Source organism: Petromyzon marinus, chromosome 43 (assembly GCF_048934315.1).
Source record: "Petromyzon marinus isolate PM22_M1 ecotype Great Lakes invasive population chromosome 43, UKy_Petmar_22M1.pri1.0, whole genome shotgun sequence".
NCBI classification, from domain to species: Eukaryota; Metazoa; Chordata; class Hyperoartia; order Petromyzontiformes; family Petromyzontidae; genus Petromyzon; species Petromyzon marinus.
This window is the reverse complement of record NC_133709.1, coordinates 9,546,100-9,618,188: the sequence shown is the minus strand read 5'-3', so window position 1 is coordinate 9,618,188 and position 72,089 is coordinate 9,546,100. Positions and strand designations below refer to the sequence as shown.

Below are 72,089 nucleotides of genomic sequence, written 5' to 3'. Positions count from 1 at the left end.
GGAATCTGATTGATTGATTGCTTCTGTGAACAGGTGTCTTTTATACAGGTAACGAGCTGAGATTAGGAGTACTCCCTTTAAGAGTGTGCTCCTAATCTCAGCTCGTTACCTGTATAAAAGACACCTGGGAGCCAGAAATCTTTCTGATTGAGAGGGGGTCAAATTCTTATTTCCCTCATTAAAGTGCAAATCAATTTATAACATTTTTGGCATGCGTTTTTCTGGATTGTGTTGTTGTTATTCTGTCTCTCACTGTTCAAATAAACCTACCATTAAAATTATAGACTGATCATTTCTTTGTCAGTGGGTAAACGTACAAAATCAGCAGGGGATCAAATACTTTTTTCCCTCACTGTATTGGGCGGGGGGGGGGGCATCTTGACCATATTTGAATATTGGGGGGGATTGCCAGATGTGTCCCCCCCCTCAATATATATTATAATAATTACGGCCTTGGTTTGAATCCAAACGAAGTTTCCTCTCGCTCAGTCGCTCGCTGTCTCTTTAGTGAGGCCACCTGTAAATGTATCGCCCTGTTTATAAATTATGCGTATCCGCCGAACATTGCTGGGTGGGTGGGTGGGAGGAGGGAAGCGAACAAGCTAATGACTCGTGTAGAATATTTACAGTACCGTGTTTCACATAACGCGACATGCACATTTCCCGTCATGCGACACCGCTGTGAGTATATTGCCACTACACAGAAAAAAAACACGAAGCTCCCTTGCGTGCAGCCTTTAACAAGACTGTTGGGGCAAGTGCTGTTAGCGAGCACCTATGAAGGCCGGTACGGTATACGAGGGGGTGGGTGGCCAACACCACGCCCGACCGCCTTTGTCCCCCCAGTGGCGATGTTTACACATCGCACCAGGTACTCATTTGAGGCTGAGTCGACCTAGGGGAGGCCCATGACCGGTTGCAGATAATCGTCACTGGTGTTTGCCGTGACCGGGAATCGGACTCGGGTTCGCCGGGTTCATAGCGCAGCGCAGCGCTAACCACTACACCACCGCTCCGCACTACACACACACAGGCACACACACAGAAACACACACACAGACACATACACACACAGACACACACACAGACGCATACACACAGACACAACAACAACCGCCATTCGCCACTAAGTGGCGGTAACGTCACCACGACGCTTGTGCCAGGCCATGTGCACCTTGAGGCCACGTGAAGTCTCAAACGCCCGCTGGCAGGAGGTCACGGGGCAGACCCAGGTGCCACGGGTAGACTGACTGAGATGACTGGCTGATGCACCACCTGTGCCCCCTACTGTGCCAACCTGCTGTGCTTTAGCCACCCGGCGCTCCGCTCGTTGTTGTGAGCGTCGCTCCTCCGCCCTCCGTTGTTGTTGGAGGGCGACTGCCTCCAACTGCCCAGTAGCGTCCTTCACGAGCCTCCTGCACAGAGGCCGATCTTGACACCGCTGGTATCAGTCATCGGCAAGTCCACTCAGCTCCACGTCCTCCTGTACCACATCACTCCATCTCTTCTTTAGCCCGTGCCGCGCCCGTTTAGCCCCCTCGATCCGGCCGAACAAAAGCTGTTTCGGCATGCGGTGGCTGGGCATGCGGGCTACATGACCCAGCCAACGCAGCCTTGCCTGCCGGAGGAGCTCACCGATGAGACCGTGCCCAGATCTTTCAAGGATTTGTGAGCTCCTCACACAATCCAGCCTGGTTAAACCCAGGATCGATCGTAGGCAGGCCAGCCTAAATGTTTCTAACCGGCGAAGATGTTCCATTAGGGGGGTCCACGTTTCGCAAGCGTTGAGAAGGGAGCGAATGACCGTGGCCGAGAAGACCTGAATCGTAGTGCGGAGCGACAGACCAGGTAGCTTCAACACAGCGTTACGCAACCGATGAAAAGATATTGCCGCTCGACTGATTCGGAGTGAGACCTCTGCTGTTAAACTGGAGCTGGTCATAAGCACACTGCCCAGGTATGGGAAACTCTCCACTCTCTCCACAACTGCCCCATCACCGATTGGGAGTTGTGGAGGTGGAGTGTCCGATGGTGTAAAATACCCAAGCAGGTGATTAGTTTTGGTGGGGCTGATGGAAAGGCTCCACCTCTTATTGGCATGCTCCAGTCTCAGCAGCAGCGTCTCCAACTCCTCCTCTGAATTAGCAACTATTACCAAATCATCGGCATACATAACGTGGTTGACCAATAGGGAGCCATCCCTTGACCACACCCGGGCATCGATCAGCCTCTCATTATATCTGTACCATATGGAGATTCCCCTGGTACAGCTATTGAAGGCTTCACGAACTACGTGGTCAAAATAGATGTTAAATAATGTGGGAGCCAGAGGACATCCCTGTCGCACCCCAAGGTGTACAGGGAATGGCTCTGACTCCCGGCCACGTAGTTTTACCCGGGCCTGCTCACCATCATGAAGGTCCTTAATGATCGTGAGCAGAGGGTCAGGTACTCCAAAAGCACGAAGAACAACCCAGAGCCCAGACCTACTGATGGTATCATAGGCCTTGACCAGGTCAATAAAGCAGAGATGTAGGTCTTGCTGGAATTCCCTACACCTCTGCTGTAGCAGACGGACAGAAAATATGGCATCTGTGCAGGACCGCCCTTTCCTGAAACCGCATTGGGGCTCCGCAAGCCTCTCCTCAGCGTGCCTGGCAAGGCGATGTTGAATAATCCTTGCCAGGACCTTTCCCAGCACACTGAGGAGTGAGATGCCCCTGTAGTTGTTACAGTCTGTGCGGTCCCCCTTTTTAAAGAGGGGGACCACCAGGGCATCCTTCCAATCCTGCGGAACCCGTCCAGTGGTCCAGACTGTTGTTATGATGTCATATATGGCAGTCTGTGCACAAACGCCACCCTCCCTCAGCATTTCGCTTGGGAGATCATCTCTGCCCGCTGCCTTTCCTGGTCTCAGACTCCGGATCCCCTTCAGTACTTCAACAGATGGCACCTCAACCAGCCACTCACATGGGGTGATTTCTTCCAATATTTGAGGCACCGCAGCCTCAGCAGGGTCATCCCCACTTTGTGCCACAATGTTTTCCTGGCTGAGGGATTTTCCCTCCCCCAGGACCTCACAGAAATTCTCAGCAAATCTGCAAACCTGTTCCTGGGGGTCGGAGATTGGATCACCGTTTTTTCCCCTAATAATGGTAATAGGTGTGGCGCTGCAGGTAACTTTTTTGATGGAGTTAAATAGAGATTTGTTATCGCGGGCCACTGAGGCAGACTCCATCTCCTCAGCAACCCGCGACCACCACCCATCCTTGCAGCGCCTCACAGCTCTCCGAACCTCCGAGCAAAGGCTGCGGTAAGCCTCCTCATTCTCTGACGTGGGATTCTGTAGCCGATGACAGTGGGCCTGTCGCTTTTTCTCAACCATCCTGAACACCTCCTCTGTCAGCCAGGGTCTTTGGGGAGGTCTGGACCGCGTACCCAAAGCAGCCATTGCAGCTGCATGAGTTACAGTCCTAAACCTCGCCCATTTACCCTCGACATCAGGAGGAGTCGGGACGATGCCAATCCCAGCCGCAAGCGATGATGAAATTCTCGTTTGCAACTTTCATCAGATAACTGAGACCAGGCCACTTTAGGTTGGAATGGGGTCCTGGGTGTACACCCACCACCGGTGTGGAAGAATGGCAGGCGCATCTTACGGATGACTAGTCGATGGTCAGAGGGCAGATCAGCTCCACGGTAGGTCTTGGTGTCAAGGACATGGGCTCGCATCCGCTGGTCCGTCACTATGTAGTCCAGCAGATGTTCTTGCTTGGACTCGGCATGCATCCATGATGTTGTGTGGATGCGCCAATGCCGGAACAGCGTGTTGGTAATTACAAGCCCCATGAGCTGCACAAAAATCTAGCAGCCTCCTACCGTTGTTATTGAGCTGATCTGGCCCATGCCCTCCAATCACTCCAGACCAGGTGCCAGCATCATGACACACACACACACAGACACACACACAGACACACACACAGACACATACACACACAGACACATACACACACACAGACACAGACACACACACAGACACACACACAGACACATACACACACATACACATATACACACAACTACCGAAATTCGCCACTAAGTGGCGGTGACGTCACCACGACGCTTGTGCCAGGCTATGTGCACCCTGAGGCCACGTGAAGTGTCGAACGCCCGCTGGCAGGAGGTCACGGGGCAGACCCAGGTGCCACGGGTCGACTGACTGAGATGACTGGCTGATGCACCACCTGTGCCCCCTACTGTGCCAACCCACTGTGCTTTAGCCACCCGGCGCTCCGCTCGTTGTTCTGAGCGTCGCTCCTCCGTCCTCCGTTGTTGTTGGAGGGCGACTACCTCCAACTGCCCAGTAGCGTCCTTCACGAGCCTCCTCCACAGAGGCCGATCTTGACACCGCTGGTACCAGTCATCGGCAAGTCCACTCAGCTCCACATCCTCCTGTACCGCATCACTCCATCTCTTCTCTAGCCCGTGCCGCGCCCGCTTAGCCGCCTCAGTCCGGCCGAACAAAAGCTGTTTCGGCAGGCGGTGGCTGGGCATGCGGGCTACATGACCCAGCCATCGCAGCCTTCCCCGCCGGAGGAGCTCACCGATGGGACCTTGCCCAGATCTTTCAAGGACTTGTGAGCTCCTCACACAATCAAGTCTGGTTAAACCCAGGATGGATCGTAGGCAGGCCAGCCTAAATGTTTCTAACCGGCGAAGATGTTCCATTAGGGGGGTCCACGTTATATACACACACTGTGTCTGTGTGTGTGTCTGTGTGTGTTTGTCTGTGTGTGTGTGCGTGTCTGTGTGTACGTGTCTGTGTGTGTGTCTGTGTGTGTGTGTCTGTGTGTGTGTGTCTGTGTGTGTGTCTGTGTGTGTGTGTCTGTGTGTGTGTGTCTCAGGAAAGGGCGGTCCTGCACAGATGCCATATTTTCTGTCCGTCTGCTACAGCAGAGGTGTAGGGAATTCCAACAAGACCTACATCTCTGCTTTATTGACCTGGTCAAGGCCTATGATACCATCAGTAGGCCTGGGCTCTGGGTCGTTCTTCGTGCTTTTGGAGTACCTGACCCTCTGCTCACGATCATTAAGGACCTTCATGATGGTGAGCAGGCCCGGGTAAAACTACGTGGCCGGGAGTCAGAGCCATTCCCTGTACACCTTGGGGTGCGACAGGGATGTCCTCTGGCTCCCACATTATTTAACATCTATTTTGACCACGTAGTTCGTGAAGCCTTCAATAGCTGTACCGGGGGAATCTCCATATGGTACAGATATAATGGGAGGCTAATCGATGCCCGGGTGCGGTCAAGGGATGGCTCCCTATTGCTCAACCACGTTATGTATGCTGATGACTTGGTAATAGCTGCTCAGTCAGAGGAGGAGTTGGAGACGCTGCTGCTGAGACTGGAGCGTGCCACTAAGAGGTGGGGCCTTACCATCAACCTCACCAAAACTAAGCACCTGCCTGGGTATTTTGTACCATCGGACACTCCACCCCCACAACTCCCAATCGGTGATGGGGCAGTTGTGGAGAGAGTGGAGAGTTTCCCATACCTGGGCAGTGTGCTTATGACTGGCTCCAGTTTAACAGCAGAGGTCTCACTCCGAATCAGTCGAGCGGCAATATCTTTTCATCGGTTGCGTAACGCTGTGTGGAAGCTACCTGGTCTGTCGCTCCGCACTAAGCTTCAGGTCTTCTCGGCCACAGTCATTCCCTCCCTTATCTACGCTTGCGAAACGTGGACCCCCCTAATGGAACATCTTCGCCGGTTAGAAACATTTAGGCTGGCCTGCCTACGATCCATCCTGGGTTTAACCAGACTGGATTGTGTGAGGAGCTCACAAATCCTTGAAAGATCTGGGCAGGGTCCCATCGGTGAGCTCCTCCGGCAGGCAAGGCTGCGATGGCTGGGTCATGTAGCCCGCATGCCCAGCCACCGCATGCCGAAACAGCTTTTGTTTGGCCGGATTGAGGGGGCTAAGCGGGCGCGGCACGGGCTAGAGAAGAGATGGAGTGATGTGGTACAGGAGGACGTGGAGCTGAGTGGACTTGCCGATGACTGGTACCAGCGGTGTCAAGATCGGCCTCTGTGGAGGAGGCTCGTGAAGGATGCTACTGGGCAGTTGGAGGCAGTCGCCCTCCAACAATAACGGAGGGCGGAGGAGCGACGCTCACAACAGCGAGCGGAGCGCCGGGTGGCTAAAGCACAGCAGGTTGGCACAGTAGGGGGCACAGGTGGTGCATCAGCCAGTCATCTCAGTCAGTCGACCCGTGGCACCTGGGTCTGCCCCGTGACCACCTGCCAGCGGGCGTTCGACACTTCACGTGGCCTCAGGGTGCACATAGCCTGGCACAAGCGTCGTGGTGACGTCACCGCCACTTAGTGGCGAATGGCGGTTGTTGTGTGTCTGTGTGTGTGTAGTGGGGAGCGGTGGTGTAGTGGTTAGCGCGCTGCGCTATGAACCTGGCGACCCGCTCACGTCCAACACCAGTGACGATTATCTGAACAGGTCCCGGGCCTCCCCTAGGTCGACTCAGCCTCAAATAAGTACCTGGTGCGGTGTGTAAACATCGCCACTCGGGAGACAAAGGCGGCCGGTCGTGGTGTTGGCCACCCACCCCCTCGTGTGCCGTGCCGGCCTTTCGATGCGTTCGCAAACAGCACTTGCCCCGACAGTTTGTCTAGGATATACGGGGGATCTTTGTCTTTGTGTTGCTGGCCTCCCCAACACCCCATCGTGTGCCGTGCCGACCTTCAAAGGTGCTCGCTAGCGGCGCTTGCCCCAACAGTTTGTTTTAGGATCACACGGGAGATCTTTGTGTGAGAGCCGGGGTAGAGAGAGGAGAGAGAGAGAGCGGTGGTGCAGTGGTTAGCGCACCGCGCTACGGACCCGCCCACCCGAGTTCGATTCCCTGATCACGGCCCAACGTGGGTGACGATTATCTGAACACGCTTCTGGGCCTCCCCTAGGTTGACTCGGCCTCGAATGAGTAATCTGGTGCGGTGTGTCGTTGTACGTATCAGCACTGGGGGGAGACAAAGGCGGCCGGGCGTGGTGTTTGGCCACCGAGCACTTCGTGCGCCGTGCCGGCCTTCGCAGCACTTGCCCCTACCGTCTGTTAAGGCTACACGGGGGATCTTTGTCTTTTTTAGCGGGGGGGGGGGGGGGGGGGTAGGAGTCAACAACTCTGGGCGCTGGTGGCTCTGCACGTGGCTCTGCCTCTAACCCGGCGCTGTGGAGGCAGCAGCGAGGGGTTGGTGGGTCACCGCAGCGAATGCTCTCTCTCACTCTCTCTCCCTTGCCGTGGGTGAGCGTCGTCGTCGTCGAGGAAGAGGAGGAAGAGGAGGAGGAAGAGGAGGAGGAGGACCCCCATCACCCCGTGGGCTATACCAAGAAGAGGCGGCACTACTAAGTCGCCGTCTGTACCGGGGGGGGGGATTCTTCGCCCCCCCCCCCCGCGTGAATAATAAGCAGCAGCATCAGCAGCAGCATCAGCAGCAGCATCATCATCAGCAGCAGCATCATAAGCAGCATCAGCAGCAGCAGCATCAGCAGCATCAGCATCATGATAAGCAGCAGCATCAGCATCATCAGCATCAGCATCATCAGCATCATCAGCATCAGCATCATCAGCATCAGCATCATCAGCATCATCAGCAGCAGCATCATGATAAGCAGCAGCATCAGCATCATCAGCATCAGCAACATCAGCAACAGCATCATCAGCAGCAGCAGAAATTGGCCGGACAAAACAAAACCCCATCTTAGAATAAAAGCTCCCATTGTGGTAGCGGCAGGAGCCTCTTGCAGCAACAACAACAACAACGACAACAACGACAACAACGACAACAACAACAACGACAACAACGACAACAACAACAACAACGACAACAAAACGAGCCACACGACTCACATGGTGGCTCTCCTCTACACAGAAGTGATCATTATCCCATGACGTTAAACACCTCGCAGTAGTAGCAGTAGTAGTAGTAGTCGGCTTTCGCGACCAATATTATCCGTAACGGAGGTTATCCAGATGATCAGTGACCTCCCCACGCCCGCAACTTTTGGTTTCAAATCCAGGCGGGGACAATCTGTCTTTAATAGAGGGGGAGGGGTGTGTTAGATCGCGTAAAATATAAAAACGTTGTGTCGTTAAACCCGCCACCACCCGACACAGCCAACTAGTAAGAGGTTGCCACGTGAACAGAACGTGGCCAATGCGTCACCAGTACAGCACTGGTGCGTAGCGTATAGTGTAGTGTATAGTAGTGTATAGTGTAGTATACTAGTACAGCACTAGTGTGTAGTGTATAGCGTAGTGTATAGTAGTGTATAGTGTAGTATATAGTAGTGTATAGTGTAGTGTATATTAGTGTATAGTGTAGTATACTAGTACAGCACTAGTGTGTAGTGTATAGTGTAGTGTATAGTAGTGTATAGTGTAGTATATAGTAGTGTATAGTGTAGTGTATAGTAGTGTATAGTGTAGTGTATAGTAGTGTATAGTGTAGTATATAGTAGTGTATAGTGTAGTGTATAGTAGTGTATAGTGTAGTATACTAGTACAGCACTAGCGTGTAGTGTATAGTGTAGTGTATAGTAGTGTATAGTGTAGTATATAGTAGTGTATAGTGTAGTGTATAGTAGTGTATAGTGTAGTATATAGTAGTGTATAGTGTAGTGTATAGTAGTGTATAGTGAAGTATACTAGTACAGCACTAGTGTGTAGTGTATAGTGTAGTGTATAGTAGTATAGTAGTGTATAGTGTAGTATATAGTAGTGTATATTGTAGTGTATAGTAGTGTATAGTGTAGTATACTAGTACAGCACTAGTGTGTAGTGTATAGTGTAGTGTATAGTAGTGTATAGTGTAGTGTATAGTAGTGTATAGTGTAGTATATAGTAGTGTATAGTGTAGTGTATAGTAGTGTATAGTGTAGTATATAGTAGTGTATAGTGTAGTGTATAGTAGTGTATAGTGTAGTGTATAGTAGTGTATAGTGTAGTATATAGTAGTGTATAGTGTAGTGTATAGTAGTGTATAGTGTAGTATACTAGTACAGCACTAGTGTATAGTGTAGTGTATAGTAGTGTATAGTGTAATTTATAGTAGTGTATAGTGTAGTATATAGTAGTGTATAGTGTAGTGTATAGTAGTGTATAGTGTAGTATACTAGTACAGCACTAGTGTGTAGTGTATAGTGTAGTGTATAGTAGTGTATAGTGTAGTATATAGTAGTGTATAGTGTAGTGTATAGTGTAGTATATAGTAGTGTATAGTGTAGTGTATAGTAGTGTATAGTGTAGTATACTAGTACAGCACTAGTGTGTAGTGTATAGTGTAGTGTATAGTAGTGTATAGTGTAGTATATAGTAGTGTATAGTGTAGTATATAGTAGTGTATAGTGTAGTGTATAGTGTAGTATATAGTAGTGTATAGTGTAGTGTATAGTAGTGTATAGTGTAGTATATAGTAGTGTATAGTGTAGTATATAGTAGTGTATAGTGTAGTATATAGTAGTGTATAGTGTAGTGTATAGTGTAGTATATAGTAGTGTATAGTGTAGTATATAGTAGTGTATGGTGTAGTGTATAGTGTAGTATATAGTAGTGTATAGTGTAGTGTATAGTAGTGTATAGTGTAGTGTATAGTAGTGTATAGTGTAGTATATAGTAGTGTATAGTGTAGTATATAGTAGTGTATAGTGTAGTGTATAGTAGTGTATAGTGTAGTGTATAGTGTAGTGTATAGTAGTGTATAGTGTAGTGTATAGTGTAGTGTATAGTAGTGTATAGTGTAGTGTATAGTAGTGTATAGTGTAGTATATAGTAGTGTATAGTGTAGTGTATAGTGTAGTGTATAGTAGTGTATAGTGTAGTGTATAGTAGTGTATAGTGTAGTGTATAGTAGTGTATAGTGTAGTATATAGTAGTGTATAGTGTAGTATACTAGTACAGCACTAGTGTGTAGTGTATAGTGTAGTATATAGTAGTGTATAGTGTAGTATATAGTAGTGTATAGTGTAGTATATAGTAGTGTATAGTGTAGTGTATATTAGTGTATAGTGTAGTGTATTGTAGTGTATAGTGTAGTATATAGTAGTGTATAGTGTAGTATATAGTAGTGTATAGTGTAGTGTATAGTAGTGTATAGTGTAGTATATAGTAGTGTATAGTGTAGTATATAGTAGTGTATAGTGTAGTGTATAGTAGTGTATAGTGTAGTATATAGTAGTGTATAGTGTAGTATATAGTAGTGTATAGTGTAGTGTATAGTAGTGTATAGTGTAGTATATAGTAGTGTAGTGTATAGTAGTGTATAGTGTAGTATATAGTAGTGTATAGTGTAGTGTATAGTAGTGTATAGTGTAGTATATAGTAGTGTATAGTGTAGTATATAGTAGTGTATAGTGTAGTGTATAGTAGTGTCTAGTGTAGTGTATAGTAGTGTATAGTGTAGTGTATAGTAGTGTATAGTGTAGCGTACTAGTACAGCACCACCGGTGTGTGTTGGAGAGCCGAGCCACAACATTTACCCTCTTTGAGTACGACGTTTCGCCGGCAATCGCAGCTAGCTTCACCAGGCGACGGCCAGATTTCTCTTCAAGGGTTTTGTCACACCAGCTGGCATCGCGGGGCTACAGCCTGCCGCTTGTGACCCCTGGCGGAAGCCCCTCAAGGGGCACAGGAGCCGCGTGCGAATTGCTGCTAGTCGTGGGTCCACTCCCCAACACTCCTCGGTGCAGCACTCGCACCGGGTCGCCACGATTCAGTGCCGACGGGACGAGCCTTGACCGATGCGGCAGTGTCGGGTGGTGGAGGGTTCAACGACACGCTCGGAATTCAATTACGCGAACTCACCCCCCCCCCCCCACCAACCAAGCCCCTCTTGTGGCAATGTATTTATTGTATCGCCACTTAACACGTTGCCTTTTCGCGACTAATGTAATGCATAAGGGAGGTGGGTTTGTTGTTGTTGTTGTTGTTTGGGGTTAGATCGCATGAAGACAAATCTGTCCGTCTCCTGATGAAGCTGCTTGCGATTGCTGGCGAAACGTCGTACTCAAGAGTGTAAAAGTCGTGGCTTGGCTCTCCAAAACACCGGTGGTGCTGTACTAGTACACTACACTATACACTACTATACACTACACTATACACTACACACTAGTGCTGTACTAGTATACTACACTATACACTACTATACACTACACTATACACTACACACTAGTGCTGTACTAGTATACTACACTATACACTACTATATACTACACTATACACTACTATACACTACACTATACACTACTATATACTACACTATACACTACTATACACTACACTATACACTACGCACTAGTGCTGTACTAGTATACTACACTATACACTACTAGACACTACACTATACACTACACACTAGTGCTGTACTAGTATACTACACTATACACTACTATACACTACACTATACACTACACACACTAGTGCTGTACTAGCGACGAATTGGCCACGTTCTGTTCACGTGGCAACCCCTTACTAGTTGTCTGTGTCGGGTGGTGGCGGGTTTAACGACACAACATTTAAACAATTACGCGATCTAACCCACAAAACATCGATTATGGACTGTATTACCACGACCACTACCGCTACTGCTACTACTAGAGACGTATCATTGTCCTACTAGAGTCGTGTCATTGTCCTACAAGAGACGTCTCATTGTCCTACTAGAGACGTCTCATTGTCCTACTAGAGTCGTCTCATTGTCCTACTAGAGATATTGTCCTACTAGAGACGTCTCATTGTCCTACTAGAGACATTGTCCTACTAGAGACATTGTCCTACTAGAGACATTGTCCTACTAGAGACGTCTCATTGTCCTACTAGAGATATTGTCCTACTAGAGACATTGTCCTACTAGAGACATTGTCCTACTAGAGACATTGTCCTACTAGAGACGTCTCATTGTCCTACTAGAGATATTGTCCTACTAGAGACGTCTCATTGTCCTACTAGAGACATTGTCCTACTAGAGACGTCTCATTGTCCTACTAGAGACGTCTCATTGTCCTACTAGAGACGTCTCATTGTCCGACTAGAGACATTGTCCTACTAGAGACGTCTCATTGTCCTACTAGAGACATTGTCCTACTAGAGACATTGTCCTACTAGAGACATTGTCCTACTAGAGTCGTCTCATTGTCCTACTAGAGACATTGTCCTACTAGAGACATTGTCCTACTAGAGACGTCTCATTGTCCTACTAGAGACATTGTCCTACTAGAGACATTGTCCTACTAGAGACGTGTCATTGTCCTACTAGAGACGTCTCATTGTCCTACTAGAGACATTGTCCTACTAGAGACGTCTCATTGTCCTACTAGAGACATTGTCCTACTAGAGACGTCTCATTGTCCTACTAGAGACATTGTCCTACTAAAGACATTGTCCTACTAGAGACATTGTCCTACTAGAGACGTCTCATTATCCTACTAGAGACATTGTCCTACTAGAGACATTGTCCTACTAGAGACATTGTCCTACTAGAGACGTCTCATTATCCTACTAGAGACATTGTCCTACTAGAGACATTGTCCTACTAGAGACATTGTCCTACTAGAGACATTGTCCTACTAGAGACGTCTCATTGTCCTACTAGAGACGTCTCATTGTCCTACTAGAGACATTGTCCTACTAGAGACATTGTCCTACTAGAGACGTCTCATTGTCCTACTAGTGACATTGTCCTACTAGAGACATTGTCCTACTAGAGACGTCTCATTGTCCTACTAGAGACACTGTCCTACTAGAGACATTGTCCTACTAGAGACATTGTCCTACTAGAGACGTCTCATTGTCGTCCTTCAGAGGGTCCCCCCCCAACATCCGTGGCTCTTCGCTCGACGAGGACAATGGGGGGACCTGCCGGAGCTGTTGCGAAGCGAAGGGGGGCTCCAGGGCCCCCCAACCCCCCCCGTGTTTGTGGAGCGGCCTCAGGCGGTCACTGTGGATGAGAGGCGGCGTTGCGTTTGAAGCGAAAGGTCACGGAGCAGTCCCCACAGGCCACGTGGCATTTGATGTGGGGGGGGGGGCACCCCCCTCTAGCCCCCACGAGACACGCAGAGCACGTGGCTCACCACACTCACCACACTCACTCACCACACTCACTACACTCACTCACCACACTCACTCACCACACTCACCACACTCACTCACCACACTCACTACACTCACTCACCACACTCACTCACCACACTCACCACACTCACTCACCACACTCACTACACTCACTCACCATACTCACTCACCACACTCACTACACTCACTCACCACACTCACCACACTCACTACACTCACTACACTCACCACACTCACTCACTACACTCACTACACTCACTCACTACACTCACTCACTACACTCACTCACCACACTCACTACACTCACTCACACACTCACTCACTACACTCACTCACCACACTCACTCACCACACTCACTCACTCACCACACTCACTCACTACACTCACTCACCATACTCACTCACCACACTCACCACACTCACTCACCACACTCACTCACTACACTCACCACACTCACTCACCACACTCACTCACCACACTCACTCACTACACTCACTACACTCACCACACTCACTCACCACACTCACTCACCACACTCACCACACTCACTCACCACACTCACCACACTCACCACACTCACTCACCACACTCACCACACTCACTCACCACACTTACTCACACTCACTCACCACACTCACTCACCACACTCACTCACTACACTCACCACACTCACTCACTACACTCACCACACTCACTCACCACACTCACTCACCACACTCACTACACTCACTCACCACACTCACCACACTCACTCACCACACTCACTCACCACACTCACTCACCACACTCACTCACTATACTCACCACACTCACTCACTACACTCACTCACCACACTCACCACACTCACTCACCACACTCACTCACCACACTCACTCACTGCACTCACTCACCACACTCACCATACTCACTCACCACACTCACCACACTCACTCACCATACTCACCACACTCACCACACTCACTCACCACACTCACTCACTACACTCACTGACCACACTCACCACACTCACTCACCACACTCACCACACTCACTCACCACACTCACCACACTCACTCACTACACTCACTCACTACATTCACTCACCACACTCACCACACTCACTCACCATACTCACCACACTCACTCACTACACTCACTCACACTCACTCACCACACTCACTCACCACACTCACCACACTCACTCACTACACTCACTCACACTCACTCACCACACTCACCACACTCACTCACTACACTCACTCACACTCACTCACCACACTCACTCACTACACTCACTACATTCACTCACCACACTCACCACACTCACTCACCACACTCACTCACACTCACTCACCACACTCACTCACCATACTCACCACACTCACTCACTACACTCACTCACACTCACTCACCACACTCACCACACTCACTCACTACACTCACTCACACTCACTCACCACACTCACTCACTACACTCACTACATTCACTCACCACACTCACCACACTCACTCACCACACTCACTACACTCACTCTCCACACTCACCACACTGAGGGAGCCAGACTCTCTCCACTGGTGCCCTGAGAGAGAGAGTCACGCTCTCTCCACTGGTGCCCTGAGAGAGAGAGAGTCACGCTCTCTCCACTGGTGCCCTGAGAGAGAGAGAGAGTCACGCTCTCTCCACTGCTGCCCTGAGAGAGAGAGAGAGAGTCACGCTCTCTCCACTGCTGCCCTGAGAGAGAGAGAGAGAGTCACGCTCTCTCCACTGCTGCCCTGAGAGAGAGAGTCACGCTCTCTCCACTGCTGCACTGAGAGAGAGAGAGAGAGTCACGCTCTCTCCACTGCTGCCCAGAGAGAGAGAGTCACGCTCTCTCCACTGCTGCACTGAGAGAGAGAGAGTCACGCTCTCTCCACTGCTGCCCTGAGAGAGAGAGAGAGTCACGCTCTCTCCACTGGTGCCCTGAGAGAGAGAGTCACGCTCTCTCCACTGCTGCACTGAGAGAGAGAGAGAGTCACGCTCTCTCCACTGGTGCCCAGAGAGAGAGAGAGTCACGCTCTCTCCACTGCTGCCCAGAGAGAGAGAGTCACGCTCTCTCCACTGCTACCCAGAGAGAGAGAGAGTCACGCTCTCTCCACTGCTGCACTGAGAGAGAGAGTCACGCACTCTCCACTGCTGCCCTGAGAGAGAGAGAGTCACGCTCTCTCCACTGCTGCCCTGAGAGAGAGAGAGAGTCACGCTCTCTCCACTGCTGCACTGAGAGAGAGAGAGTCACGCTCTCTCCACTGCTGCACTGAGAGAGAGAGTCACGCTCTCTCCACTGCTGCACTGAGAGAGAGAGAGTCACGCTCTCTCCACTGCTGCACTGAGAGAGAGAGAGTCACGCTCTCTCCACTGCTGCACTGAGAGAGAGAGTCACGCTCTCTCCACTGCTGCCCTGAGAGAGAGAGAGTCACGCTCTCTCCACTGCTGCCCTGAGAGAGAGAGAGTCACGCTCTCTCCACTGCTGCACTGAGAGAGAGAGTCACGCTCTCTCCACTGCTGCCCTGAGAGAGAGAGAGTCACGCTCTCTCCACTGCTGCCCAGAGAGAGAGAGTCACGCTCTCTCCACTGCTACCCAGAGAGAGAGAGAGTCACGCTCTCTCCACTGGTGCCCTGAGAGAGAGAGAGTCACGCTCTCTCCACTGCTGCTACCCCGAGATATCGCGGGCGCTGCCCCAGAGCAAGGAGGCGCTGCTGCTCAAGGCGGACGTGCGCTCCATCCTGGACAACTTCACGGAGCTCGTCGAGACGGCCAAGGGTCATGAATGAAGAGTTCCCCTGTGTGGGCTTCAGTGGGGCCGTCTGGTCGGGCAGCAGAGACACGAGAGGCCAGGAAACGACATTCCAGTCGTGGGCTGAGCTCAAGGAGGGCTAGCTCGAGCACCATCCTGCGGCGGGGAAAGGAGGTGGTGCAAGCGGTTCAGCCGAGCCCACAACAGCCAAGAATCTGATGTCCCTGTCTGGGGGAAGGGGGGGCGGTGTTCAACCCTAGCACGTGGGCGAGAAGCCGTGCATGTGTGACGAGTGCGGCAATACGTTTTTCTCGCGCTCGGCCTACAAGTATATATGTTTTTTTAATCTTTTCCGCTTGTGTGTTAATCTGTGTTTACCCCGGATATTTTAGAGATGGCAATTCTCCTGCTGTGTATCCTACTGCTGTCCCACCCGGCCATATCTAGTGCCACACTCAACTCTACAAACAGCTACCCTCCTTACTTTGCGCCCATACTTGTTGCTCGATTTGCCACTACACCTGCTAATGAAACAGTTAATAGACACTTTTACCCTCCATCATTGTATCCTTTTAAACCCTATCTTTGTCCCATTACTTCACCAGCACTCCTTCCAAACTTCATTCTGCTCTTAAAAATAACACCATCTGGGAGCTGCTGCTATTCGTCCAAGGTTCGCCGCTCTTCATCCTTTCACAGAAAATACTTGTGCAAACTATTAATTCTACTTTTCTTATTTCTTGGTGGTATTGAGCTTCATCCTGGCCCAAATGTAAAGAACTCGTATAATTCCGTAGATTTTTCTGGCAGAAAAGGTGTTGGTGTTCTACATGTCAACATCAGAGGGCTTGTGATTAAATTAAGTAAACTAAAACTAGAAGTGGCAAATCTTGACCCGGACATTTTTTGCCTAACAGAAACATTTCTCACTCCTGCCGTCAATGACTTGCAGATTACGATTGACAACTACAACCTTTTTCGGCTTGACCGAGGATTTGAAGGAGGTGGAATTGCCATCTATGTTTGTAATCCTATTGCATGTTTACCAGCTCACTCCTTGTTTAAAAAAATGTTGCTTTGAAGGTTTGGCTCTCAGAATAACTCTCCCAAATAATCAACAGATATTGGTAGTGTGCTGCTATAGACCGCCTAGTGGGAAGAATATTGAATCTGCACTGAGAGAGCTTTTTGGAGGCCTCCCTAAAGGTGAAATAGTTTTAGTGGGTGATCTAAATTGGAATTGGCTAAACCCGCCGGCCGTGGCCACAAATTTTACAGATTAATTTAATCTGTTTCAATTAATAAATGTCCCCACAAGACCCAACCTAAAAAATCCGGGACAGTCAACTCTGCTTGACGTCCTATGGACAAATGCCCCTCACAATTTCGCACTGACTGGTGTTCTGGGTAATAACCTTAGTGATCACTCCTTCATTTTTGGGGTGAGATCATCAGCCAGACCCAAAGCCCCCCCTAAAATTGCTGAAAAGCACTCTTTGAGGCACTTCAGCACTCAGGCATTTACTAATGATGTGCTTCACTCGGATATTGACAAGGTCTGTGATATCCCCAACCTGACTACGGCTTGGGAGACTTTCAGATACACGTTTCTCCAAATTCTTAACACACATGCTCCGTTGGTTAGATTTAAAACTTAAGGCAACCGCCCACCATGGTATGATCCTTTTATTTCAAAGCTCATGAAAACTAGGGACAAGGCTTGGGCATGTGCTCAGAAAAGTAATTTGGTAAATGACTGGCTAGAATACAGGATTTAAAAAAATAGATGCGTCAAAAAAATACGGCATGCAATAAATGCCTACTTTTCCTCCACTCTCCTGGAATCACATGGAAATGCCAGGATTTTCTGGAAAACAATCAAATGTATCGAAAAGGCATCCAAAACAGACAATCTGCCCGTTGATCTTAACCGAAATGGAGAATATTTTTCAGATCCCAAAAAAATAGTTGACAATTTTAACCTTCATTTTTCTGAAGCTGGTAATGTTTTTGATAATGTATTGGGAGTCACCACTGCTCATGCAAATTCCTACACCCCTGTCCAAACATTAAACGAATTTAGTTTCCAGCCAATCTACTGTCGGTCACCTAATATACAAACCTATAGCCCATATTTTCAACCTGTCCATCAAAGAAGCATCAATTTTTCTAGAATGGAAACATTCCTATGTCCGTCCACTTCACAAAGGGGGCCCTAAAGATGATCCCAATAACTATCGACCTATCTCAATTTTGTCCCCATTGATGAAAATTTTTGAAAAATTATTGAACTATCAAATTAGCAGTTTCCTGTCCACCAACAATCTACTACATCTAAAACAATCTGGGTTCCGAAAAAAATACAGCACCACATCTGCTGCATTAGACTCTCTGAATCAAATTTACAGTAGCCTTGATAATAAGCAGTACTGTGCCTGTCTTTTTCTTGACCTGTCCAAAGCTTTTGATACAGTAAACCACAACACCCTGCTTAGTAAACTAAGTTGCCTCGGTTTTTCCAAAAACACAGTAAAATGGTTAAAAAATTACCTCTTTTCTCGCACCCAAACTGTATTCACAGATGGTTGGAGATCAAACAGTGTTAAGATAACAAAAGGGGTTCCACAGGGTTCCATCCTCGGCCCCCTCTTGTTCTCTATTTATGTCAATGACTTGGCCACTGACCTGGATCATTCCAGGATAAATCTTTTTGCATGACACGATACTGATTACTGCTGGCCGCTCTCCGGATGAAGTGATTGCTAAGCTACAGGGTGATTTCAACAAACTACAACATCAGCTAGTTGCTCTTAAACTAGTCCTGAATACCTCCAAAACCAAGGTGCTATGCTTCTCACCGGGACTAAAGCAGGAAGTTATTTTCCCCAATTACATTCCTTAAATAATTATCAAATAGAGCAAGTCAAGATCTCTAAGTATCTTGGGGTCATCCTGGACTCAAAGCTTAATTTTCAAGATCACATTGATTATATTGGTAAAAAGACAAAAATAAAAATTGGTTTTCTGTGTCGATACAAGCACTGCTTCCCCCCAATGTTACATTTTGAATTTATAAAAGCTACCATACTGCCTCTACTTGATTACTGTGATATCGTGTATAAATCAGCCCCAAGTACTGTACTGAAGAATCTTGATTCCATCTATCACTCGGCCTTAAGATTTGCATTGAACTGCCCATATAGGACTCACCACTGTGATCTCTACATTGGGTCAAACTTAACATCTCTTAATGTTCGACGGCTTGTGCACCAGATCTTATTTATTCACGATGTACTTACAAAAAAATCCGCAGACTACCTGCTGGATCTCCTCTCTGTTTCTAAGAACAAATTTGACCTCAGGTCTTCGCTCATTTACCAGCTTCACATTCCTTATTGCCGTACAAAAAACGGAGGAAGGGCCTTTGCTATTGATACCCCCAGGGTCTGGAATGCTATTGCCAATAAACTACAACTTGAATAACGACTTATGAGATCTTCTCTCAAAACTGCTCTAGAGGAGTTGTACACCCCTAGCTGCCACTGCTATTCATTGGCGTAAAATAAAATAAAATGTTTCGCTCCGGATGACCGCTGCAAAGTATTATCTGTATTTTGATTTAGCGTGCTGATCTTAAAGGTGCATTGAAAATTTTGATACTCCGACCGATGCTCCTGTTGTTGTGGAGTGACTCATGCAGCCAGCTATGGCTCTAGGGTTTGGTGTTACATGTTATTTATGTAGTTTATTGTTAAAAATTCGGTCACAGTCCCTATGATCACTGTTACATTGCATTTAAGGCTTTATTTTGGTGATTTCGAAACGTTTTTTTTTGTTTTTGCCATGTTTTGGTTTATTGTAGTACGGAGTTAGACTGATGACCTTAATCTTAGTTGTCTTGTGGTTGTTGTTGTTGTTTGATTTGCATCCCACTGGGATTTTTGCACACAGCGTTGGTGTACGGTGCTATTTCAAGAATATTTTGATGTTTTTTCCTGGATTTTCTGTTTGCACAAAGTCACATAAAGTCACTTTAAGATGTTGTTCTTGTTCATGTTTTTGTTTTTTGTTTGTTGTGGTTGCACCCGATTCAAGAGCCGAATGGCTCACAGGGCTATACCAAATAAATAGAACTATGAACACTCACCACACTCACTCACCACACTCACTCACTACTCACCACACTCACTCACTACACTCACCACACTCACTACACTCACTCACCACACTCACCACACTCACTCACTACACTCACCACACTCACTACACTCACTCACCACACTCACTCACCACACTCACTCACCACACTCACTCACCACACTCACTCACTACACTCACCACACTCACTACACTCACCACACTCACTCACCACACTCACTCGCCACACTCACTCACCACGCTCACCACACTCACTACACTCACTCACCACACTCACCACACTCACTACACTCACTCACCACACTCACCACACTCACCACACCCACCACACTCACTCACCACACTCATTCACTACACTCACCACACTCACTCACCACACTCACTCACCACCCTCACCACACTCACTCACGACACTCACTCACCACACTCACCACACTCACTCACCACACTCACCACACTCACTCACCACACTCACCACACTCACTCACCACACTCACCACACTCACTCACTACACTCACCACCATCCCCCCCCCCACTCACCCCTGACTACTACTCCTCACCCCCCACTGATTACCCCCCCCCCCGCCATCCCCCCACTCACCCCCCCCCCCACTCACACCTCACCCCCCCCCCACTCACCCCTCACCTCCCCACTCACCACTACCCCCCCCCCCCCCCGCCACTGATCCATCCTCGTGTCTCTCCTCTGTCCGCATCGAGAGTCGTCATTTCTGCATCGACCCTCGCCATGGAAAGTGGCCCCGGGCCGCCAAGCCCACGTGGTTCTGTGTGGAGTGTGGGGTGGTGTGTAGGGTGGTGTGTGGGGTGGTGTGTGGGGTGGTGTGTGGGGTGGTGTGTGGGGTGGTGTGTGGTGTGGTGTGTAGGGTGGTGTGTGGGGTGGTGTGTGGGGTGGTGTGTGGGGTGGTCGTGGTGTTGTGTGATGGTCGTGGTGTATGTGATGGTCGTGGTGTTGTGTGATGGTCGTAGTGTGTGTGATGGTCGTGGTGTTGTGTGATGGTCGTGGTGTGTGTGATGGTCGTGGTGTGTGTGGTGGTCGTGGTGTGTGTGATGGTCGTGATGTGTGTGGTGGTCGTGGTGTGTGTGATGGTCGTGGTGTTGTGTGATGGTCGTGGTGTTGTGTGATGGTCGTGGTGTTGTGTGATGGTCGTGGTGTATGTGATGGTCGTGGTGTTGTGTGATGGTCGTGGTGTTGTGTGATGGTCGTGGTGTGTGTGATGGTCGTGGTGTGTGTGGTGGTCGTGGTGTGTGTGATGGTCGTGGTGTTGTGTGATGGTCGTGGTGTGTGTGATGGTCGTGGTGTGTGTGGTGGTCGTGGTGTGTGTGGTGGTCGTGATGTGTGTGGTGGTCGTGGTGTGTGTGATGGTCGTGGTGTTGTGTGATGGTCGTGGTGTTGTGTGATGGTCGTGGTGTTGTGTGATGGTCGTGGTGTATGTGATGGTCGTGGTGTTGTGTGATGGTCGTGGTGTGTGTGATGGTCGTGGTGTTGTGTGATGGTCGTGGTGTATGTGATGGTCGTGGTGTTGTGTGATGGTCGTGGTGTTGTGTGATGGTCGTGGTGTGTGTGATGGTCGTGGTGTGTGTGGTGGTCGTGGTGTGTGTGTGATGGTCGTGGTGTTGTGTGATGGTCGTGGTGTTGTGTGGTGGTCGTGGTGTGTGTGGTGGTCGTGGTGTGTGTGGTGGTCGTGGTGTGTGGGGTGGTCGTGGTGTTGTGTGATGGTCGTGGTGTGTGTGGTGGTCGTGGTGTGTGTGGTGGTCGTGGTGTGTGTGATGGTCGTGGTGTTGTGTGATGGTCGTGGTGTGTGTGATGGTCGTGGTGTGTGTGGTGGTCGTGGTGTGTGTGGTGGTCGTGGTGTGTGGGGTGGTCGTGGTGTTGTGTGATGGTCGTGGTGTTGTGTGATGGTCGTAGTGTGTGTGATGGTCGTGGTGTTGTGTGATGGTCGTAGTGTGTGTGATGGTCGTGGTGTTGTGTGATGGTCGTGGTGTGTGTGGTGGTCGTGGTGTGTGTGATGGTCGTGGTGTGTGTGATGGTCGTGGTGTGTGTGATGGTCGTGGTGTTGTGTGGTGGTCGTGGTGTGTGTGGTGGTCGTGGTGTGTGTGATGGTCGTGGTGTTGTGTGTGATGGTCGTGGTGTGTGTGATGGTCGTGGTGTGTGTGATGGTCGTGGTGTGTGTGATGGTCGTGGTGTTGTGTGTGATGGTCGTGGTGTGTGTGATGGTCGTGGTGTGTGTGATGGTCGTGGTGTTGTGTGGTGGTCGTGGTGTGTGTGGTGGTCGTGGTGTTGTGTGATGGTCGTGGTGTGTGTGATGGTCGTGGTGTGTGTGGTGGTCGTGGTGTTGTGTGGTGGTTGTGGTGTTGTGTGATGGTCGTGGTGTTGTGTGGTGGTCGTGGTGTTGTGTGTGATGGTCGTGGTGTTGTGTGTAGTGGTCGTGGTGTTGTGTGTGGTTGTGGTGTTGTGTGATGCTCGTGGTGTTGTGTGGTGGTCGTGGTGTTGTGTGTGATGGTCGTGGTGTTGTGTGGTGGTCGTGGTGTTGTGTGTGATGGTCGTGGTGTTGTGTGTAGTGGTCGTGGTGTTGTGTGTGGTTGTGGTGTTGTGTGTAGTGGTCGTGGTGTTGTGTGATGGTCGTGGTGTTGTGTGTGATGCTCGTGGTGTTGTGTGTGGTCGCTAATTCCGGATGCGTTGTGGTGTTGTGTCGCTGGGCTCGTCTTGCCGTTGTGTCGAGGTCATTGTTGTGTGGGTCACGAGACGCAGTGAAGAGAGAACGACACGCGAATGAGTGAATGATGACATGATGACGTGTGGATTATGACACCAGAATGACTGAATAATGACCGGCGAACGAATGATGTGAGAATAAGTGAATGCTGACACAAGAATGAGTGAATGATGACACGGGAATGAGTGAATCATATGAGAATTAGCGAATTACAAGTGGATTTTAACGTGAGAATGAGTGAATCACCATATGCAAACTCGTGGCGAGAATAACTTGAAGCTCGGCACATGAATGACGCAATCATCATCTGACAGCACCGCCATTGACATCATCGTCATCATTCGCCGTCATCATTCCACTGCTGGATGAAGGAATCGCTCCCAGGCAGCTTCCACCAGCACGCACGCTCGTGCGGAGAAAACAACACACATCTTCAGCATCGTCATCATCATCAGCACCACAGCCATCATCATTGTTATCCATCATCATCATCAGCACCACAGCCATAATCATTGTTATCCATCATCATCATCAGCACCACAGCCATAATCATTGTTATCCATCATCTTCATCAGCACCACAGTCATCATCATTACCATCCATCATCATCAGAAGCAGCATCACAGCCATCATCATTGTTACGCATCATCATCATCATCAGCACAACAGCCATCATCATTGTTATGCATCATCATCAGCAGCAGCAGCACCACAGCCATCATCATTGCCATCCATCATCATCAGCAGCTCCACAGTCATCATCATTACCATCCATCATCATCATCAGCACCACAGTCATCATCATTGTCTTCCATCATCATCAGCAGCACCACAGCGATCATCATTGCCATCCATCATCATCAGCATCAGCAGCACCACAGTCATCATTACCATCCATCATCATCAGCAGCACAACAGCCATCATCATTACCATCCATCATCATCATCAGCACCACAGCCATCATCATTGTCATCCATCATCATCATCAGCACCACAGCCATCATCATTGTCATCCATCATCATCAGCAGCACCACAGCCATCATCATTACCATCCATCATCATCAGCAGCACCACAACCATCATCATTATCATCATCAGCACCACAGCCATCATCATTACCATCCATCATCATCATCAGCAGCACCACAGCCATCATTGTCATCCATCATCATCAGCAGCACCACAGTCATCATCATTACCATCCATCATCATCAGCACCACAGTCATCATCATTACCATCCATCATCATCAGCACCACAGTCATCATCATTACCATCCATCATCATCAGCAGCACCACAGCGATCATCATTGCCATCCATCATCATCATCATCAGCAGCACCACAGCCATCATCATTGTCATCCATCATCATCAGCAGCAGCACCACAGCCATCATCATTACCATCCATCATCATCAGCACCACAGCCATCATCATTGTCATCCATCATCATCATCAGCAGCACCACAGCCATCATCATTGTCATCATCATCATCATCAGCAGCACCACAGCCATCATCATTACCATCCATCATCATCATCATCAGCAGCACCACAGCCATCATCATAGCCATCCATCAGCACCACCATCACCATCAGCACCACCATCACCATCAGCAGCAGCAGCGTCAGCAGGCGGACCTTTTACAGGAACAGCGCAGCGGCATTCCCAGGGGACTGGTGGAGCTATTTGGGAGAAAATTGGCAAAATTCGTGGAAACAGCGGTGGGGGAAGTGGGGGAGGTGGGGGGGGGGGGGCGTCTGGGATTTTGCTAAATGAGGCATGGAGGAGACATCTCGGCTCCGAGCCCACGAGAAATTCTCAAAGCAACCCGAGGACCCACGTGACGTCACAGATGCCCCACCCCGCCGCCCTACACCATGTCGACTTTAACGCACCGTCGGGGCCTCAGTGCTGTTAGCGAGCGCCTAATTATGGGCGTGAAGTAGCCAGAACAAACGCCGGAGACCGCGCTTTGTCTCACAACTGATGCTGCTCACACACCGCACCAGGGCAATGCCACTCGTTATTATTCACCATTGTCGCCAGGTCCGTAGCGCAGCGCTGACCGCTACACCACCGCTCCCCAATACTGTAATGCACACAACACACACAAAAAAAACATCACGCAGGTAACAACACACGCAGATAAACAAACACACAGGTGACAAGGCACAACACACACGAGGTACGTGTAAAGGAAAGGCATCATACCAACAGCCAACGTGGGGGTCATGGCGCCCCAGGGAACGTGTTCAGTGATCGGGGGGCAACGCCGTTACCGGCTGTGGTGACACGCATCGGCTCAGCAGAGATGTTGACACGCGAACAGTGTCAGAAGAAGAGAAGAGGCGTGTGGGAGGAGGACGAGGAGGACGAGGAGGAGGACGAGGAAGAGGAGGAGGTGGACGAGGAGGAGGACGAGGAGGAGGAGAACGAGGAGGAGGAGGTGGACGAGGAGGAGGAGGACGAGGAGGAGGACGAGGAGGAGGACGAGGAGATGGTGGTGCTTCACGTCGTGAGCGGACACGACGCCTCTTATATAACGACAGCAGACTTGAGATGACAGACAGCAGACTTGAGATGACAGACAGCAGACTTGAGATGACAGCAGACTTGAGATGACAGACAGCAGACTTGAGATGACAGACAGCAGACTTGAGATGACAGACAGCAGACTTGAGATGACAGACAGCAGACTTGAGATGACAGCAGACTTGAGATGACAGCAGACTTGAGATGACAGCAGACTTGAGATGACAAACAGCAGACTCGAGATGACAAACAGCAGACTTGCGATGACAGACAGCAAACTTGAGATGACAGACAGCAGACTTGAGATGACAGCAGACTTGAGATGACAGACAGCAGACTTGAGATGACAGACAGCAGACTTGAGATGACAAACAGCAGACTTGAGATGACAGACAGCAGACTTGAGATGACAGACAGCAGACTTGAGATGACAGCAGACTTGAGATGACTGCAGACTTGAGATGACAGACAGCAGACTTGAGATGACAGCAGACTTGAGATGACAGATAGCAGACTTGAGATGACAGACAGCAGACTTGAGATGACAAACAGCAGACTTGAGATGACAGACAGCAGACTTGAGATGACAGACAGCAGACTTGGGATGACAGCAGACTCGAGATGACAGACAGCAGACTTGAGATGACAGACAGCAGACTTGAGATGACAGACAGCAGACTTGAGATGACAAACAGCAGACTTGAGATGACAGACAGCAGACTTGAGATGACAGACAGCAGACTTGAGATGACAAACAGCAGACTTGAGATGACAGACAGCAGACTTGAGATGACAGACAGCAGACTTGAGATGACAGCAGACTTGAGATGCAGACAGCAGACTTGAGATGACAGACAGCAGACTTGAGATGACAGACAGCAGACTTGAGATGACAGACAGCAGACTTGAGATGACAGCAGACTCGAGATGACAAACAGCAGACTCGAGATGACAGACAGCAGACTTGAGATGACAGACAGCAGACTTGAGATGACAGACAGCAGACTTGAGATGACAGCAGACTTGAGATCACAAACAGCAGACTCGAGATGACAAACAGCAGACTTGGGATGACAGCAGACTTGAGATGACAAACAGCAGACGAGAGATGACAGACAGCAGACTTGAGATGACAGACAGCAGACTTGAGATGACAGACAGCAGACTTGAGATGACAGACAGCAGACTTGAGAAGACAGACAGCAGACTTGAGATGACAGACAGCAGACTTGAGATGACAGACAGCAGACTTGAGATGACAGACAGCAGACTTGAGATGACAGACAGCAGACTTGAGATGACAGACAGCAGACTTGAGATGACAGACAGCAGACTTGAGATGACAGACAGCAGACTTGAGAAGACAGACAGCAGACTTGAGATGACAGACAGCAGACTTGAGATGACAGCAGACTTGAGATGACAGACAGCAGACTTGAGATGACAGACAGCAGACTTGAGATGACAAACAGCAGACTCGAGATGACAAACAGCAGACTTGGGATGACAGCAGACTTGAGATGACAAACAGCAGACTTGAGATGACAGACAGCAGACTTGAGATGACAAACAGCAGACTTGAGATGACAGACAGCAGACTTGAGATGACAGACAGCAGACTTGAGATGACAGACAGCAGACTTGAGAAGACAGACAGCAGACTTGAGATGACAGACAGCAGACTTGAGATGACAGACAGCAGACTTGAGAAGACAGACAGCAGACTTGAGATGACAAACAGCAGACTCGAGATGACAAACAGCAGACTTGAGATGACAGACAGCAGACTTGAGATTACAGACAGCAGACTTGAGATGACAGACAGCAGACTTGAGATGACAGACAGCAGACTTGAGATGACAGACAGCAAGACAAACAGCAGACTTGAGATGACAGACAGCAGACTTGAGATGACAGACAGCAGACTTGAGATGACAGACAGCAGACTTGAGATGACAGCAGACTTGAGATGACAGACAGCAGACTTGAGATGACAGCAGACTTGAGATGACAGACAGCAGACTTGAGATGACAGACAGCAGACTTGAGATGACAGACAGCAGACTTGAGATGACAGCAGACTTGAGATGCAGACAGCAGACTTGAGATGACAGACAGCAGACTTGAGATGACAGACAGCAGACTTGAGATGACAGACAGCAGACTTGAGATGCAGACAGCAGACTTGAGATGACAGCAGACTTGAGATGACAGACAGCAGACTTGAGATGACAGCAGACTTGAGATGACAGACAGCAGACTTGAGATGACAGACAGTAGACTTGAGATGACAGACAACAGACTTGAGATGACAGCAGACTTGAGATGACAAACAGCAGACTTGAGATGACAGCAGACTTGAGATGACAGCAGACTTGAGATGACAGACAGCAGACTTGAGAAGACAGACAGCAGACTTGAGATCACAAACAGCAGACGAGAGATGACAGACAGCAGACTTGAGATGACAGACAGCAGACTTGAGAAGACAGACAGCAGACTTGAGATGACAGACAGCAGACTTGAGATGACAGACAGCAGACTTGAGATGACAGACAGCAGACTTGAGATGACAGACAGCAGACTTGAGATGACAGACAGCAGACTTGAGATGACAGCAGACTTGAGATGACAGACAGCAGACTTGAGATGACAGACAGCAGACTTGAGATGACAGACAGCAGACTTGAGATGACAGACAGCAGACTTGAGATGACAAACAGCAGACTTGAGATGACAAACAGCAGACTTGAGATGACAAACAGCAGACTTGAGATGACAAACAGCAGACTTGAGATGACAGACAGCAGACTTGAGATGACAGACAGCAGACTTGAGAAGACAGACAGCAGACTTGAGATGACAGCAGACTTGAGATGACAAACAGCAGACTTGAGATGACAAACAGCAGACTTGAGATGACAGACAGCAGACTTTAGATGACAGACAGCAGACTTGAGATGACAGAGAGCAGACTTGAGATGACAGACAGCAGACTTGAGATGACAGACAGCAGACTTGAGATGACAGCAGACTTGAGATGACAAACAGCAGACTTGAGATGACAGACAGCAGACTTGAGATGACAGACAGCAGACTTGAGATGACAGACAGCAGACTTGAGATGACAGACAGCAGACTTGAGATGACAGCAGACTTGAGATGACAGCAGACTTGAGATGACAGACAGCAGACTTGAGATGACAGACAGCAGACTTGAGATGACAGACAGCAGACTTGAGATGACAGCAGACTTGAGATGACAGACAGCAGACTTGAGATGACAGACAGCAGACTTGAGATGACAAACAGCAGACTTGAGATGACAGACAGCAGACTTGAGATGACAGACAGCAGACTTGAGATGACAGACAGCAGACTTGAGAAGACAGACAGCAGACTTGAGATGACAGACAGCAGACTTGAGATGACAGACAGCAGACTTGAGATGACAAACAGCAGACTTGAGATGACAGACAGCAGACTTGAGATGACAGACAGCAGACTTGAGAAGACAGACAGCAGACTTGAGATGACAGCAGACTTGAGATGACAAACAGCAGACTTGAGATGACAAACAGCAGACTTGAGATGACAGACAGCAGACTTGAGATGACAGACAGCAGACTTGAGATGACAGAGAGCAGACTTGAGATGACAGACAGCAGACTTGAGATGACAGACAGCAGACTTGAGATGACAGACAGCAGACTTGAGATGACAGCAGACTTGAGATGACAAACAGCAGACTTGAGATGACAGACAGCAGACTTGAGATGACAAACAGCAGACTTGAGATGACAGCAGACTTGAGATGACAGACAGCAGACTTGAGATGACAGACACCATTTGTCAACAGTGCCGTGAGTGGCCTTCAAAGAGGGGAAAGACAAACACATCTATGGACAGGGTGATTCAAAGAAAGACGTTGAAACTTACATGGGGCCATGAGTTTTTAATGGGAAAAGAACGGATAATACGCTGTACCATGATAACAAACGTTATTTAATCATCATCAAAAAGTCAAAGAGCCTCCCACTTAAATTTTGATTTAAAGCTTTCGTGACTGCAGTAATTCATATTCTTAGTTTTTTCAGTAAAGTCACGTTGAAGGGAAACAACAAAATAATATATATATAACAATAAAAACAATAAAAAAAAGCCTCCCACTTGTTCACCGTCATCGTCAACGCGTGCCTGGAATCTTCTTCGGGTTGACTCCAGAGCCTATGGTGGGGGGGGGAGGGTGGGGACATTTCTTGTTGTTTTGTTGGAAGTGGTTCACATTTATGTTTCCTGAAGCACCCTGCCACGCACTTTGGCTCTCTGGGGTAAAGTCACGTACCTCGAAAGCTCCCAATCACCCCGTTATAATACGCGTGGCGAGTCCTCGCTTAGTGCGCTGGCCGTGTTCGCACAGCAACGCGTTTTCGCCGCCGCGCGGCTCCGCCACCAGAGAACCGCTTGCCGCAAGGCGCGGAAACGCCAGCTCCGTCATATTGGGGAATGCGCTCCGTTATAACGCGAGACTCGCTCCGTTATAACGCGAGACTCGCGCACCGTTATAACGCGAGACTCGTGCACCGTTATAACGCGCGCACCGTTATAACGCGAGACTCACACACCGTTATAACGCGAGACTCGCACTCCGTTATAACGCGAGACTCACACACCGTTATAACGCGAGACTCGCGCACCGTTATAACGCGAGACTCACACCGTTATAACGCGAGACTCACACACCGTTATAACGCGAGACTCACACACCGTTATAACGCGAGACTCACGCACCGTTATAACGCGAGACTCGCGCTCCGTTATAACGCGAGACTCGCGCTCCGTTATAACGCGAGACTCGCGCTCCGTTATAACGCGAGACGCACGCTCCGTTATAACGCGAGACGCACGCTCCGTTATAACGCGAGACTCGCGCTCCGTTATAACGCGAGACTCGCGCACCGTTATAACGCGAGACGCACACACCGTTATAACGCGAGACTCGCACCGTTATAACGCGAGACTCACGCACCGTTATAACGCGAGACTCGCGCACTGTTATAACGCGAGACTCACACACCGTTATAACGCGAGACTCACGCACCGTTATAACGCGAGACTCGTGCACCGTTAGAACGCGAGACTCGCGCAACGTTATAACGCGAGACTCACACACCGTTATAACGCGAGACTCACACACCGTTATAACGCGAGACTCACACACCGTTATAACGCGAGACTCACACACCGTTATAACGCGAGGCGTGCGCTAAGTTATAACGCGAGACTCTCGCTCCGTTATAACGCGAGACTCGCGCACCGTTATAACGCGAGACTCACACACCGTTATAACGCGAGACTCACACACCGTTATAACGCGAGACTCGCGCTCCGTTATAACGCCAGACTCGCACCGTTATAACGCGAGACTCGCGCTCCGTTATAACGCGAGACTCGCGCTCCGTTATAACGCGAGACTCGCGCTCCGTTATAACGCGAGACTCACACACCGTTATAACGCGAGACTCGCACCGTTATAACGCGAGACTCACGCACCGTTATAACGCGATACTCGCGCACTGTTATAACGCGAGACTCACACACCGTTATAACGCGAGACTCACGCACCGTTATAACGCGAGACTCACACACCGTTATAACGCGAGACTCGCGCACCGTTATAACGCGAGACTCGCGCACCGTTATAACGCGAGACTCGCGCTCCGTTATAACGCGAGACTCGCACCGTTATAACGCGAGACTCGCACCGTTATAACGCGAGACTCGCGCACCGTTATAACGCGAGACGCGCGCACCGTTATAACGCGAGACTCACACACCGTTATAACGCGAGACTCGCACACCGTTATAACGCGAGACTCACACACCGTTATAACGCGAGACTCGTGCACCGTTAGAACGCGAGACTCGCGCACCGTTATAACGCGAGACTCGCGCTCCGTTATAACGCGAGACTCACACACCGTTATAACGCGAGACTCACACACCGTTATAACGCGAGTCTCGCGCACCGTTATAACGCGAGACTCACACACCGTTATAACGCGAGACTCACACACCGTTGTAACGCGAGACTCGCACACCGTTATAACGCGAGCCTCGCACCGTTATAACGCGAGGCTCGCGCACCGTTATAACGCGAGACTCGCGCACCGTTATAACGCGAGACTCACACACCGTTATAACGCGAGACTCGCGCTCCGTTATAACGCGAGACTCGCACACCGTTATAACGTCAGACTCGCTCCGTTATAACGCGGAATGCGCACCGTTATAACGCGAGACCCGCGCACTGTTATAACGCGAGACTCACTCCGTTATAACGCGAGACGCGCGCACCGTTATAACGCGAGACGCGCGCACTGTTATAACGCGAGACTCGCTCCGTTATAACGCGAGACTCACTCCGTTATAACGCGAGACGTGCACTGTGATGACGTGGAACACCGTGCCGTTATAACACGAAACTCACACCGTTATAACGCGAGACTCGCGCACCGTTATAACGTGCTTTCAGAGCAGCCTATGACTAACTACTTTCTTGAGTTGCAGCGGTTGAGTGGTGCGATACAGTAACGCGGAATGATACAGTAACACGGAATGATACAGTAACACGGCGCTATCCCCCGCGCCATCTCGCTGTGCATGCGTTCAGGGAATCTCGCCAAACTTTTCATCATTTCGAGGGCAATTGTTTTCACTGAACGCGGCACTTTTCAGGAACGCATCTACTGCATTAAACGAGGACTCGTTGTTAATAATAGGCGACGTTTCGGGAAATGGCCCTTCTTCAGGAAGACGTTCGTTTCTGTCGCGTGCGTCTCCGTCTCGTGTCCGGTGAATTATGTCCCGAGGTGTTTCGTTCTGTCTCATTCGCTCCGTCTCGTTTGTTCCGTCTCCCGATGTTCGCGCTGGTAAGTTCCATGTCGCACGTTCCGTCTGGTAAGTTACGTCTCGTTTGTTCCGTCTCGTTCCATCTCTTTCTGCTAGCCCTCCATGTTCCGTCTAGTTTGTTCCGTCTCGTTTGTTCCGTCTCGTTCCTTCGCTTTCTGCTAGCCCTCCATGTTCCATCTCGTTTGTTCCATCTCGTTTGTTCCGTCTCGTTCCATCGCTTTCTGCTAGCCCTCCATGTTCCATCTCGTTTGTTCCATCTCGTTTGTTCCGTCTCGTTCCATCTCTTTCTGCTAGCCCTCCATGTTCCATCTCGTTTGTTCCATCTCGTTTGTTCCGTCTCGTTCCATCTCTTTCTGCTAGCCCTGCATGTTCCGTCTCGTTTGTTCCGTCTTGTTCCATCGCTTTCTGCTAGCCCTCCATGTTCCGTCTCGTTTGTTCCATCTCGTTTGTTCCGTCTTGTTCCTTCGCTTTCTGCCCTCCATGTTCCGTCTCGTTTGTTTCATCTCGTTTGTTCCGTCTTGCACGTTCTCGTCTATTTTACGGTCACCGTATGTTCCGCGTCTTTTGCTCCGTCGCCTTGTGTTCCACCTCGTACGTTCTGCCCGTCTCGTATGGGGGGAGTGGGGGGGGGGGCGCCGTGTTGTGGTGTCATCACCCCCCCACCCGCCCCCCAATGTTAATGCCACCCGTCACTGAGAGTGAACAGCAACCGTGTTAGGTCATCTGTAATGCCCCCCCCCCCCCCCGGGCCTGATGTAAACCAAACATCGCAAAGCAGGACATTTAAGCATCTCACGCGACTAATGAACCCACATGTAAAAAAAACACACGCATATCATGGGACCTTTTACCAGTATCAAAGTATGAAGAATAATAATAGGCGTTTTACCCGTTCTGGCAATAAAACAGGAAGCGTTAAGATGTTCAAACACCAACTATAAACATTTTGCAAGGAATCAAGTACTGCATTAACCACACGTACTTGTGGTGAACATGTCTCACTAGCAGTGTCTTTATGACCTAGTCTCACTACCAGTGTCTTTATGACCTAGTCTCACTACTAGTGTCTTTATGACCTAGTCTCACTAGCAGTGTCTTTATGACCTAGTCTCACTACCAGTGTCTTTATGACCTAGTCTCACTACCAGTGTCTTTATGACCTAGTCTCACTAGCAGTGTCTTTATGACCTAGTCTCACTAGCAGTGTCTTTATGGCCTAGTCTCACTACCAGTGTCTTTATGGCCTAGTCTCACTACCAGTGTCTTTATGGCCTAGTCTCACTAGCAGTGTCTTTATGACCTAGTCTCACTACCAGTGTCTTTATGACCTAGTCTCACTACCAGTGTCTTTATGACCTAGTCTCACTACCAGTGTCTTTATGACCTAGTCCCACTACCAGTGTCTTTATGACCTAGTCTCACTACCAGTGTCTTTATGGCCTAGTCTCACTACCAATGTCTTTATGGCCTAGTCTCACTACCAGTGTCTTTATGACCTAGTCTCACTACCAGTGTCTTTATGACCTAGTCCCACTACCAGTGTCTTTATGACCTAGTCTCACTACCAGTGTCTTTATGGCCTAGTCTCACTACCAGTGTCTTTATGGCCTAGTCTCACTACCAGTGTCTTCATGGCCTAGTCTCACTAGCAGTATCTTTATGGCCTAGTCTCACTACCAGTGTCTTTATGACCTAGTCTCACTACCAGTGTCTTTATGGCCTAGTCTCACTACCAGTGTCTTTATGACCTAGTCTCACTACCAGTGGCTTTATGGCCTAGTCTCACTACCAGTGTCTTTATGGCCTAGTCTCACTACCCGTGTCTTTATGGCCTAGTCTCACTACCAGTGTCTTTATGGCCTAGTCTCACTAGCAGTGTCTTTATGACCTAGTCTCACTACCAGTGTCTTTATGACCTAGTCTCACTACCAGTGTCTTTATGGCCTAGTCTCACTACCAGTGTCTTTATGGCCTAGTCTCACTACCAGTGTCTTTATGACCTAGTCTCACTACCAGTGTCTTTATGACCTAGTCTCACTACCAGTGTCTTTATGGCCTAGTCTCACTACCAGTGTCTTTATGGCCTAGTCTCACTACCAGTGTCTTTACGACCTAGTCTCACTACCAGTGTCTTTATGGCCTAGTCTCACTACCAGTGTCTTTATGGCCTAGTCTCACTACCAGTGTCTTTATGGCCTAGTCTCACTAGCAGTATCTTTATGGCCTAGTCTCACTACCAGTGTCTTTATGACCTAGTCTCACTACCAGTGTCTTTATGGCCTAGTCTCACTACCAGTGTCTTTATGACCTAGTCTCACTACCAGTGTCTTTATGACCTAGTCTCACTACCAGTGGCTTTATGGCCTAGTCTCACTACCAGTGTCTTTATGGCCTAGTCTCACTACCCGTGTCTTTATGGCCTAGTCTCACTACCAGTGTCTTTATGGCCTAGTCTCACTAGCAGTGTCTTTATGACCTAGTCTCACTACCAGTGTCTTTATGACCTAGTCTCACTACCAGTGTCTTTATGGCCTAGTCTCACTACCAGTGTCTTTATGGCCTAGTCTCACTACCAGTGTCTTTATGGCCTAGTCTCACTACCAGTGTCTTTATGACCTAGTCTCACTACCAGTGTCTTTATGACCTAGTCTCACTACCAGTGTCTTTACGACCTAGTCTCACTACCAGTGTCTTTATGGCCTAGTCTCACTACCAGTGTCTTTATGACCTAGTCTCACTACCAGTGTCTTTATGACCTAGTCTCACTACCAGTGTCTTTATGGCCTAGTCTCACTACCAGTGTCTTTATGGCCTAGTCTCACTACCAGTGTCTTTATGGCCTAGTCTCACTACCAGTGTCTTTATGACCTAGTCTCACTAGCAGTGTCTTTATGGCCTAGTCTCACTACCAGTGTCTTTATGGCCTAGTCTCACTACCAGTGTTTTTATGGCCTAGTCTCACTACCAGTGTCTTTATGACCTAGTCTCGCTACCAGTGTCTTTATGGCCTAGTCTCACTACCCGTGTCTTTATGGCCTAGTCTCACTACCAGTGTCTTTATGGCCTAGTCTCACTAGCAGTGTCTTTATGACCTAGTCTCACTACCAGTGTCTTTATGGCCTAGTCTCACTACCAGTGTCTTTATGGCCTAGTCTCACTACCAGTGTCTTTATGCCCTAGTCTCACTAGCAGTGTCTTTATGACCTAGTCTCACTACCAGTGTCTTTATGACCTAGTCTCACTACCAGTGTCTTTATGGCCTAGTCTCACTACCAGTGTCTTTATGGCCTAGTCTCACTACCAGTGTCTTTATGGCCTAGTCTCACTACCAGTGTCTTTATGGCCTAGTCTCACTACCAGTGTCTTTATGGCCTAGTCTCACTACCAGTGTCTTTATGACCTAGTCTCACTGCCAGTGTCTTTATGGCCTAGTCTCACTACCCGTGTCTTTATGGCCTAGTCTCACTACCAGTGTCTTTATGACCTAGTCTCACTACCAGTGTCTTTATGGCCTAGTCTCACTACCAGTGTCTTTATGGCCTAGTCTCACTACCAGTGTCTTTATGACCTAGTCTCACTACCAGTGTCTTTATGACCTAGTCTCACTACCAGTGTCTTTATGGCCTAGTCTCACTACCAGTGTCTTTATGACCTAGTCTCACTAGCAGTGTCTTTATGACCTAGACTCACTACCAGTGTCTTTATCGCCTAGTCTCACTAGCAGTGTCTTTATGGCCTAGTCTCACTACCAGTGTCTTTATGGCCTAGTCTCACTACCAGTGTCTTTATGACCTAGTCTCACTACCAGTGTCTTTATGACCTAGTCTCACTACCAGTGTCTTTACGACCTAGTCTCACTACCAGTGTCTTTATGACCTAGTCTCACTAGCAGTGTCTTTATGACCTAGTCTCACTAGCAGTGTCTTTATGGCCTAGTCTCACTACCAGTGTCTTTATGACCTAGTCTCACTACCAGTGTCTTTATGACCTAGTCTCACTACCAGTGTCTTTATGGCCTAGTCTCACTACCAGTGTCTTTATGGCCTAGGCTCACTATCAGTGTCTTTATGGCCTAGTCTCACTACCAGTGTCTTTATGGCCTAGTCTCACTAGCAGTGTCTTTATGACCTAGTCTCACTACCAGTGTCTTTATGGCCTAGTCTCACTACCAGTGTCTTTATGGCCTAGTCTCACTACCAGTGTCTTTATGGCCTAGTCTCACTACCAGTGTCTTTATGGCCTAGTCTCACTAGCAGTGTCTTTATGACCTAGTCTCACTACCAGTGTCTTTATGGCCTAGTCTCACTACCAGTGTCTTTATGGCCTAGTCTCACTAGCAGTGTCTTTATGACCTAGTCTCACTTCCAGTGTCTTTATGGCCTAGTCTCACTACCAGTGTCTTTATGGCCTAGTCTCACTAGCAGTGTCTTTATGACCTAGTTTCACTACCAGTGTCTTTATGGCCTAGTCTCACTAGCAGTGTCTTTATGACCTAGTCTCACTAGCAGTGTCTTCATGGCCTAGTCTCACTAGCAGTGTCTTTATGGCCTAGTCTCACTACCACTGTCTTTATGGCCTAGTCTCACTACCAGTGTCTTTATGACCTAGTCTCACTAGCAGTGTCTTTATGGCCTAGTCTCACTACCAGTGTCTTTATGGCCTAGTCTCACTAGCAGTGTCTTTATGACCTAGTCTCACTACCAGTGTCTTTATGGCCTAGTCTCACTACCAGTGTCTTTATGGCCTAGTCTCACTACCAGTGTCTTTATGGCCTAGTCTCACTACCAGTGTCTTTATGGCCTAGTCTCACTACCAGTGTCTTTATGGCCTAGTCTCACTACCAGTGTCTTTATGGCGTGTATTATAATCAGAGTATGTTTGTTTGCATGTTCACCACAAGTGCCGCGTGTGGTTAAAGCAGATTTGATGCCTTGCAGAAAGGTTTCTATTTGGTGTTTGAACATCTTAACGCCTCTTGTTTTAGTGCCAGAAAGGGTAAAACCAAAAATAACCTATTCTTATTTTGCCCCACCCTCCCCACCCAGCCCCTCCCTCCCCACCCAGCCCCTCCCCACCCTCCCCTCTACACCCAGCCCCTCCCTCCCCACCCAGCCCCTCCCCACCCTCCCCTCTACACCCAGCCCCTCCCTCCCCTCCCCACCCAGCCCCACCCCTCCCACCCAGCCCCACCCCACCCTCCCCTCTACACCCAGCCCCACTCCTCCCATTTTTGGATGCACGACGGACGGACGGACACAATAATCCCCTGTTGGCTGGTGTAACCAGAGGTTCCTACCAGTATATGTTTCTCTCCCTTTCTTAGCTTATTTAGCAAAAATGCGACGTATTAACAGTTATAGGCCCACTAGGTAGCTTGACACGTATGCGGCCTTACTATAAAATAAACCCTGCTACATTTTGTACATTCAGCAGGTATTGTATACCACACATATCGTCGGGCGTTTACGTCCAAGGGCAATTGAATATTTGGTGAGACGTTTTCTAATAGGGATTTTCCCCCTTTTTTCTGGCAACAAAACTGACACCTTTTGGCAAGGAAACATGTTAACATTTTCATCGGTTGCATAACGCTGTGTGGAAGCTACCTGATCTGTCGCTCCGCACTAAGCTTCAGGTCTTCTCGGCCACGGTCATTCCCTCCCTTCTCTACGCTTGCGAAACGTGGACCCCCCTAATGGAACATCTTCGCCGGTTAGAAACATTTAGGCTGGCCAGCCTACGATCCATCCTGGGGTTAACTAGGCTGGATTGTGTGAGGAGCTCACAAATCCTTGAAAGATCTGGGCAAGGTCCCATCGGTGAGCTCCTCCGGCAGGCAAGGCTGCGATGGCTGGGTCATGTAGCCTGCATGCCCAGCCACCGCATGCCGAAACAGCTTTTGTTCGGCCGGATCGAGGGGGCTAAACGGGCGCGGCACGGGCTAGAGAAGAGATGGAGTGACGTGGTACAGGAGAACGTGGAGCTGAGTGGACTTGCCGATGACTGGTACCAGCGGTGTCAAGATCGGCCTCTGTGGAGGAGGCTCATGAAGGACGCTACTGGGCAGTTGGAGGCAGTCGCCCTCCAACAACAACGGAGGGCGGAAAAGCGACGCTCACAACAACGAGCGAAGCGCCAGGTGGCTAAAGCACAGCAGGTTGGCACAGTAGGGGGCACAGGTGGTGCATCAGCCGGTCATCTCAGTCATCTCAGTCAGTCGACCCGTGGCACCCGGGTCTGCCCCGTGACCTCCTGCCAGCGGGCGTTCGGCACTTCACGTGGCCTCAAGGTGAGCATGGCCTGGCACAAGCGTCGTGGTGACGTCACCGCCACTTAGTGGCGAATTGCGGTTGTTGTTGTTGTGTGAGTGGATGTGTGTGAGAGTCCGTGTGTGTGTGTATGGGGAGCGGTAGTGTAGCGGTTAGCGCGCTGCGCTATGAACCTGGACGACCCGGGTTCGATTCCCACTTACGGCCAACACCCAGTGACGATTATCTGAACCGGTCCTGAGCCTCAAATGAGTACCTGGTGCGGTGTGTAAACTTCGCCACTGGGGAGACAAAGGTGGTCGGGCGTGGTGCTGGCCACCCACCCCCTCGTGTACCGTTACCGGCCTTCATAGGTGCTCGCTAACAGCACTTGCCCCTACAGTCTGTTAAGGCTATACGGGGGATCTTTGTCTTTTGTGTGTGGCTGTTAGCGAGCACACGTGCATGGTATTTTGACCTTGGGGCATAGGTGCTCGCTCACAGCAACGACGATTGTTCTGAACTGGTCAAAGGCCCTCCCCCTAGGTCGACTCAACCATAAACGAGTGGCTGGTGGCGGTGTTATTTGCTAATTTTGCAATGAAATGAAATAATCGAAAAGTTCACCTCCGGTTGATAATCTATCTCACCTTATGAAAAAATGTTTTACATGGCTCTGCCTCTTTGTATATACGCCGTGGCACTATCCTTGCTATATATATAAAAATATATTTATTCAAGAAAATATCTTGGGTTGCATTTTTTTTTATCATATCAACAACAACAACAACAAAAAACACACGGGGCAATTTTTTGTTTCACAGGTAACCTTTTTAGTGTTTCAGAGGCCCCAGGCACAGTGGTTACTGCGGCCTATAGGATCATAGGGCCCTGGGACAAAAACACGGCCATCGCGTGTCTCCTTCACACCCCTCCTCCCTTCCACCGTGAGAAACACAACCGCATTTCTCACAATTCAACCGTCACAGCCTGGCCCACGACCTTGTGGGAAAGCGAATCATTGCAGGGGGCGGCATCGCCGGCACCGAGTCAAAACATGCAAAGTGAAGCCCGCTTTGTTTGACCGTCTGCCGATGAGACGCTGGCGCGTCGAAACCCGCTGGTCTCCACGGCCTTCACCCCCCCTCCATCCACCAGACAAAAGGCAATGAGATGCGTCCGAGTAGAAAGTCGGATGTGACCATGCAGATGCGTGGCCTCGCATCGATGTCTCTCTCTCTCTCTCTTTGGCCAATGCCACCGAGTTATGCGATAATCATTTGAAATGAGTTGTGCCCATCAGGTTCTGTACATTCATTAGCATTGGCCGTGCAGCGGAATGCGCCACGGTGGCAGATGTTGACGACCTCGCCTGGTGTGCAGGAGGTCGTGGGTTCCAACCCGACCCGGACGCCTGCTGCTGCTGTATATTTGGAGTTTGCGTGTGTCTCTCTCTCTCTCATCATCATCACGGTGGCTAGGAGATGTTGACTACCTCGCCTGGTATGCAGGAGGTCGTGGGTTCGATCTCGATCCTGACGCCTGCTGCTGCTGCTGTATATTTGGAGTTTGCGTGTCTCTCTCTCTCTCTCATCATCATCACGGTGGCTAGAAGATGTTAACTACCTCGCCTGGTATGCAGGAGGTCGTGGGTTCGATCTCGATCCTGACGCCTGCTGCTGCTGCTGCTGTATATTTGGAGTTTGCGTGTTCTCTCTCTCTCACAGTCGTGTGGTTTTTTTTTCCGGGTCCTCCGGTTTCCCCCTCCACATTTAGAATCGACTGCTTGTCTAAACGTCCACGTGATGATAAGCCACTTCGCCGAGCTACGTAGCTCAGTGGGCCTTACCTGGTACAATACAAAAAAATAGTTGAGTTTAGTTTCTGCTACATTGTTGCTACTCTGGCCCCATGGACTAAAATGCTTCGGGACGCAAACACGATGTCCCGGACTCATGGAAACAACAGCGGGTGAACCAAATATCAGCTCCAATTAAAATCGCAACAATTAACATGACACGTTAATCAATGCAACATGCACGTGATCTCTCTCATCCCACTCTAGTCTGTGCCAGTATCAGCTTGGCTACATCTCTCTCTCTCTCGTCACGCTGTATCATCTCTGGTGTGTCTCTCCTCTCGCTGCACGTGTCTATCTCTCATCTGCATCTCTCTCATCTCCCGTTGTCTCACATCTCCCGTTGTCTCACTCGGGGTCTATAGATTGAAAGGAAAGGGTGGTGGGGGAGAAGGGGCAGCCCCCCCCCCCTCCCCTCAAACGTGATATTTGCTTAAGGCCCCCCCCCCCACCAACTGATGAGCCAGGACCACTGCCACCACCGGCTATTGCCACAACAACAACAACATCAACAACCAATTACTCCTTGTTGCCATCAGCCATGTCACCGAACACGCGGTCACTATTTTACAGTCGCCTACAGCAAGATAACACAACGTCACGCAGCAACGTTGGGCAACGTTGCGTTAGAATGCTGGGTCGTTAAAACGCATTTGACTCGCGTAGTCTGTGATGCAGAAAAAAAAACTTGTTCTTAATACAATAATTATTATTGACAGCGCCTTGCTAATACACTGCTGGATGAAGACCCACGCGGTCTTGTCAGTCGTGGGCGGCGTTTGACCATACTTCACTACGCTGGTCAGTCGCCGTTGGTGAAGGGGTGGAGGAGTCGGGGGGGCGAGGCGTGGGGTAGCGGGTAGGCCCGGTTTCTGACATCGCTCGCCGCTGCTGGTAGCCATGGCCAGGGATCGAACTCGGGTTGCTCAGGTGACCCGGTTGGCATAGCATCGCGCTAACCGCTGTGCCACCACTCCTCCCAACCTTAAGAATAGTAATCGGTCCGGTCAAACGAGAGAAGGCTGGCGGCCGTGAATAAAAATAACCGGCAGCGTGCGGACGGGGAAAAAAAAATATAGAGTTGATGTGAACGGAGTTTCCTTTCTGAATTGTGATTAGGTCAACTCAGCCTCAAATAGGAGCACCTGGTGTGGTGTGGGGCGCCACGGTGATTAGGAGATGTTAACTACCTTGCCTAGTATACAGGAGGTCGTGGGTTCGATCTCGTGTTCTCCCCGTGGCCGCGTGGACTTTTCTCCGGGTCCTGCGGTTTTTCCCCTGCACATTTAGAATGAACATCGTCACTGCGCGTTTAGATTGTTTCGATAATTTTGCTGCTATAAATTTCCACGCGATAAGCCACTTCGTTGAGCTATCATTTGTGGCCAGGTCGCTTCTGAAAGAGCTCATAGCTCAGTGGAGGCCTTACCTGGGAATATACAAATGGTTTAGTTTTATTTGGATTTTTTTAAAAGTGATTTGTTTACCTTTCCAAAACTTTTCACTCCTATCGTGTTTTTGTGTTGTTTGTTGTTAAGTTCTGACTCCCCCCCCCACACACACTGGACATCTACGAAGGAGAGCTTTATAGCTCATCGGATTCCTCCAGTATAAATAAACATACTGATCTACAGTCGTTATCGGTGCACGGTGGCGAGGGCTGACGGTGAGTGGTCTGCAGGTCCAGAGAGGTCGGAACGCTACTGAGCTGGGTCCTCTCTCTCTCTCTCTCCCGCTCCTGTGCGTGCAATCCCTCGGTCCGGAACATCTTTGGCAAGTGCTGGAGCCCTTCTTTGTCCACCCTGACCGTGTGCGCCGAAGCCAATATCGTCAATGACCCCCGGCTTCCGCGGATGACGTCAAGCGATGTCCACGCTCTTCCTACATCAACAGCATTCTTCCTCCTCCCATATCCAAATATTGTTACTTAATCAACAGTGCGTGAAGGGCAGGTCCAATACAATAGCATTGGGGGGGGGGGGGGGGGGGCGCTGAGGCCTTTTGTACGGCGGACTGGTAACACGACACTGGCGTCGCTGCTCCTGTTCGCTCCGCCGCTGCCAACGTGGCACGCACGCACGTTGACGCACGTTGTACTGTATGTTGAACTTCTTTCGCGCCGCACGTGGCCAACCGCGCTGATCGGAGCGGCTGCGGGGGGCCGCGTGGCGACCCCGAGCCGCTCTCCCCTCCGCGCCCATCGCCGGCCGAGCCGGAGGCAGCGCGACGCCGCTCCTCGGCCGCGGCCGCCAGCGTCTCACCAACGCCGCCACGTGTAATGGGTGGGGTTGTACGAGTTGCCCACGGGCGCCCGCGCCGTCAGGCTGCCCAGCGGCCGCAGAGAGGAGGGGCCGCGCTGGTATGGGCCGTCGCTCCCACGGCGCACGGGAGCGGCGCCCCCGGCGTCGGAAGCGGCCACCGCCGACTCCCTCTGCTGTTTCTGTTCCTGCTCCTGCTTCTCTTTCTGTTCCCGTTCCTCCCGCTGCTTCTTCCGCTCCTCCTCCTCCTCCTCCCGCTTCTTCCGTTCCTCCTCCTGCCTCTTCTGCTCCGCCTGCTGCTGATCGTTCGTGCCCGGCCGCAGCAGGGCCTCGTAGCAGCTGAACGCGCGCCCTTCCTTGCGCATGTCCTCCAGCTTGCGCACCAGCTGGCCCGAGTTTTGCGCCGGGTTCCCGTCGGACGGCGCGCCATCCGGGCCCGCTGGCAGCGGGGACAGCGGACTGCTGCCGCCGCCGGTGGCGGTGGCACCAGCGGCACCGGCAGCAGCGCCGCTCCGACCTCCGCTCACAGTAGCAACGTTGGCACCTGCACCGCCGCCGCCAATGCCACCGCTGGCACCGCTGGCGCCGCTCCCGGTCCTGAGCTCCGTGCCGGCGCTGCCCGCGAGCGCCGGGCTGGTTGGCGAGATGGGACAGGGCGGCGAAGGAGACGGAGCCAGCAGCTTGGACGTGGCTTCCCTGGTCGCGGAGCGAGCTGGTACCTCCAGCTGCTGGGGCTGCGCGGCCTCCGTGGTGCCCCCCGGCTTAAGGTAGAGTGAGCGGTAGAACACAGAGCCCGTGGGGGCTGCCTTGGGGCGCACGGCCTCCACGACGGCCGGGGGGTCGCGGGGCGAGGGGTCGCGGGGCGAGGGGTCGCGGGGCGAGGGGTCGCGCTGCAGGGCCCGAGCCTTGGCGACCTCCAGGGCCGGGAGGACAAGGCCGAGGGCCCGAGGAGGAGAAAGAGGAGGCGGGGGGTCGGCCCGCGCAAGGCCACTGCCGCTCTGCTCCAACCCCGCGGCTCGAGCGTCGCCGGGGCCGCCCACCGCTCTCCCGGGCTCCCTGCTGCTCGTCTGCCGCAGCGGCGCCGGCACCTCGCCGACGCCACCTCTCCTGAATTCCTCGACGGCCGCTCTCCTCGCGTCACCACCCGGCTCACCGACACCCCTGATCCTCGATTCCCCAACGCCGCCGACCTTTGCCTCCTCCTGCTTCGCGGCGGCTCTCTCCGCCTCCCCGACGACGACCCCCTTCATCGCTCCGATGCCCGCGGGGCCCGCGGCGTCCCCGTCGGCCGCGGCGGCGAGCCCGCGCGACGCCGGCGCGTTGGTGTAGATGAGCGACGAGCGGAGGCGCGAGTTCTGCTGCAGCAGGGGGCTCATCTTGCCGCGGCTCAGCAGGGCCGTGCTCGCCGGCTGCAAGCCCTTCTCAGGAGGTCCGGGAAGGGCCGGGGCCGCTTCCCGGCCCGGGACGTCCTTCTCACGCCCCCCGCCGATGCCGACGCCCGGCGGCGGCGCCGCCGCCGCCTCGAGCGGCTTCCTGCCGGGTCTCCTGAAGGTCGAGTCGGCCATGCCGTCGCCGGGCAGCCGCTGTCCCGCACCCTCGGCGGCACCCCCCTGGGCCACCTTGAGCTCACTGCTCCAGCGCGACAGGAGGCCCCGTCCCGGCGCCTCGGGGGCGGCCAACGAGAGGGGAACGTCGGGGGCCTGCCGCAGCTCATCCCACGGCGGCGAGCGGCGCCGTTGGCTCCGCCCGGGGTCCTCGGACTCCTCCCCGCGGGGTCCCCGGAGACCCCGCGGACCCCGCAGGCCGCGCAGGTCCCGCATCATTGCGGCGCCCTCGTCGTGCGGGGGGAGCGTCCTCCGGAAGGGGCCCGGCGCCCCTGCCGCCACCTCCTCCTGCTCCTCGTTGCCGTTCCACCGCCGCTCCTCCCAGGGCTTCCCCAGGCCTCGCTGCTGGGCCCAATCGAGGCCCAGCGGCACGTGAATCTGCAGCTGCTGCTGTTGCTGCTGCTGCTGCTGCTGCTGCACGATAAAGTCGCGCAAGCCGCCCGAGTCCCCCAGCGCAAAGCGGGCCTCCAGCACGCGGCTCTCCTCGTGCCGCTGCGCCCACTCAGCCCGGAACAGGCGCCGGCGCACAGACTCGTCAGCGTGTGCCGTGACGTTCGACTCCACGTGCAGCTGCTGCTGCTGCTGCTGCCGGGAGTAAGCGATGGCCGCAGCTCCACCGCCGCCTCCTCCGCGCAGGGCCTCCCCTCGCCGCCACCCAACCTCCGCGTCCTCCACTACCACCTGCCGGGCGAACACACGCTGCTGCTGCTGCTGGTGCTGCTGGTGCAGGTGCTGCTGCTGCTGCTGGCGGTGGTGGTGACGCAGGCTCAGAGTCTCTCCCTCGAAGTGTCCCACCGCTCTGCTGTTGCTCGCAGGCCACCCACTGGCGCCGAGGGCCCACGTGTCGGCCTCGTGCTGCTGCAGCTGCTGCTGCTGCTGCTGGTGGTTGTGCTGCTGCCGGGTGTAGCGCAGGCGGTCGCCGGGCCCCAGGGAGAGGCCGCCGGAGGAGCCGTACGAACCGGCGGCGGGGAGGCCCGGCAAGCCCAACTGGCCCAGCGGGCCCTGCGGCTGGCCCTGCTGCCGGCGCTGCCACGGGTCGAGCCAATCGAGCGCGGGGCCGAAGCGGCCGGCGCCGGCGGCCGTGGCGGCGATCGCCAGGCGGTCGGGGCCGCCGCGGGGAACGGGCCGAGGCTGCAGCAGGCGGGCGGCGTCGACGGGCTGGGAGTGCGCGTAGAGGACGCGGAAGCGGTCGTCGAAGACGCGCACGGCCTCGCCCTCGAACACGTGCACCACGCTCCGGTGGAGTTTCTCGTACGACCACGAGAACCTGCGGCCGTTGGGGGTTGGGCGAGCCGGGGCGGGGGGGGTGGGGAGGGGAGAAACGGGGTGAGCCGAGGTGGGACGCCTGCTGCTGTTCACCAACAGGAATGAACATTTCGACTCGTCACGCGCTGCGCGGCGTTCGCTCGCCCTTGAACGAGGGAGAGGGATGACTCGGAGGCACGAGGAGGGACCGTGGACGAGGGGTGGAAGGCGGCCACGCGGTGGCGAGGACCCGGCAAACAGAAATTGTCCAAGCTCTGGCGTCCTATATTAAAGTGTTATCGGCCAATGAATGAGTGTGGGAGGAACCTCAAACGTGGGAACAGTTAACGCGCCGTGCTACGAACCCGGCGACCCGAGTTCGATTCCAGCTCACGGCCACCAACACCAGTGACGATTAGCTAGACCGGTCCTGGACCTCCCCTAGCTCGACTCAGCCTCATATGAATACCTGGTACAGTGTGTTAATATCGCCACTGGGGAGACAAAGGCGGCTGGGCAAGTTTGCTGGCCACCCACCCCCTCGCGTACCATTACGGCCTTCACAGGTGCTCGCTAACAGCACTTGCCCCAACAGTCTGTTAATGGTCTGTTGTCTCGTGTGCTATGTGTGTTAGCATGGGCAACGTGGTGGCGAGATGTTAACTACCTCGCCTAGTACACAGGAGGTCGTGGGTTTGAATTCCGACCCTGACGCCTGCTGTATATTTGGAGTCTGCGTGTTCTCACCGTTGGGGTCGAGTGGATTTTTTATCCGGGTCCTCCGGTTTTTCCACATTTAGAATCAACATGCGTTTAAGGGTATTTGGCCGCTATGAATTGCCGCATGATGACGACAAGCCACCTTGTTGAGCTATCATTCGTGGCCAGGTCACTTCTGCAAAAAGAGCTACACAGCCCAGCGGGCCTTACCCGGTAAAATCCAAAAGAATGTAGCATAGCGTGATGCGCGTGCTCGTGTCCGTGCCAGCGCGGAGTCTGTACTAGCGCGGAGTCTGTGCTAGCGTAGCATAACGTCCGTGCTAGCGTGGTGCGCGTGCGAGTGTGGCATCTGTCCTCGCGTGGCCTCTGTGCTAGCTTGGTTGCACGCGTCATGGCCGTGCACACGAACCCGTAGGATCCCGACAGCACGGTGTGAGCGTCCACGAGCAGCGTCCTCTCCAGACTCTGGCCGCGGATCTTGACGCCCGACTTGCAGCAGTACGACGTGCCGTTGAGCGTGCGGATTCGCATGTTCTGTGTTTTGCGGTCAAGGGCAGCAACGGCGAAGGGCATCAACAAGAATAACAACGTCAACTTCGTCGTCAGCGTCGTCAACTCAGACGTCGGTGACGACATCAGCAACAACGTCAACAACTTCATCATCATCAACGCCAACATCAGCGACGACATCAACAACGTCATCAACAACAATGGCATCATTAAAATGAATGGTCCTGACGTTGTAATCGAGCACTCCTGCTGTGGCCGAATGCTCGGGCGCCATGGCAACATCTCAGCTGTGATAAACACGTGTGCACACAGGTGTGTGGAAACAGGTGTGTGTGTGTGTGTGTGGAGGGGCATACAGGTGTGTGTGGAGCTGCATGCAGGTTTGTGGAGGTGTACACAGGTGTGTATACAGGTGTGTGTGGAGGTGCATGCAGGTTTGTGGAGGTGTACACAGGTGCGTATACAGGTGTGTGTGGAGGTGCATGCAGGTTTGTGGAAGTGTGCACAGGTGCGTATACAGGTGTGTGTGGAGGTGCCTACAAGTGCGCCGTACCTGCAGGTCACGCGCGCGGAGCCGCATGCCGCTGCACATGTCCCAGAAGAGGGGGAAGGCGATGGCGTCAAGCACCAGGTAGACGGGGACGCGGCGCGTGGGGCCGCTCACCTCCACGAGCTCCGAGAAGAGGTCCACATCGGAGAACACGTCCATAGCCACCGCCACCACCTCCATGCGGAGATGGCGACATCACAGAGACGTCATCACGGAGACGTCATCACGGAGACAGCGTCATCACAGAGACGTCATCACAGAGACGTCACCACGGAGACGGCGTCATCACAGAGACGTCATCACGGAGACGGTGTCATCACCGAGATGGTGTCATCACGGAGACGGCGACATCATGGAGACGTCATCACGGAGACGTCATCACGAAGACGTCATCACAGAGACGTCATCACAGAGACGTCATCACAGAGACGTCATCACAGAGACGTCATCACAGAGACGTCATCACGGAGACGGCGACATCACAGAGACGTCATCACAGAGACGTCATCACGGAGATGTCATCACCGAGACGTCATCACGGAGACGGCGTCATCACAGAGACGTCATCACAGAGACGTCAACACAGAGACGTCATCACAGAGACGTCATCACGGAGACGGTGTCATCACAGAGACGTCATCACGGAGACGGTGTCATCACCAAGATGGTGTCATCACGGAGACGGCGACATCACAGAGACGTCATCACAGAGACGTCATCATGGAGACATCATCACGGAGACGTCATCACAGAGACGTCATCACCGAGACGGCGTCATCACGGAGACGTCATCACGGAGACGTCATCACAGAGACGTCATCACCGAGATGGCGTCATCACGGAGACGTCATCACGGAGACGTCATCACGGAGACGGTGTCATCACGGAGAGGTCATCACAGAGACGTCATCACTGAGACGGCATCATCACGGAGACGTCATCACGGAGACGTCATCACGGAGACGTCATCACAGAGACGTCATCACCGAGACGGCGTCATCATGGAGACGCCATCACGGAGACGTCATCACGGAGACGTCATCACAGAGACGACGTCGTCATCACAAAGACGTCACTACAGAGACGGCGTTATCACAGAGTCGTCATCACAAGGACTGCGTCATCGCGGAGACGGTGTCATCGCGGACATCACAAACCACGGGCATAGAATCAACCCGAAGTTTTCATTACGATCTACAACGTCCGTCAACTCACATCGCCCTCACCCCACCGGTGCGTTCGTGTGTTTTGTGTTAGCAAGGCAAGCATTCCATGTTGTGTGTTAGTAAGGAGCATGTTCCACGCTGTGTGTTGACAATGCGCGCGCGTTCGTATGTTCGTGCTAGTAAGGCGCGTGCGTTAGTATGTCAGTGTTAGCGAGGGGGGGGGGGCGTGCTCCACGGTTGGCCACCCGCTCACCTTGCTGGCGCTCCGGATGAGCTTGCGCACCACCTCCTTGATACTGGGCTCGCCCTCCTCCAGCGGCGGCTGGAAGTAGCAGGAGACGGTGGTGCCAAGGCTGCGCGCAACGCTCGGCCAGCCCAGCTCCAGCTCGGGCACCGTCACGTCGGAGAAGACGGGCCAGTACGTCCCCGAACCCATGTCCTCCTCGTCCTCGCCGTTCTCCTCCTCGCCACGGCCACCACCGCCGGCCAGCACCAGCCCCATCTCGCAGCGGGAAGGTGGGGGTGAGGGCGAGAGGAGGGGACGTTCGGAGCGTTACTCGACGCGTGGTTAGTGCCGTGCACCCAGGGCTGTCGGGGTGACGATTGCAGCGACACTCCGGTTGTTACGTCGCAGTGGGGAGCGGGGTTGGGGTGGGGGGTGATGATGATGCGTTCCTAAGAGGGGTGCGGAGACGGATATCGAAACGACGCAACTCAAAGCGATTCTACGGCCTAGGTGGGATAGAGGGCCAAAGGCCAAGAGGTGACGGATAACGAGAGTAAGGATGCTGCCAGCGACGTTAAGCCGTGTGGCTTCATAGTGCGATGACGCATTCGCGAAATGGCGTGTCAAAAAAAAAAAGGGGGGGGAGGCGTAAAATCGGGGTGTTGCTGTTCCGGTTTTCCCTCGCACATTCGCGAACTTGATATCCGCGGGTTTTGGCCGTCCGCGACCTGATGAGACGTAAAGTGATGAGAAAAAGGGATCGGAGAGAAAGTGATGAGAGAGATGGCTGATTTACGTTTTCTTGTTTCTTTCGGTAAAGTCACGTAGAAGGGAAACAATTAAATAATAAAAATAAAAATTCTCACGACGTTTCGACTGCAACACAAGCAATCATCATCAGGTGTAGTTTTCACACCTGGTAAAGTCACGTAGAAGGGAAACAATAAAATAATAAAAATATAAAACATTAAAATTCTCACACAAGCAATCATCATCAGGTGTGAAAACCACACCTGATGATGATGATGATTGCTTGTGTTGCAGTCGAAACGTCGTGAGAATTTTATTGTTTTATATTTTTATTATTTTATTGTTTCCCTTCTACGTGGTGACTTTACCGAAAGAACCAAGAATATGAATCCCTGCAGTCACGAAAGCTTTAAATCAAAACTTATTTACGTTATTTATTCATGGTAATTCATGGAAAAAAAGGATAGGTTTTCATAGGCCAATACCATTAGGGGCCGTCCATAAATGACGTCACGCGATTTTTTTATTATTTTTGACCCCCACCCCCCATCGTCACACGGCGTCACAAAAAATCAGACCCCCCTCAAATATGACGTCACAAAGCTCTGCCCCACCCCCAAATAAAACATGCTTCAAATCGCTTTAAACTATTGTCATTGTAGTGCGTATTTAATGTGCCGCTGCACTCTGATGTTGTAGGAGAAAAAAATATTAAAAAGTCTATTTAATTAAGTAGAACGTGTTGTCTATATTTATTTAAAGTTGCGCATTTTGATGTGACGTCACATTTCTCAATCCCCCCCCCCCCCTTTGTCATAAATGTCTGACCCCCCCCCCCAGATGCGTGACGTCATTTATGGACGGCCCCTTATCCGCGAAATTGGATTCTTCACGAGCCTCTCTGAATCATATCCCTTGTCGCGTATAACAAGGGAATCATCTAATATAATAATATGGTTTTTCCCCTTTTTTCTGGCAACAAAACTGAAACCTTTTTTACAAGGATTCATGTCTGCATTAACCACAATACCTGCAGTCAAAATGCAAACAAAAAACATCCTCTGCAGGATATAATCACGGGTTGCCACGTGTCTCGGATGTGAGCCCCCCCCCAGAGGAAGGGCGCTCTGTAATTTTTGCCGCCTTTTGCGTTTCACCGCCACAATGCACCGAGTTCCCGACGTTTCTGGGAGGCTCAGCAGGGCCACGCACGGGTGGATGAGCTAGTAGCCCCTCCATTCCCCTCCTCCCCCAGAAGTCCCCGCCCACTTGTACTTAAACCACGCCCACTTGTTTACAGCCACGCCCACTGTTCGTGTGGCCCCGCCCACGTTGCCCCCCCCCTCCACCCTCCCACCCGCCTGGGAAGAGCGCGAGGCGAGAACGTTTAATTAAATTTCGATTTAAAGCTTTCGTGACTGCAAGGATTCATCTTCTTTGGTTCTTTCGGTAAAGTCACGTAGAATGAGAATAAAATAATAAATTGATCAAATAAAATAACACAATAAAATTCTCACGACGTTTCGGCCACAACACAAGCGGCCTTCATCAGGTGAAGGGACAAGACTGTCTGGAGGACAGCGCTGGAGTGAAAAAGCCACGCTGAGATCACGACCTTTAAGCTGTGTGAGAAGAAACAAAGCGCCTTGACAAAGGAATTAGCATACAATTTAGCATTGAAATGGCTGAGTGATTAGCTTGTGACTGTGACCAGAAATGGCTATGTTAAAGTTAAAGCATACACATCCCAGTTACTGTGAAGAGCTCAGATGTGTAGGCTTTGACTTCAACATAGCCATTTCTGTGATCAGTCACAAGCTAATCACTCAGTTATTTCAATGCTAAATTCTATGCTAATTCCTTTGTCAAGGGGCTCTGTTTCTTCTCACACAGCTTAAAGGTCGCGATCTGAGCGTGGCTTTTTCGCTCCAGCGCTGTCCTCCAGACAGTCTCGTCCCCTTCACCTGATGAAGGCCGCTTGTGTTGTGGCCGAAAAGTCGTGAGAATTTTATCGTGTTATTTTATTTTATCAATTTATTATTTTATTCTCATTCTACGTGACTTTACCGAAAGAACCAAAGAAGAACGTTTAATTAAATTTATAAACAGTGAGGTGAAAAAAAATCTGTTTCTAAACATCCGCTGCTGCTGCTGTCGATTACAAGAGGACGACAATGCAGTTCCTCAGGAATTACAGATGGTTTTAATTTTAGTTGTTGGGTCATGCTCAAAGGCTATGGGGGAGGGGGGTTTGCTAGCTTTTTTTTTAAAACTTTACACACTTCCCGCGCGTTCTTTGACACTGATGGAACCGCCTAGAACATTGCGAACGGGGGTTACAAAAACAAAACAGCGGTGGCTCTTCTCTCAAATAAACGACTCACGTCGGCTCTCTCCCTCGAGAGAAAGACAGAGTTTATGTAACCCTGGAGGAAATGTAGTTTTTTTTTAAATTGTAAAATAAATAAATCAAATAACAAAAATCCCATAGTTTTTTTTTAAATTTGATTTAGAGAGTTTCTCAACCCCTGGGGGGTTGGTTGGTTGGTTGGTTGGGTGGGGGAGCAAAAAAAAAAAATCCCTCAAGTCACCTTGAACTCACCTCGCCGTGGAGACCATTGGCGTCGCCTGTGCGCGGCCCGGCGGCCATGAGGGACAGCAGCAATCCGGAGGCCGCCGCGGGCCCGCTGTGGCTGTGCAACGCGGGCCGCTGGTGGTGCAGCACGATGTGCTCCACCTCGGGCTCGGAGAGGAACGCCGGCAGGCCCTCGTGGCGGAGGAAGTCCCGGTAAGCCGCAGGGCCCTGCTCCACCAGGGCGTCGATGGCCAGGCGTTGGCTCTCACGCGCGCGGGGGTCGGACCCCGGTGGGCGGCCGCCGCTGCCGCGGCCGCCGCCGCCGCGGCCGCCGCCGTCGCCGTCGCCGCCGCCGCCGTCCTCCCAGACGTCGAGAGCCGAGCAGAGCGGCGACATCGGCGAGAAGGTCTCCATGGGGCCTCCAGGGCTGGGCCACGCCATGGTGACGGCAATCGCGGGGGTCCACCACGCGGGTCTTCTCGGCTTCTGTTTTCTCACACGGTCACAAAAAAAAACACACACACACACACACAACAAGGCGCTCTCTTTGTTTTATTCATTTTTTTTACACGATTTCATTTTAACTCGCTCTCGTCTGTCTGTTGTTGTTGTCGTATCCTCAAATGTTGGAACTCAATTTTAACCCACTTCCCAATGTGCTATCGACTGCAAACTTTGGTATACTTATGTCATACTGATGACAATACTATATTCTATCATAAAATATAAATATATTTTTAAACAATCTTTTGTATATGTTATGTTTCGGCGTGGGTCTAATTGTCCACGCACAACTGACGTTGGCTGTAAATCACCACGGTACCCTTACGTTGTGGCAAGCTTTGAGGCCACTTCCTGGAGACGTGGAGTTCTGACATTACTAGTACATTTCATCAAAGCGTGTTTAAAAACAGGTCCCTGCAGGGTGGGCTGGTAGGAACGTTGGAATTTTGCGCAATTTTATTTTTACACCCCAACAGCACGAGATTTCACTTCGTTAAAGTATTGAAAGGGGACGGACGGACGGACACATTAATCTATTGCAGGCTGGTACACTCAGTTTACAATCTTCCTTCCTACCAGTAAAAAAAATATATTACTTGTTGAGTTCACCATCGCTTCTTTGCGGTGCCACCGTTTCCCCTTACGTCGCCGCTGTTACGTCTACAGCTCCCTTTTATGTATTCGTCTTCCTCCTGACCCACTCACTCCTTTGCTCGTCCCTCTCTCCTGTGTGTGGAATGAGTTGGCGTGAGGGATGTGATGAGGTGAGGGATGAGGTGAGGGATGAGGGGATGAGATCGGGTGAGTGAGGAGTGAAATCGGATGAAGGGTGAGGAGCGAGATATAGTGAAGAGAGACGCAAGGGTTGAGGGAGACTGGTGAGGTAGAGACGAGGTTGTGAGCACGGAGATGGGTGAGGAGTGATTTAGGCGAGAAAATACAAATTGGGGTAAGTGAAGCGATTCAGGCAAGAGGCAGGAGTGAGCAGTGCAGGGTGAGAGATTGTCTGAGAGTAGAGACGAGGTGAGGGGTGAGGGGTGAGGAGACGGAGGTGAGGCAGCGTGAGACGAGGTGAGGGATGAGTAGATGAGGGTGAGAGAGGGTGAGAGAGAGGTGAGGAGACGAGGTGAGTAGATGAGGGTGAGTGAGAAGTGAGACGAGGTGAGGGGTGAGGAGATGAGGTGAGGGGTGAGGAGACGAGGTGAGGGGTGAGTAGATGAAGGTGAGTGAGAGGTGAGGAGACGAGGTGAGGGGTGAGGAGATGAGGGTGAGAGGTGAGGGGACGAGGTGAGGTGAGGGGTGAGGAGATGAGGTGAGGGGTGAGGAGACGAGGTGAGGGGTGAGGAGACGAGGTGAGGGGTGAGGAGACGAGGTGAGGGGTGAGGAGATGAGGGTGAGAGGTGAGGAGACGGGGTGAGGAGACGAGGTGAGGGGCGAGGAGATGAGGGTGAGTGAGAGGTGAGGAGACGAGGTGAGGGGTGAGGAGATGAGGGTGAGTGAGAGGTGAGGAGACGAGGTGAGGGTGAGGAGACGAGGTGAGGGGTGAGGAGACGGGGTGAGGGGTGAGGAGACGAGGTGAGGGGTGAGGAGATGAGGGTGAGTGAGAGGTGAGGAGACGAGGTGAGGGGTGAGGAGACGAGGTGAGGGGTGAGGAGACGAGGTGAGGGGTGAGGAGACGAGGTGAGGGGTGAGGAGATGAGGGTGAGAGGTGAGGGGACGAGACGAGGTGAGGAGATGAGGAGACGGGGTGAGGAGACGAGGTGAGGGGTGAGGAGATTAGGGTGAGTGAGAGGTGAGGAGACGAGGTGAGGGGTGAGTAGATGAGGGTGAGTGAGAGGTGAGGAGACGAGGTGAAGCCCTCTCAGCATGATTAATCCTCCGCGTCTTTCCTCCTAATTGGCTGCAATTAGCTGCGGCAGCCAGAGCCCAGCTCGCCTCGACTTATGCAAGTCGAGGCAACTCGAGCGCCCGAGTGATCCACAACATTCCTGTCCCGTACTGGCGGCGCTCGACCGAACGTGACTTTTGGCACGAAGTACAGCAAGCCAACACGCATTACGGGATAAGCTTTATGAGAACTGAACAGTGGAGAGAAATACGAATGTTAAATTATTATATATTTTTTTATCGTTTGAGCAAAGAGTGGGGGGCGGCGGGGGGGGGGGGGCCGAACGTTTCTACGTTGCTTCGCAAGCCTCCGATTAGCACGGTTGGCTACGTACGGTGCGAAAGAAGTTCAACATGCTGCACATGTAGGTCTCGCACGGAACGTGGGACGCAGGGTGGCTACAGAGCTCCCTCTCTCGTACTCTCCGGGTTCGTGTGAGAAGGAGGGCGCCTCTGCCAAGAGACTCAACGTCCAGTCGTGACTCGCGAGCGTGGGGCGAAGTCAGCTGCTGCTGCAGCTGCTGCTGCTGCTGCGGTGAATGGGGGTCGTCTGCTGTGGATGCCGACAGAAAGACTGCCGCATTATTATCCTAGCAGCACGAGTAGCTTCGTACGCTACAGGCCCGGCAATTTCAAGCCATCAATTCCGGTTCAGCGATTCTGCACTCGCTCTATTACCATAGTACTATACCGCCTTCGACTTTTACGAACGACTGGGTGTTTAAGGTTAGCGATTTGTCGTATTATCCGGCTGTATAGCAAATAAAAAAACACTCAATTACTTTACTGTGCAGGTAAAAAAAAAAATGTTTTCGTATTTACGTATATATTTTTTTTCATTTAGAGCCCCTTTATAATGCAACGCTACAGGCCCCCGCACTAGCTTAGTCCGGCACTGCCCCCCGGGGGAGAGGTTCGAAGGATGTCCTCCGGCCGCGATTGCGCTGGAAAGACCTGGGGGGGGGAGGGGGCGCCTGGTCCGAGGAGAGCGCCGTGATCCGAGGGCACAGGGCAGGATGGGAGGGGACTTGGAGGAGGTCCGCTGCCCTCCGCGACCCAATTCAGTTGGGGACAAGCGGGCCGATATTGATCGATTCATTGAAGGTGTGTCCCCCCCCCGCCCCGACATCGTGATCAAAAGACTCGACTATATTCGTCAGTTACGCTGTGTGTGGCCTTCAAAAGGGATTTAAACAAACTATGCACAACAACGGGTGACGTTTCGGGCAACAGGACTCCTTTCGACATCGCACAAACAGTTCTGAGATAGATGTCAACCCCTTGTCAGTGCCCCAACCTTGTTACAGACCAATTCAGACCTTATTGGTCACCCTGTGCCCCTTATAAACCTCAACTTTCATCCTACAAAGTCCCATCACAAGGGAGAAACACAAACAAATAGACAACATTTTTTGCCCGTATTGAAAACGGCTGTACGCCGTATGAACCTGAAAACTCAATTAGCCTGTACAAGAATACTGGGTAAACCGTATGGGTTGGCAGCTATGAGCACATCACAGCCGGTGACCCAAGTACTATACAAGTTAATAAAGAATTAAAGCTTTCGCGACTGCATAAATTACTCATTGTTTTTTTCGGTAAAGTCACGTATGTAGAAGTACCATAAAATCACATTAAAACAAATCATTCACGACGTTTCGACCGCAACACAAGCGATCTTCATCAGGTGTAAAAAAAAACAAATAGCACATGGGGTGACATCAACGCAACACATAGAGAGCGTTAAACTTACACGGAGGTAAATACAACAAGAAGATGAGAGACGATAATCCAACAAACCTAAGAAAAAAATTTACGTGATGCCAAACCAGTCGGCCAACGACACAGTTAGACACTTGCCTGGCGGACCACGAATTTCAGAAGAGTGCTGAATTTCGTGTTCATCCTCTGGGTTGAACATACCAGCATAGACAGAGTGAACAAATACGAGGTATAAGATAGCAGAAATACATACACAGGGACACCAAGAGGTAAAAAGAGGAAAGACGTATTTGTTCACTCTGTCTATGCTGGTATGTTCAACCCAGAGGATGAACACGAAATTTAGCACTCTTCTGAAATTCGTGGTCCGCCAGGCAAGTGTCTAACTGTGTCGTTGGCCGACTGGTTTTGCATCACGTAAATTTTTTCTTAGGTTTGTTGAATTCTCGTCTCTCATCTTCTTGTTGTATTTACCTCCGTGTAAGTTTAACGCTCTCTATGTGTTGCGTTGATGTCACCCCATGTGCTATTTGTTTGTTTTTCTTACACCTGATGAGGATCGCTTGTGTTGCGGTCGAAACGTCGTGGTTGATTTGTTTTAATGTGATTTTATGGTACTTCTACATACGTGACTTTACCGAAAAAACCAATGAGCACTATACAAGTTGCCTCACGCCGAGTGTGACGCTAAAGCCAATAAAAAGCGGACAAACCCCACAACTTCAACCGCAGGTATTGAGGATAACATATATGAAGTATATAAGTATAATATAGTGCACAGTAGAAATTTGCAGCAGTGTAATCCAGATTGTGGCGGTGGTGGTGGCGGTGGTGAGTGGGTGCACTACGAACCCCGGCCACCCGAGTTTGATTCCCCGCTGTGGGCCAACGCCAGGAGACGAATTATTTTAACCGGTCGCCTAGGCCGACTCAGCCTCAAACGAGTACCTGGAGCGGTGTTGCAAATGTCACCACTGGGGAGACAAAGGCGGCTGGCCGTGGTGCTGTCCACCCACCTCGTGTACCGTGCCGGCATTCGTAGGTGCTCGCTAACAGCACTTGCCGCAACAGTATATTTTGGCTATATGGGGAATCTTTTGTCTTTGATGATGAAAAAAACCCTGTATTTTACCAGGTAAGGCCCACTGAGCTACAGTGAGGGGAAAAAAGTATTTGATCCCCTGCTGATTTTGTACGTTTGCCCACTGACAAAGAAATTATGTCTATAATTTTAATGGTAGATTTATCTGAACAGTGAGAGAGAATAACAACAAAAAATCCAGAAAAACGCACGTAAAAAATGTTATAAATTGATTTACATTTTAATGAGGGAAATAAGTATTTTACCCCTATGCAAAAGATGACTTAGTACTTGGTGGCAAAACCCTTGTTGGCAATCACAGAGGTCAGACGTTTCTTGTAGTTGACCACCAGGTTTGCACACATCTCAGGAGGGATTTTGTCCCACTCCTCTTTGCAGATCTTCTCCAAGTCATTAAGGTTTCGTGGCTGATGTTTGGCAACTCGAACCTTCAGCTCCCTCCACATATTTTCTATGGGATTAAGGTCGGGAGACTGGCTAGGCCACTCCAGGACCTTAATGTGCTTCTTCTTGAGCCACTCCTTTGTTGCCTTGGCCGTGTGTTTTGGGTCATTGTCATGCTGGAATACCCATCCACGACCCAAATTTCAATGCCCTGGCTGAGGGAAGGAGGTTCTCACCCAAGATTTGACGGTACATGGCCCCGTCCATCGTCCCTTTGATGCGGTGAAGTTGTCCTGTCCCCTTAGCAGAAAAACACCCCCAAAGCATAATGTTTCCACCTCTATGTTTGACGGTGGGGATGGTGTTCTTGGGGTCATAGGCAGCATTCCTCCTCCAAACACGGCGAGTTGAGTTGATGCCAAAGAGCTCCATTTTAGTCTCATCTGTCCACAACACTTTCACCCAGTTGTCCTCTGAATCATTCAGATGTTCATTGGCAAACTTCAGACGGGCATGTATATGTGCTTTCTTGAGCAGGGGGACCTTGTGGGCGCTGCAGGATTTCAGTCCTTCATGGCGTAGTGTGTTACTAATCGTTTTCTTGGCGACTATGGTCCCAGCTGCCTTGAGATAATTGACAGGATCCTCCCGTGTAGTTCTGGGCTGATTCCTCACCGTTCTCATGATCATTGCAACTCCACGAGGTGAGATCTTGCATGAAGCCCCAGGCCGAGGGAGATTGTGTTTCTTTCATTTGCGAATAATCGCACCAACTGTTGTCACCTTCTCACCAAGCTGCTTGGAAATGGTCTTGTAGCCCATTCCAGCCTTGTGTAGGTCTACAATCTTGTCCCTGACATCCTTGGAGAGCTCTTTGGTCTTGGCCATGGTGGAGAGTTTCGAATCTGATTGATTAATTGTTTCTTTGGACAGGTGTCTTTTATACAGGTAACAAGCTGAGATTAGAAGCATTCCCTTTAAGAGTGTGCTCCTAATCTCAGCTCGTTACCTGTATAAAAGACACTTGGGAGCCAGAAATCTTTCTGATTGAGGGGGGGTCAAATACTTATTTCCCTCATTAAAATGCAAATCAATTTATACCATTTTTGACATGCGTTTTTCCGGATTTTTGTTGTTGTTATTCTTTCTCACTGTTCAAATAAACCTACCATTAAAATTATAGACTGATCATTTCTTTGTCAGTGGGCAAACGTACAAAATCAGCAGGGGATCAAATACTTTTTTCCCTCTGTATATAGCTCAGTAGTTTTTGAGAAGCGACCTGGCTATCACAAATAATAGCTCGGCGAAGTTGGCTTATCATCATGTGGAAATGTATACCAGGAGAACAAACACTCTAAACGCGTGATGCTCATTCTAAATGTGGAGGGGAAAACCAGAGGACCGGGAGAAAAATCCACACGAACACGGAGAGAGAGAGAGACACACACACAAACTCCAAATATACAGCAGCAGGCATCGAGGTCGGGGTCGAACCCACGACCTCCTGTACACCAGGCGAGGGAGTTAACATCTCCTAGCCACCGTGATGATGAGTTGGGTAGAAGAGGTCCACGAAGGACCTGTCAACTGCGAGAGCCGTGGGATGGCGAAGATTTGGTTGGTGGTGGTGATGGCATCTCTGGCTGTGTCCACGATGACCTCTTGACCCGTGTGCGTGCAGTGTACCAGCGTGGGCAATTGGGCAAGACCGAGCACACAAGTCGTTCATTTGCACAGCACCACAGCCCGTGAGTCAACACGTAAAGAATATCAATAAATATAACTGATACAGGATACGCATGGACAAAAATAAAACAAAGACAAGGATCCCTCGTGTAGCCTGTAACAGAATGTTGGGCCAAGTGCTGTTCGCGAGCACATATGAAGGCCGGAACGGCGCACACGAGGGGATAGGTGGCCATCACCACCGCCCGGCCGCCTTTGTCTCCCCAGTGGTAATGTTTACTTCACACCGCACCAGGTACTCATTTGAGGCTGAGTCGACCTAAGGGGAGGCCCAGGACCGGTTCAGGTAAACGTCACTGGTGTAGGTGGCTGGGGAGCGGGAATTGAACTCGGGTCGCCGAGTTCGTAGCGCAGCGCGCTAACCACTGCACCACCCCTCCCCATATACGCATGGACATACACGCAGGCATGCCACTGCTGTATGGTTTATTTCCCATGCCTTTGCGGGTCGTGGTGGAGGGAGGTTATTAAACAATACTTCACCACACTGGTGAATGCACGGTGGTCCAAGCACGCCTATCCCGGCTCAGCGCCTGCTTAGTTTGTGAGATCTTACGGGCGACTTAGTCGCAGGCGACCAACGTGACGTCACCGCGGCGCTGGTGCCAGGCTAGGTGCACCTTGAGGCAGGAAGCCAAGGGCGAGACCCAGGTGCCACGGATTCATTGAGATGACCGATAGATACACACATTCATTATAATACACGATAGACCTGTATGTGCACTCTTTATACAATGTATACATTGTGTACACATTTATACTACAATGTATGCATAAATAATTGCGTACACATATAAGCATTTATATTTACGATACGTATTGCGTCCATGTTGAGCACTGTATGTGAGGATATTTATTCAGACTGCAGGAATCCGATGAGCTTCAAAGCTCTTTTTCACAGGCGTCCAGTTGGGTAAGGGAGTTACAGCACACAACATATACATACATCGTGTATATGCTATATACTACGAGAGCATATACACAATTATGTAACGTGTACCTTGTGTTGATACTACGGTGTGTAGAATGTATACACAGTGTAACATGCACAAATTGTGTATATTGAGCATATACTACAGCGTATGCCTGTAATACGAACGTAATATAATGCACACACAATCAACAGTACACGTGTATTATCGCTTCATTGACTTTGTACATGGTACACGTACTCTTATAAAGTACGCACACGTGTGCACTGCCTTGACAATGCAACACACGTGCCACATCGCACGAACGCACGTGTCTCTATATATCCCACGCACACTGCTTCTACATCACACACACACACACACTTTAGTACGCTTCACACTAGGACTGCACCTTGTCACACAACTCGTCCTCACAAAGAGACGGGACCCCCCCCCTCCCACCACCTTGCCGGTGTCAAAATCTAAGAGTAGGTTTGACCCCTTCTGGCAAACGAAACAGCTGTCAAGATTTTCCAAACGCCAAACAGAAACCTGTCGCTTGGAATCGCGTCTGCGTTGACCGGACACGGTGCTCGTGATGAACATGCAAACAAAAAGACGCGTGGGTAATGCGGACAAGGATTCCATGCCAAAGGTTTCCGTTTGGTGTTTTAACGCCTTTTAACGCCTGTTTTTATTTGCCACAGAGGGCAAACCCTTATACACACACACACACACGGAATACTTTTTATACACACACACACGTGTACATTTGTTGAACGTATAAAGTGTGCATTATGTAAGACTGTATACGCACACGCGTGAAACTGCGTACACTTGACACAACCACTTTGTAACCAAGTACTTTGTAACCAAGTACTTTACGTGTACACACGTGCGGTAACATACAAATATAAAGATCCCCCGTGTAGCCTTAACAGACTGTTGGGTCAAGTGCAGTTAGCGAGCAGCAGCTATGAAGGCCGGCACGGCAACACGAGGGGGGGGTGGGGTGGCCAACACCACGCCCGGCCGCCTTTGTCTCCCCAGTGACGATGTTTACACGCCGCACCAGGTACTCATTTGAGGCTGAGTAGACCTATAGGGTTAGGCTCAGGACCGGTTCAGATATTTGACACCGGTGTGGGTGGCCGTGAGCGGGAATCGAACTCGGGTTGCCGGGTTCGTAGCGCATTGCGCTAACCATTGCGCCACCGCTCCCCACAGACACAAATCTAGACACTACACTAGACACAACCATAAACATTGTGTATACATACACTCTCACACACACACAGCCCGTATTGACGTATCTCACACCCTCACCTGGACTCGAACCTGCTCGGCTGAACCGAAACCACTACAGTGCTTCACTCTAAGCGTCCAACTGCTCCTCTCCTCGAAGCCTCGCTCACAAACACGTCCCGGTCACCATCATCACTTTCATCGTCGTCGTCGTCATCATCGTAATCCCCACCACCATCATCATCATCTCTACCACCATCACCACCAGCACCGCTGCCAGCGTCACATCACACACACACAGGTGGTGGTGGCGTGTGGGGTCTCACCGGGTGTGGTTTCTCATTCCCGCAGTCTCCGTCATCGCCTCCACCCACCAAAGGAAGGGGCAGGGCTCTCCGGAGCAGGGTAGGGCAAAGCAGGGCTGTGTAGCAGGGCAGGGCTGTGTAGCAGGGCAGGGCTGTGTAGCAGGGCAGGGCTGTGTAGCAGGGCAGGGCTGTGTAGCAGGGCAGGGCTGTGTAGCAGGGCAGGGCTGTGTAGCAGGGCAGGGCTGTGTAGCAGGGCAGGGCTGTGTAGCAGGGCAGGGCTGTGTAGCAGGGCAGGGCTGTGTAGCAGGGCAGGGCTGTGTAGCAGGGCAGGGCTGTGTAGCAGGGCAGGGCTGTGTAGCAGGGCAGGGCTGTGTAGCAGGGCAGGGCTGTGTAGCAGGGCAGGGCTGTGTAGCAGGGCAGGGCTGTGTAGCAGGGCAGGGCTGTGTAGCAGGGCAGGGCTGTGTAGCAGGGCAGGGCTGTGTAGCAGGGCAGGGCTGTGTAGCAGGGCAGGGCTGTGTAGCAGGGCAGGGCTGTGTAGCAGGGCAGGGCTGTGTAGCAGGGCAGGGCTGTGTAGCAGGGCAGGGCTGTGTAGCAGGGCAGGGCTGTGTAGCAGGGCAGGGCTGTGTAGCAGGGCAGGGCTGTGTAGCAGGGCAGGGCTGTGTAGCAGGGCAGGGCTGTGTAGCAGGGCAGGGCTGTGTAGCAGGGCAGGGCTGTGTAGCAGGGCAGGGCTGTGTAGCAGGGCAGGGCTGTGTAGCAGGGCAGGGCTGTGTAGCAGGGCAGGGCTGTGTAGCAGGGCAGGGCTGTGTAGCAGGGCAGGGCTGTGTAGCAGGGCAGGGCTGTGTAGCAGGGCAGGGCTGTGTAGCAGGGCAGGGCTGTGTAGCAGGGCAGGGCTGTGTAGCAGGGCAGGGCTGTGTAGCAGGGCAGGGCTGTGTAGCAGGGCAGGGCTGTGTAGCAGGGCAGGGCTGTGTAGCAAGGCAGGGCTGTGTAGCAGGGCAGGGCTGTGTAGAAGGGCAGGGCTGTGTAGCAGGGCAGGGCTGTGTAGAAGGGCAGGGCTGTGTAGCAAGGCAGGGCTGTGTAGAAGGGCAGGGCTGTGTAGCAGGGCAGGGCTGTGTAGCAGGGCAGGGCTATGTAGAAGGGCAGGGCAGCGCTGTGTAGCAGGGCAGGGCTGTGTAGCAAGGCAGGGCTGTAGCAAGGCAGGGCAGGGCTGTGTAGCAAGGCAGGGTAGGGCTGTAGCAAAGCAGGGCTGTATGGCAGGGCAGGGCTGTAACAAGGCAGGGCAGGGCTGTAGCAGGGCAGGGCAGGGCTCTGTAGCAAGGCAGGGCTGTGTAGCAGGGCAGGGCTGTGTAGCAAGGCAGGGCTGTGTAACAGGGCAGGGCTGTGCAGCAAGGCAGGGCTGTGTAGCAGGGCAGGGCTGTGTAGCAGGGCAGGGCTGTGTAGCAGGGCAGGGCTGTGTAGCAGGGCAGGGCAGGGCTGTGTAGCAAGGCAGGGCTGTGTAGCAGGGCAGGGCTGTGTAGAAGGGCAGGGCTGTGTAGCAGGGCAGGGCTGTGTAGCAGGGCAGGGCTGTGTAGCAGGGCAGGGCTGTGTAGCAAGGCAGGGCTGTGTAGCAAGGCAGGGCTGTGTAGCAGGGCAGGGCTGTGTAGAAGGGCAGGGCTGTGTAGCAAGGCAGGGCTGTGTAGCAGGGCAGGGCTGTGTAGAAGGGCAGGGCTGTGTTGAAGGGCAGGGCAGGGCTGTGTAGCAGGGCAGGGCTGTGTAGCAGGGCAGGGCTGTGTAGAAGGGCAGGGCTGTGTAGAAGGGCAGGGCAGCGCTGTGTAGCAGGGCAGGGCTGTGTAGCAAGGCAGGGCTGTAGCAAGGCAGGGCAGGGCTGTGTAGCAAGGCAGGGCAGGGCTGTGTAGCAGGGCAGGGCAGGGCTGTGTAGCAGGGCAGGGCTATGTAGCAGGGCAGGGCTGTGTAGCAAGGCAGGGCAGGGCTGTGTAGCAGGGCAGGGCTGTGGGGTATGGGAGGGGTTGTGGACAGAGGGAAGCCAGACGTCTTGCATAATCGTGAGGAAAGACTCGCGTGGCAATGTCTGGACGTGAACCAGCACTTTACTACGTGTGAGTAGATGACGCACAGTAAACACAGAGTATCCCGGGCCACTGAGACAGCTTACCAACTCAGCACATTAGCCAAGAACAAAATTGTGTGTGTGTCGACCTTACAAGGGGGAGGAGAAAAACAATTCACGACGTTTCGGACAATGGTCCTTCTTCATAGCATATTGCCCAAAACGTCGCCGATTACCCATATATATTGTTTTCCTTTGAGGTCACACACACAGCGTTGTATTAACTTGTTGTACAAAAACAATTCTGGAACTCGGCCTCGGGCAGCTCCGGCTGAAATGAATCTCTGATGGGCAGGCTAGGGTACAGCTCAACAGCCAGGAGTCAAGAATCGTTCAACCCCTGTTGACCTTGTGGTGGTGTGGCAGGAATGTCCACTGACCCCCCCCCCCCCCCCCCCAAACAACGACGTAACAGCTTAGAAAGGCGGCCACGGTTGTAACGAAGGAATTTCCATCTGGTAACAAACACACAATGGGAGGCGGTCCATTATCTGGGTGCGGTTATGAGGATGGCTCCCTTCCTCGGTCAACCGTCTCGCGTGAGACTGACGCATCTGCAGGTAAATCATGCTTTCTCACTCTTGAGAAGCAGTTGACGGACTCTGCTGGCAAAACCTGTAGCTTTTCGAAGGGCGGGTTGGAGGGGGGGAGCTCACAATCAGCCTTACCAAAAAACAAAACGGCTCGCCTGGATATTCTGCGTCATGGATCACTCCAACGCCATCATCTTCCATGAGTGATTGTTGTGGGGAGGATGCAAGGCTTCCCGTAGCTGGGCAGTGTTGCTCATGGCCAACTCCGGTTTGGCGGCAGAGGTCTCATTCCAGAACAGTCGAGTGGCATTGTCTATTTAACGAGCTGCGTAAGGGACCGTCCATAAATGGTCAGTGGAAAACGGTATCTAAACCTGTCCTGGGCCCTCCACGAGAGATTGTCTCACCATTAAGTTAAAACGTAGCGTGTGTGTGTGTTTATGTGAACATCTGCACTGGGAAGACAAAGGCGGAGATGGCCGTTGCTATCCACTCTACCTCTTCGTTCAGCGTTCGGGCCTTAATAGGCGCTCGCCGATCTTTGCTAGGCACGAGTTCCTCGCAATCGGAAGTTCGCAGGGTTCAAATCCTGGTCGGGGATTGATTCAGCCCATCATTTTTACGGGTCGATAAACGACTACCAATGATAGACTCGCCCCCCCCCCCCCGCGTAATAGGTTTGCGGAATTTCCACCGTTGGCCCTTGGCTGTAAATGGGGAGATGGACTCCGCCTCAAGTGCCATTTGTGCTATAAATTGCAATACAAATATAAAACCATTTTTTTAGTGAGTGGCTGATGTTAATATATGCGTTCTCGAAGGGCTGGAGAACTAAAATTTAGCACGAAATTTCGTCGTCGAGTCAACGCTTGGAATGATAATAATGCGAATAATCGACAACTCTTGATGTTGGGCGCTCCAGAATCGCGGGGCAGTGTGCTAGGATGTTGTCGCTTCTTAAAGCCAAGTCTTGGAACGTTCGTTTAAGATGGCTGGGGGGTTTGGGGGGGGGGTTGAAAGGGCGCCGAATCGAAATGTCGCATCACATTTTCAAATCCGAATTCCATAATTGTCCTTTTTGCTTCTCTCACGCCACCATGAAGTAAGTGGCATACATTTTGAATCCTCTGGGTTTTTATTTTTTTACATATCTCGACGAAAGTTTGCATCTGCAGTCTTTTGAAGGATTTTAACAGCATGACGATCAGCTTTGGAAAATCTAAGGTGGTATGTTTTCGATTGATATTTTGGTCTGTAAAATCATCATCATCATCAAAAACTGTGATCGATCCATTGCTGGACGAGGACCTCCCTCAAGCCATCGCCAGCTCTCTCACGATGATCTCAAGATGCGACAAGTGGACAAAAACACATGTTTGAATCCTGCTTTCTAACTTGATTCTTCAAGAGTAGCCATCCGGAGTTAATGGAGAGTGATGAGCGTAAGTCCCAATTTTCGGGTAATTGTTGTTGACGGTCCTGACACTGAACGCCGATATAAATCAGGTGAAGCGCTGTGTCAGTCACCAGTACAGTGCAATTATGTTTCGCCGTGGTATTCTACCTTTTACGCTCTGACACTCCACCTGAGGCTTTGTGGTTGTCACTCGTGTAATTGATGTGAGAATCATGACCACTTAACGCTCGAAGTGACACACAAGGTTGGGCTGTTCCACCCACTGGGCCAGATTTTCAGGTTCACAATAAACTTCCGACACAAAATTTGAAATTTAACAACCCAGCTGACGAGTCTACCAACATACCGGCCGATAGGCCTAGCATGTGACTACCGGTGTCGCTACTGACCCAGCTACCGGTATGACCGCTGCTGGAATCTACTTTTCAAATATAAATCACGGTTGTTAAGCACAGGCCCATAATCCCCGAAACGCCAAAGGGCCAGCAATAAACAGCACTGTTGAAGGTGTAAAATAGATACATAGTCGGATGGGTTTCTTGACTCGAAGCAAGGTTCCAGGAATTCCAAAGTTGAGCAGAGTAAGGCAGGGAAGCAGAAAGCGAAGCGTTGTGACCTTGGGTGTGGTGCGTGAATACAGTGCAGATGAGGCCTCCCCAAGGCTTCACCATTGCCCACGGTCCTGCAATGCAGCAGTCCGTCTAAGCTACAGGAGTCGGCAACCTACGGTTCGGGAGCCGCATGCGGCTCTTTAAGGACTGCCTCTTGACGTTATATTTTTTTCAGCAGCGTCTCGTATTCACATTGCATGGCGGCTCTTGAAAGATTGAGGGGTGGGGGACGGTTATTTTTGCTCCCGAATTCGAGTTGTAAACTACTGGGACATCTGTGAAACTATTGGGACACCTGTGAAACTATGGGGACATCTGTGAAACTATGGGGACATCTGTGAAACTATGGGAACATCTGGCTGTCGCCTGATGAAGCGAGTTGTAATTACTGGCGAAACGTCGTACTCGGATTATAAATGTTGTTGATTTGCTCTCCAACACACCGGTGTGCTGAACTAGTAACTAATTGGCCACTTTTTGTTGGCGTGACAAACTTTAAATCTTGACTCAAAGCTTTCGTGACTGCAGGAATTCATATTCTTGGGTCTTTCGGTAAAGTCACGTAGATAGGTTCAAGAGAAAATAACTTTAAAAAAATAAGTGTTTTGGTATTTTTTTGTTATTTTCTTTTAACCCATCTACGTGACTTTACCGAAAGACCCAATAATTTGACAAACTTTACTCATTGGCTGTGTCGGGTGGTGGCGGCTTTAACGGCACCTTTATATTTACGCGATCTAACCCAAAATAAAAAAAATAACAAAAAAACCTCGATTGTGGATAATATTGGTCGCGAAAGCCCTACTGGGTGTTCAACGCGAAGAAAAATGTCCCTTGTTATTTTTTTGGCCGTCGACTTCTGGTCGAGCGCCTGCACACGAAGCCGATGTCACCGCTCCCACCGCTCCGTTCCCTTTGCGGTCGTGAAAACGCCTCGAGCGCTTTCCCCCCTTTGGCTGCCACTCCCCGCATTAGTCTCAGCCACCGGCCGTCATCCCTTCGAGCCGTGACGTGCCCTGCCCATGCTCACTTTTCTCGAGTCAAAACGATGACTTTAACCCGCGTGTGTTCTCAAAACGCGTCTACAGTGCCGGATTATCCTATGTAGCACAAGTAGCTACACATGTAGTAGCTACTGCATATGTAGTAGCTACGGGCCCCGCACTTTCAAAAGGCCCCGCGCTAAATGCTTTCAAGCTATCAATTCCGGATAAGTGATTCTGCACTTGCTCTATTACTATAGTACTATACTGCCTTCAACTTTTATGAACGCCTGGGTGTTTAAGGTTAACGATTTATCGTATTATCTGGCTGTGTAGTAAATGAAAAAAAAATACAATTACTTGACTATGCAAGTAAACATTTTCTGTTTGAATATTTACGTATTTTTTTTTTTATTTTAGGGCCCCTTTATAACATATGTTACAGGCCCCGCACTAGCTTAATCCGACAGTGTCTATAGATATCCCTCGTTCTTTCTCGCGGTGTAAATCCCCAACGTGCATTTTTTGCACGAACAATTTTCATCGGCATCTTGCGCACCGTCTCGCCAGCCCGTGTCTTCATTGTTTTGCCTGTGGGTGACCCGGCTGAATTGTACATTGGGGCTTCCGCCTGTCCGGGTATCGGTAACTGCGTGGTGGGATTGGCGTGAATTGATTTTGTAACGGAGACCTGGTACGGGTATTCTCGCAGAGCTGTATGATGGTGCTGTAACGTACTGCGCAGTTCGAATGATAGGCCTAGACCGACTGAGAAATCTGTCTGGGTTTGCTCTGTGTAAAGGTGGCAGCGCTACCAGCCACGCTTTCATTCATTCACTTTACACGGTCACCCAACCATTCATTCACCGAGTCACTCCAACCACTCACGCACCCACCAACTAATTTGCTCCCCCACTCATCCACCCACGAGGGTGTATCTACCTGCCCGGGTTTGACCCGATACATTCCGGGATTTGGCTTTTGTGTTTTCGGGTGGCAGTCATTGAGTTTTAATCGAAAACCGGTACGGGTATCGTTGTTGCAGAGACTGCACATGACAGACAGTTTTGGTGACAGAACTGTCTGTCATGTGCGCGCGCGTGTGGGGGTTTGTTCGGTGGGTTGGGAGCGGTGGTGTAGTGGTTAGCGCGCTGCGCTACAAACCCCGGTGACCCGAGTTCGATTCCCAACACGCAGTGACGATTATCTGAACCGATCCTGGGCCTCCCCTAGGTCGACTCAGCCTCAAATGAGTACCTGGTGCGGTGTGTAACCATCGCCACTGGGGAGACAAAGGCGGTCGGGCCTGGTACTGGCCACCCACCACCTCGTGTACCGTACCGGCCTTTATAGGTGCTCGCAAACAGCACTTGCCCCAACAGTCTGTTAAAGCTATACGGGGGATCTTTGTCTGGTTTTTTTGGTCGGTGGGAAATCATAAAGGTGGGAGCCCTAAATTCGGCGATCACCTCGCCGAGGGGAGGAATTGAGGACGAGGGGTGTGAGGGACGTGGGGGTAGGGGTGTGTCGGGTGAGAGGGTTTGGGGTGTGGTTGACTGTTTGGGAGTGTACCTGGACCTGAAATTTGAGGGGGTTTGTGTTGTGGTTTGTAGTGCAGCGGTCAGCGCGCTGCGTCGTGAACCCGGCCGGCACCAGTGAACGAGTATCTGAACCGGTCCTGGGTCCTTCCCATAGGTTGACTCGGCCTCAAATGAGGACCTGGTGCGATGTGTAAACACCACCGCTGGGGAGACAAAGGCGGCCGGGCGTGGTGCTGGCCACCCACCCCCTCGTGTGCCGTGCCGGCCTTCATAGGTGCTCGCTAACAGCACTTGCCCCGACAGTCTGTTACAGGCTATACGGGAGATCTTTGTCTTTGTGTATGGAGTATGGAATATAATTCGCAGACCTCACTCCACTGCTAGATGAGCCTCCCCCCCTCCCCTCCCCCACGCTGTTAGTCATGGGCGTTGTTTGACCATACTTCACCTCGCTGGTTAGTGCGGCTCGGTGAAGGAGGGGAGGCGGGACCGAGGACCGTTTCAGATATCGCTCGCCACTGACGTTAGCCGTGAGTGGGAAGCGAACTCTGGCCGCCGGGGTTTATGAGGTCCTTATTGTTTTTGTTTGTTTAGAGGGAAGATCTGAGTGTATGCGGGTGTGGGTGCGTGCGGTGATGTTTGTGGCCGTGTGATAAGCGCGTGCGAGTGGGTGGGGGTTGTTGTTGACACAGCGGTGGGGAGCGGTGGCGCAGTGGTTAGCGCGCGCTCCGCAACAACAGCAACAATAACAAAAAGACTTGGTTCGATTTTTGGCCACGGCTATGACGTCATGAGGCGAGTGTCATATGAACCGGTGCTGGGCCTCGCCTAAGTCGGCTCGGCCTCAAATGAGTGCCTGGTGCGATGTGTAAAGTGAGACAAAGGCGACCGGGTGCTATGCTGGTCACCCCCACCCACCCCCTCGTGTGCCGTGCTCGGCCTTCATCATCGGCGCTGCGACTCGCTAACAGCACTTGCCCCCAACCGTCTGTGAAGGCTACACGGTGGATCTTTGTCTTTGGAGGGGTTGTGTTAGGGGCTGCATCACGAAGCGGATTATGCTAATTAGCTCTTCGCGAGACCTCGCCCCCAACACTTCATACCCGTAGAGCGATGCGCAAGCAACACTTTATAATTGTGCATTTAATGACTCGTGCGTTTACGCAGCAGTACAGCGATACATTCGTGATTATTTCAGGGTATGTCTGTTTCTCAAGAGATACTAATACGTAACTAATCGTATGCCAATTTAAGAAACTGGAATAAAAAATATATGTAATTCTCATGAGGCCCCCTTTTCTCTCCGCCGGATGAAGACCGCTTGTGTTGAGATCGAATCGTCGTGGGTTTTTTGCTTTTATTTTCAACGCATTATTTTTTTCATTATATTTTTTTCTATCTTACGTGACTTTACCGAAACAACCAAGAATATGAATAGACCCCATGGTGTAACGCGCAGTCTACCAACTCGCATCATCCGCTCCGTCTCTCTGGCCTCCTTACCTGCTATGAAGAAAGGCCATTGCCCGAAACTTCGCCCGTTACAGGCCACGGTGCTATTGACGAACGTGTTGAGTTTACGTTGTTGCATGTGGGTGACGATGCCGTTGTCTTTGGAGTATCCGAAGTTGTGGGGGAGCGGTGCTGCAGCAGTTAGCGCGCTCCACTCCAAAGCGAACCGGCCGAACCGAGTTCGCTTCCCGCTCACGTCCACCAACACCAGTGCCGATTATCTGAACCGATCCCGGACCTCCCCTAGGTCGACTCAGCCTCAAATGAGTACCCTTGGTTGCGGTTTGTTAAACATCGGTGGCTTCCTATTATCGTCCCGATACACGATTAGGAAGTCACTGGAGCTATGCACTTTTAAATCTGGAATGAAAACTCATTTCTTTAAAACATCTTTTTGTTTGTGTTTAGTTTTGTTGCACTTCCACCGCGCCCTTCGATTAGCACGGTTGGCTACGTACGGCGCGAAAGAAGTTCAACATACACGGATCAGCGCTGGGGGGGGGGGGGGGGGACAAAGGCGGCCGAGGGTGGTTCTGGCCCAAAACCAACCCGTCGTGTGACTGGTACCGCACCCTTCATCGGTGCTGCTACTCGCTAAAAGCACTTGTCCCAACAGTCTGGTAAAAGCCTGTCCGGGGGAATCTTTGTCTTTGTAGTTATGTTTTTTTTTTTTTATAAATCGGGGTGGTAAGTGTGGAGAGATGTGGTCATGTCCAAGCTTGTTTGGTGGATGCCCTAACAAACATCACACGAAATACCAAGAATACACGCACCACGCACGCCCTTGACACCACGAGCCAAGGTCACACGCACCTGGGTGATTCCCAGGTAACGGAGATGGTAACCTCTACCGCTACCCAATACCTGCCGTGGTTACTCGTAGAGGTAACCACTCATTTTTGGCGGCGATGAACCCAGCCTGGCACAGCTCCCTTGGTGAGGGGATGCGATTACAACTAAATATCCGTCATCGAAAGTCAAGAAGATCGCATGGCTGTTAGTGAGCAACCTCTGAGAGGTTCAGAACCACACCCCGACCGCCTTTGTCTCCCCAGTACTGATGTTAAACCACACACACAGCACCAGGTGCTCATACCAATAATGATTTCTTTGTGACGTGGTGTGCGAATTGTGTGGTGAGATTGTCGCTGGCCAACAAACCTCCTCGTGTGCCTTACCGGCCGTCGTAGGCGCTACTCGCCAACAGCACTTGCCCCAACAGTCTGTTAAGGCGACTATTGCCCCAACAGTCTGTTAAGGCGACTATTGTCCCAACAGTCTGTAAAGGCGACAATTGCCCCATACCTCTCCACCCTGCTCACCGACCACAATCCAATAATCTGCTCGTCGCACCCAGAACGAGCACCGTCCTGGCTGAGCAACGTCTTGGTGGGCTCCGCCAGCAGACGTCCGTCTGGAACTCTCTCCCACACTGCACGTACGCAGCAACAGCAGCATCCAAGCAACCACACACCCACCTTCAGACAGCATCTCAAGGTTCCTTACCCGTCCAGTCTCTCACCCGTCCAGGCTCTCACCCGTCCAGTCTCTCACCCGTCCAGGCTCTCACCCGTCCAGGCTCTCACCTGTTCATGCGATCAACTGTCCAGGATCTCACCTGTCTAGATTCTCATC

At 51.2% G+C, this 72,089-nt stretch overlaps 3 protein-coding genes across 3 annotated transcripts in view; 1 reads left to right on the top strand and 2 right to left on the bottom strand.

The window, feature by feature from the left end:
* The window catches only part of LOC142930805 (uncharacterized), a 6,400-nt gene extending 6,059 nt beyond the window's left edge, over nt 1-341 (top strand). The window contains exon 1 of the mRNA XM_076073812.1: nt 1-341. This exon is cut by the window's left edge and continues 6,059 nt beyond it. The gene's annotated coding sequence lies outside the window, so the exon portion shown is untranslated.
* Nucleotides 342-38,770: 38,429 nt separating this feature from the next.
* Nucleotides 38,771-46,805, bottom strand: LOC142930804 (uncharacterized). The gene is made up of 2 exons (XM_076073811.1): nt 46,577-46,805; nt 38,771-45,469 (listed from the first exon to the last, which is right to left on the bottom strand). Exons 1-2 carry the CDS (start codon nt 46,801-46,803, stop codon nt 42,598-42,600), a joined length of 3,099 nt encoding a protein of 1,032 aa, XP_075929926.1. The 5' UTR covers nt 46,804-46,805; the 3' UTR covers nt 38,771-42,597.
* Nucleotides 46,806-46,960: 155 nt separating this feature from the next.
* LOC142930776 (protein FAM83F-like) lies at nt 46,961-52,231 on the bottom strand. The gene is made up of 4 exons (XM_076073653.1): nt 51,972-52,231; nt 48,647-48,895; nt 47,226-47,401; nt 46,961-46,964 (listed from the first exon to the last, which is right to left on the bottom strand). The coding sequence occupies exons 1-4, from the start codon at nt 52,017-52,019 to the stop codon at nt 46,961-46,963; spliced, it is 477 nt and encodes a 158-aa protein (XP_075929768.1). The 5' UTR covers nt 52,020-52,231.
* Nucleotides 52,232-72,089: the final 19,858 nt, after the last annotated feature.

Excerpts from the sequence above, each read along its gene's own strand:
- LOC142930776 (XM_076073653.1), bottom strand. The coding sequence starts at position 52,019 with ATGGCCGCCGGGCCGCGCACAGGCGACGCCAATGGTCTCCACGGCGAG. Across the intron at positions 48,896-51,971 it reads CCAATGGTCTCCACGGCGAG|ATGGGGCTGGTGCTGGCCGG; the intron begins GTGAGTTCAAGG and ends TCCCGCTGCGAG. Across the intron at positions 47,402-48,646 it reads TCATCCGGAGCGCCAGCAAG|GTGGTGGCGGTGGCTATGGA; the intron begins GTGAGCGGGTGG and ends CTCCGCATGGAG.
- LOC142930804 (XM_076073811.1), bottom strand. The coding sequence starts at position 46,803 with ATGTCGTCACCGACGTCTGAGTTGACGACGCTGACGACGAAGTTGACG. Across the intron at positions 45,470-46,576 it reads GTGCTGTCGGGATCCTACGG|GTTCTCGTGGTCGTACGAGA; the intron begins GTTCGTGTGCAC and ends CAACGGCCGCAG.